Here is a 65,557-nt window from a genome sequence, read left to right as displayed (position 1 = left end):
AACATTTCACGTATAGTTGTTAAACCAAAAGTCTGTGTGGGCCGTTTAGAAAAATGTAATGCCAAGCAGCCCTAAAGCAAATTCTGCTGATATATGCAACAGGTAGTTTCAGCCAGTGTGTCTCTTTCCGACTAAAGCTTCCTTTACACCTAACCAATCACATGTTGTGGTTTGATCCTCTTTTTCTAGGCAACTAGTCATCCTTTTATCTGTTTTGGTAGGTCACACTGTTTAAGTACTCTTGTTTGGTTTGGAATGTGTTATTATCAGTAAGGCAGTAAACACCTACAATAAATTCACTTGGTTGGTATTATATGACAGGATTTTTGAAGTGTTAACTGCCACAGATGTAAAGCATCGATTACACTTTGAATCAATGATCTGCTCTCTTTGCATTTAGAAAAAAAGACATGATCAGGTAAATCTCTGAGATCATGAAGGAACCTCTCAGTCCTATTTCATTAAGCTCTAAAGTGCAAAGAAAATCCCTGCTGAACCCCTTTGTGCAACTTGAGGTGTTTTAAGCTGCTGATGGTTTCAACAGCTGCCTGTGGTGTTCATTTAGAGGAGTTGCAAAACTGATCCATAACCAAACTTTCCCTCCTCCTCTGGAACTGGAGAGAAGGCCAATCGGGAACAAATGCGCAAGAGCAACATTTTCTGGTCCAATTTTAATTATGAATCTTGTGTAAAAAGGACAAACAAACTACATGTGATAGGCAATTACAAACAACTTCTGTTTATGGAAGCACCATTACCATGTAGCTTTGCAAAGGACTAAATGACTTCACTCCCAATGCTACAGATGCTTGTGCTTGTATGCACAGTTTAAAATCGATGAATGTAAAAAACAAAAAGTGATTCTCCACAGTCCTATCAACCAGACAGAAATCTTGGCACCATGGTGACTTGCCAACTTTCAACTTAACTGCTAGCATTAGCTGATTCATCTTTGTCTCCTGAGCAATGTAAAGCAGTCAAAGAGGGGCTACTTTTGTTAGTTTTAAGTTAGCATGCCATACTTTCCATATTAAACACTTTAAAAATTAAGTTTGGTTTCCTTACCTTCCCTCCCTTTGTTTTCTTGCACTGGTAAAATTGTTCAAATTAAACGAGTTCTTCTGATTAACTGGGTGTTCACTCCTCAGTGCAGAGGCAAGGCTGTGTCAGGTGACCATAACCACAACAATCAGGGCAGTGAATACAGATGAGTCATGTTGGATGCTTATAATTAACTAGGGTCCTTACATGATTAAAATCTTTAATCTCCAGATTTCAATAGTTAAGCGAGGTTTATTGCATGTATTTGAAAAGTGAGTCAATTTATAAATCTATCATCTTCATCACAGCATGGTCACAACCTGAACACAAGTGACCTATTTGTGTTCACAGCAAGTACAAATAATAGTTTTTAATAGCATTATAGGGATCTGGTTTAAGATTATTTCCCTTCAGGAATCTTATAAACTGTTGAATCTGTTGCCACTGAAAGCATTGCCTCTGTCCTTGAAGTAAACAGCACAAACCAGGAGCAGTCTTCTCTGCTTTGTAATGCTTGAAGCTGTAAGTCTCCCACACATACTGTATGAAAGTTGCCTTATTCCATCTAGCCTCTCAGTTAGTTATTCAAGAGTGTAATTTAGTGTTTGCAATATCCACCCCTGATATTCCAAGTATGCTTTCTTTTATTGCTGTTCAGCCACAGAAATGCTGCGGACAAAAACAAACTGAGCATGAAGACATTTTGCAAATGAAAGTATGTGTGATTTACTGTCGTCTGAAATGCAAAGCTTAACTGTAAGGGGTCCTGTTTTTTTTGTTTTTTTTTGCATTATGGTGGTTGTCTTTGTATGCGTGCATGTGTGAACTCTTATGGCCTTGAGTTGGAAACATATCTCATGACCATATGACTCATCGAGACAGGATACCACCTGGATTCTGGTGACACACACACACTGAGTAGTACCGTCTCTGAAACATTTTGGCTTTACAGACAGAACAACATGTTTCCTGTTTGACGAAAATCTGTGCTGCCTGCAAATGACATCATGAACCCCCCAAAGCACTTACTCACATACACACTGACACATAGGCCTCCTCTTCAGGCATTTAGAACATGTTTGCATGAAGTAAACCAATCAGAAGCTAGTTTGCATGTCTCAACTTCACTTGCTCTGAGGCATGAACACTCCCTGGAATAAAAAAATATGAACATACAGCTTCATAGTATGACCTCAAACATTTCTCTTCTAACTCCTTCATCTGCATTTAACATTGCAATCAGAAAATGTTCATTTGAACACCTTCAACAGACCGAACCCCCTCATGAATATCAGGCTGTGTTCAATTTAAATAATAATATCTCCATCAAAAGGAGAGACCTGTGATTAGTCCGAATTAATTTGACCACCTCTTTAAATAGTGTCCAAAGCACAGGAGGAACTATATTTTCTGTACAAGATAAGTTAGTGAGCTGATGTAGTTTTGTTGTCGAGCCAGCTGAGGAATGAAACCTGCAGTTCAGGTTAGGATGTTAACAATTAGATCAGGGAGCGTAAACAGGGACCTGATTGCTCACATGCGAAGTGGTGAGATCAGGGAGTGTGATGCACTCTGTTGCACGCCACATGAACAACTTTACTAAACCAGTTCCCAACGACAACACTGACATACTACAGGTTTAGTTTTGGTTACTTTCGATGGAAGTTTTCTTGTAAAATACACCATGAATGAATGTGTGAATATTTAATTTAACAGCTTCCTCCATGTAAATTTCAGGCTCTAGAGGAGTAACAAATCAGAAACCTGAGGTGAAGAAGCAGAATACACACAGACAGACGGACATAAAAAAAGATTACACAAATAACAATAAGGAAATTAGTTTATTTGTATTTTTGATTTTTTTTTGCACACTATATTCATTAATCATATTTCGTTTAATGGTTGAAAGTATTGTATGCGCATTGTCTTTGTATTACAACAGGGTTATCCATTCAGTGACTAAACGTCTCACCAGCTGTGGTATATATTATATATGTCAGACTGCATCAGTTCATGTATCAAGAATGTCATTAACATTGCAATTACGCAATTCACATTTATTAATTCTTAGCTATTTCACCTTAAAAAATGCTACCAACAAAGTTTTTTTTTTTTGACCGATAACAGGTGTATAAAGACCTTAAGTTAACACAAACACATCACATACACACCCACATACATGATACAGGGAGACATCTTTGATTGTGGCAGGTGACAAGACAATTTTCCATTTTAAGTCGCATAACACTCGTTCTGGCCCTTTAAGTATTTGCATCAGACTGATTCAGTTAAGACAAGTCAATGGGCCAATCAGACCATGTAGAAGGGGGGTGAAAGCTCTAGCACATTCGAGTAAGTCTTCGTCATGTCAAAGTTGTTTGGTAAACCGCTGGATTTAATTATGAAAAAAAAGCCCCCCAAAAAAAGCACTAAACAAACTCTTTGGTATAGTATTAAAAAACAGATGGTTCTATATTTGATTTTTCATTTACATTTTTACTCACATTTTTCTTTAAATCTCAATACATCAGGATATTACTAAATTCCATTTAATTCATTTGTGCCAAAATGACATGATTCCAAACGATAGAGTCAGAATTATACTGGGAGCTTCATATCAATTAACTTTTTAACTTCCCATGTAATATTCCTGAGAAGATGCCGTGACGATCTTACGGTGTAGCTCTGAATTTAACTTTAATGTGTGAAATTGTGCCAGGCTGACAGGCATGATGAAGGCACTATCACTTATGAAAAGTTGGCTGGGTTCACAGTCATAAACAAGAGCCTAGAGATAAAAGTCAGACTGGGTACAGTGTGTGAGAGTTATGACATCACACCGACATGGTGGTGACACACCAGCTGCTGCAGCTCCAGCCTGCTGTTCACCTTTGCAGCTGGGTCCCTGCGCTGACCTTATAAGGACAACATACCTCTTACTATCTGACTAATTGACTGGATTACCGGCATGTTGACGGTAGATGGAGAGGATGCAGTTAGCTGAGGCAGCTTTGACCTCAAATGATCTTCAAGTTCACTAACACCGCTCTTTTTTCGTTCACAACACATCTCATTTTGTTTTTGTCTCATTCCAAACATTATTTCCTGACACCCTTTCCTTTCTTCTTTTCACCCCTTGTCTTGCCTGCTGTCTCTTTTTTTCATTTCTGTCATGTTTTACTTCATGACCGTATTTTCACCTCCTGTTACACACATCTGGCTTTAGCTGGATTTCACCACTTTGCTGGGAGTGAAAAAAGGAAGGAAAAATGTGTGTGTCTTTTGTGAGTGGGAGTGACTTGTACAGTTGGGTGAGAGAGGATGAGGATGGCCCGGCCTCCAGCTCCAGAGTCAGAAAGAGAAAAGCCCCTCCCACAGGAAACCAGCGCTCCACTTCACATGGCCTTTTAAGGTAAAAACTCCCCAAAACTCTTCTCACAAGGGATCAGAGCAAAGATAAAGTCACATTTAAAGCTATAGAGGGAGCAAAAGGAAGAAGGGAGGAAGTGTGTGTGTGTGAAAACACTCGATATGACAACTTTAACAGAACTAAATAAAATAGTTTTAATAAAGGGAAAAAAAACCTGGAAGGAGGAAAGTCTCCCATGCACAGTATTTCCTCCTCTTAGGAGCTGAATTACTCATTGTGAGTGTAGCCATTTTAATGCCATGTGGTTAGTTATAACTCTCATTTTCATAACATTTCACTATCAGAGCATTTATGCCTGAGGGTGCACATTAGCTCTGGTCATGACTATTTCTTTATGCCATGGTCTGAGTCATAACAAGAGGAGAAGAGTATGGGAAATAGACCCCTTGCATTTCTTACACATGGGAAAATTAGCTGCAATTTCAAGCAAATGTAAACAAGAGATGCATTCTTTAGCTTAGCCATTATGGGGAAAAATGTGTGTTGCCAAGGGAATAGAACTATTTTTGAGCATGTTTTGTTCTTTGCGAATGAATAACTTCTCTTAATTTCCATGTTATTTTTGTTTCTCTGCAAATGGGTGTGTGCCTGCACATGGCATGATTGTATTGTTGATTTGTTTGCAGCTGCTGTCATAGTCAGCGTCACTTCAAAATGTTTGTGTATGTATAAAGATTCGTGTGTGATGCCAAGGCGTTTTCCAAACATATCTCATGACCTGTTCAGCAACATCTCTGACAGTCCTGTTGCCCTTTTCATATATGAAAGTGGAAGCCAAGTTTTAGCTCCAGAGTTGGGATGAGATGTGTTTTTAGTCGCGCTATAGCAGCAGGACTCTAGAGATTGCGATGTTGTTCTGTGGTCCTGACTGAAATAGCTCAACAACTATATGTGATTATTTGTCCAAACACATTGTACAGACTTTCATAATTTCCAGAGGATGCGCTGTAACCTTTTGTGATCCTCTGACTTCAGGCACATCTGTGCTTTTGTTTTTAGTGCTAACATGCTAACATTAGCTTTGCACAATATAGTAAGTCTAAAGTGGATCATGATACATTGAAATCTTCTTGTAAAAAAACTTGCACTTCAACTGACAAAAGTGCATTGTTTTTATGTGTAAGTTTCCTAAAATGTATACACTGATTTCAGGTCAGAAGCCCTGCTACTATTGTTTCAATGCATCTGGAAAATCAATCAAAAAGTCATTTTCTGTCTTTGTCAAAATTGGAATCATATCTAATCTTTTTTAAGATTTATTTTTTGGGCTTTTTGTGCCTTTAATGCAGAGATAGGACAGTGGATAGAGTCAGAAACCAGGGAGAGATTGGGGAATGACATGCAGAAGGAGGCCACGGGTGGAAGTGAACCCGGGCCTGCCACTCGAGATGAGAGCCTCAACACATGGGACGTGCGCCCTAACCATTGCGCCACCAACGTGCCCCAATCATATCTAATCTTGAATTGAATTGATTGGAACAAACTATAATATTTGTGTGAGTGTGTATATGTCTCCTCCTTGACAGACATTGTATAACTCCTGAGCCTGGTGATAGAAGGACAGAAGCACTATGGCAATTTTCAGGGCAGGCCACCTCTGACATCTTCCTGACTTGCTTGTTCATTGTAAGTTGCACAGAGCTGTGTGCTGTGTGTGAGCTGTGGGCCCAAGGCAAATTTCCCCCTTGTAAAAATCAAGTTTATCTTATCGCTCCTATACCATAACGAAAGTATCTATATTTGTCTGTGAATGCTTCCTTTGAGTTTTTGCCTAAAAAATGTTTGTTCTCCTTTATGATCATAATCATTCTTATAAGAAAGAAATTCATGTCAATATAGTGTCAACCTACTTGACTTAAGGTGTGTATACATTCTATACATTGAAAATATCTGAACTCTTTTGATAATGCGAAGGGTATAAAAAGCATAAATATTTGTGGACTGTAAAGTTGGCAGGAAAAAAACCCATTTAAAATGTATAAGCTAAATGAAAAGTCAATGGGACTGGGGTACGGTTAAGAAAGGGACTTTTAAACATGGTCCCATTTTAGTTTTTTTATGCATGCCTATGTCTGTTTAAACACTTTGTGGCTTGAAATAATAACATTGATGAGAGCAGTGTGCTTGTGTGTGCATAAACCAATCAAAGAGTTAAGTTGTGGCCAATAAAACACTAAAGGTTAGCTGGAAAAAAGTCTGTAGAGCTTTCTAGAGCCGAACTGGAAAATTATGATCTTTGGTTACTCGATACAAGTTTAATGTCACAAACAAAAATGATCAAATTCTGCAAACTCTAAACATGAAACTATGCTTAAAAAATCAACTAATTTAGACATCAAGAATTTATACAAGGCGAGTATACTAAGGCAAAGCTAATAACATTTTAAGTTCGTTTTAAGTCTATTCTTAAAAATACAGGGTGTGTTGGCCTCCCGGACCCCGGCTGGAAGACGATTCCAGGGGAGAGGAGCCTGATAACTGAAGGCTCTACCTCCCATAGTACATTTAGAGACTGTAGGTACCACTAGCAGGCCTGCATTCTGGGACCGTAATGTTCTCAAAGGGTTGTACGGCACTAGTAGCTCCTTAAGATAAAATGGTGCCTGGCCATTTAGAGCTTTGTAAGTGAGAAGAAGGATCTTGAATTCTATTCTAGATTTTATAGGGAGCCAGTGCAGAAAAGCCAACACAGGAGTAATATGGTCCCTTTTCCTAGTTCTAGTCAGTACACAAGCTGCAGAGTCTTTAGAGACTTACCAGATAAAAGAGAATTACAATCATCCAACCTGGAGGTAACAAATGGATGAACTAGTTCTTCTGCATCATTTTGCGACAGGATATGCCTGATTTTGGATATATTCCGAAGAGGAAAATAGGCTGTCCTTGAAATTTGCTTGATGTGAGAGTTAAAGGACATATCTTGATCAAATAGAACTCCTAGATTCCTAACTGTGGTGCTAGATGCCAGGCTGATGTCATTAAGGACAGTCATATCATTAGAAAAAGTCTCTCTGAGGTTTTTAGGGCCTAGCACAATAACTTCAGTCTTGTCTGAGTTAAGTAGGTCCTAACGTCCTTAAGGCATATTTCTAGCTTACATAACTGACTGGTGCCATCGGGCTTCATTGATACATAAAGCTAAGTATCATCTGCATAACAATGAAAATGTATGGAGTGTTTCCTCATAATATTTCCCAGAGGAAGCATATATAATGTAAAGTGAATCGGTCCAAGTACTGAACCTTGTGGCACTCCATGGCTAACTTTGGTGTGCATAGAGGACTTATCATTAACATGTACAAACTGAGATCGATCTGATAAGAAGGGTTCAAACCAACTTAAAGCAGTCCCTGTAATTCCAAGTATTTGTTCTAGTCTGTGTAATAGGATTTGATGGTCAATAGTGTCAAAAGCAGCATTAAGATCTAACAAGACAAGCTCAGAGAGAAGTCCCCTGTCTGAAGCTAGAAGTAGATCGTTTATAACTTTAACTAGTGCAGTCTCAGTGCTATGGTGGACTCTAAATCCTGACTGAAACTCCTCAAATAAACTGTTGTCATGGAGAAAGTCACACAGCTGATTAGCTACCACTTTCTCCAAGATCTTTGAGATAAAAAGAAGGTTAGATATAGGCCTATAGTTAGCTAGAGTTCCTGAATCTAGAGTAGGCTTTTTAAGTAGAGGTTTGATTACCGCTACTTTAAATGACGAAGGGAAAGACTTCCTTAAACCTAAACAGGTTGACGGTTTAGATGCAGAAATAATTGGACGCAGAAATAATTGAATTTAGTTCTGAAAGGTCGCTTGGTGAAAAACAGTCGAGGTTAATGTCAGGTCCTGGAAATGTTTCTGCCATATCAGAGGTATCTGCACCAGGCAAGGGCAGGGGGTTACTACTTTTGTCTCTGATGTCTAGAATTTTGTTGTTAAAAAAGCAAAATTCATGAAATCATTACTGCTGAGGGCTAAAGGAATACAAGGCTCAATGGAGCTATGACTCTCTGTCAGCCTGGCTACAGTGCTGAAAAGGTATCTAGGATTGCTTTTGTTTTCCTCAATTAGAGAGGAGTAGTCGGCAGCTCGAGCGTGCCGTAGAGCCTGCATATATTTTCAGGATGACTATCCTGCCAAAATAAACGAGATTCTACCGTTTTGGTAGAGCGCCATATTCTTTCAAAATTTCGCGACATTTATTTTAGAGTACGGGTTTCTGAGTTGAACCATGGAGCTAGTCTCTGCCGTTTGATAACCTTCTGTTTTAGGGGAGCAATCAAATCAAGAGTAACTCTCAGCGAATCCACTGCACTATCGACAAACTGATCCAGCTGACCTTTCAAAAGAAGAAAAATTCAGCTTTGGTCGAGCTTAACTAGAAGACTAGAATTAAAAATAGCTGCTACTCCACCACCTCGTCCAGTGTCTCGAGGTATATGAGTATTAAAATGACTGGGAGGAGTGGATTCATTTAAACTAACATATTCATCTTGACACAGCCAGGTTTCAATTAAACAAAGTAAATCAACATGTTGATCTGATATCAGATCATTCACTAAAAGAGATTTGGATGCTAAGGACATAATGTTTAAAAGTCTGCAGTGAATTTTCTGATTTTTTAGCTCAATTGATTCATATAGTTTTAATTCTAATGAGATTTGACGATTTATGCTTATGCCTTTTTTTTCTATGTTTGGATAACTTATAAAAACGGGTCTGGGTTAGGGTTACACAATACCTATAGTATAATTACAGTTAGATTTAGAGTTACAGCTATAGTGACTGGGAGACAGATCTAAGGGAGGCGCAGAGAAGAGTGTAAGACTGCAGCTCTGCCTCCTGGTCTGAACTCTGTGTTGTTGTCAAGGTTTTGGACTAATAACCTCTTCTATGTTTCTACACAATAGAGCTGCACCGTCCAAAGTGGGATGGATGCCGTCTCTAGCTAGCAGACCAGGTTTTCCCCAAAAAGACTGCCAGTTATCTATGAAGCCCACATCGTTTGCTGGACACCACCTCGACAGCCAGCGGTTGAGTGATGACATGCGGCTACACATGTCATCACTGGTCTGATTTGGGAGGGGTCCAGAGAACTCCCTTAAATTCTTGTATCCCACCCCCATACTGGGCTCCTTCCACTGGCTGCTCACATTACATCTAATGTTAAATGAGCTCCCCCAAACACAGACTGGGTCAGCCTTCCTCTGTAGGGCTGCATGGGCCATTTTGTGACCGCTGGCTGCTTGCTCTTCCTGCGTTGTGGCTACCTGGACACCAATCTGTCCTCAAATGTTCTCTCCCTCCTATTTTCTTAAAACCTAACTTCCAGCCCACAACGGTCAGTTCCTTACTTCTTTTGTAAAATGCTTGTTTCACTCTCAACTTAGCTACTGTGAAATCACACCCACTGTTCCTACATACATCTCCAAGACTAATTATCATACTTGTGCAATTTTTTCACTAGTTTGTGTCACATACCAAAGTCAAAGTACATTGTCTTATAAATCTTGCCACTATGATCTTCATCAATGTGAAATGTGTGTGTGTGTGTATGTGTGTGTGTGTGTGTGCGTGTGCGTGTGTGTGTGCGTGTGTGTGTGCGTGTGCGTGTGCGCGTGCGCGTGTGTGAGAGTGTGAGTGTACGGTAAAAGAAAGGCTCTGTATCTTTTGGCCTTGTTCACAGGTCACCATATGGATTCATTTAGAGACTAATAGGAGGGGGTATTTTGTAGAAGTGAGGACACAGACAGGCACACACACAGGCATGCACGCACACACAGGCATGCACGCACACACCCGCACACAAGAGAAACTCAAACACATGAAAAATAACTTTTATAGTTTGAACTTTTGTGCAAACTTTTTCTGGGTCAACTTCTGCTGATACTCACCTGTAAACCCCTTGGGCGCAGTGATACAGATGGTTAAACAGTCGAACGCTCTTTTCTGGTCTCAACAGCCCACATAATGTGCAGCATGTTGCTAATTCAATATAAAGTAAAAGATAAGTAGCCTTTCTTGCTAAGTGTCCCTTTCACCCTCCTTTCCTCCCTGCTTGCGCACTGAAAGAATTGATGTGTGTGGGAGAGAGGCTCCCTCTTCTGGGCTTGCAGAGTATCACAGTTGTCAAGTAGTAGAACACCAACCAGGTTCTGCTTCTTATTTCTTTGTGTAGTTTAATTTCAAGTCGTATAGTGATAGTGAATCCACTTACATGGAAACAGCATCATAAGCATTCTTGTCTCAAATTGTGAAAACTTTTATTCTGACCAAAACCTTGATGCAGTTATACAAAGTTTAACAGACACACGGTATAACAGTTACAAAGTAATTACTGTAGAAAATATGAGGAAGAAATATGGGAGAGAAAGAAAAGAAAACAATAGAAAAATGTATCAGAGAGGCCATCAGTATTTCACACAGTAGAGAGCATGAAGCACCTTGATAAGCCTTCTTTTATAAACAACTTTTTGACATGTTGCACTTAATAAACGCAGGTAAAAAGTATACAATTGTTTTAATTTGGCTCACTTTGTCCGTACTGGGACATCAAAATTGACACTTCACTAACATTGTGCATTTCCTGCTATGACAAATCATATAATGGTTTAGATTAAAGCCCTTGTTGAAACAGCAGGATTTTCATTTAGTAAAAAATCATGCTGTTTTGGTCTCACTTATCCATGATAAATCAGTTTATGCTTTTTTTGGGGGGTGTGGCAACCCTGCCATTGACATGTCACTACCACAGCTATGTGATCAATGTCTTTTTCAGCTTTTAATTTTATCAGAAGACTCTATGAAGGCAGCTGCATATATTTTTTTTTTTTATATACTTTTGTGTCTAAAGCCAGCTTTTCTCCTTGCTAGATTTGCATATCAATTGGGTATAATTTTTGTTGGGGGTATAATAAAAATGTTAATTTACAAACCATTTAAGAACACATATGACACAATTATAAGCACTATAATGCTATTAATAATTTTGTTTAAAACTAAACTAGTGGGAGTGCTGATGGCCTGGCCATTAGTTCGCGCCCCATATACAGAGGCTATAGTCCTACACGCAGGCTTCCCCACTCCCTCTCCAAATTTCATACTCCATCCACTGTCATATCTGGTATTGTATGTACATTTTTTACTTGTACTAATTTTCTTTAATATACTTTTTATTTTATGTTGGAGTACTGGAATGATTTTAAACAATCTGTGTTTCGAGACACTGTCATTTTTTTTTTTTTTTCTGAGATTGTAGTATTTGGTCAAATCTTTCATCAAGACACTGACTACACAGGATACTTAGTAGTAGTATACTATTATACTTAATAGTCAAGGTTAATGATTGTGTATTAATAAAAGTGTACTGTTTTTCCCTTAGTCATTCCACACTGAGCTTATCAGTTGTTAGTAGACTGTTCTTTTCTATCTCTGCTGATTGTCCCTGAAGTTGTTCTGTAATCTTCTGACCTGTCTTGTCTTCTTGTTTTGAGTAGCTGCAAACATCCTGACCTTGTTCCAACATGACATGATCTTTACTGGATCGAGGTTGGAGCTTGGCCTAAAAAAAATCACATCTGTAAGTCTAAATTTATTAAGATATTGAGAGATTATAGATTATGTCATAGTATTTAAGAGGCAAACAGAATATCCATACACAAACATTATAACAGGGAGATATGTGCAGTCAATGTTGTGTCTCTTTAGTCACCAGTTTTCACTGTTTCAATTTGACCTGACTGTGTTGCTTATGTCAGCTTCTCCTGGAAAATAAAATAGTTTATAGTGGTTAAAGAAAGTGTGGCTGTCATTTAGTTATATATCTTTAAAAGATTGCAACAAAGACATTAAAAAAAACATTAAAAATACAATTACAAGATTTACATTTAAAACAGCATGTCAAAATAAATGAATGAATAAAACCACATGTAACTTAATGTTCTTTATGAATCATTTTCGAAAGCTTTCTCTAGGGGGAAGCATTGCATTGCAAGTCGACTGACTCTTCATCCCTGAAACTTCAGCAGCCGCGCGTCCTGACATCTCCCGAATGACACATTTCACCTGTACTGTAACAAATGTGAAAAAACTTGCCCTTTCATCACTTGATTGCTTCCTCATGACATTGTAGTCATGCACTTGCATCTTTTGCACACACAAAATTGGTAAAGAATTGTGTTTGGTCAAGTAATATGCAATAAGTGAAAAAGGTTGCCAGTGCTTCAGTGTATTTGTTTGAATCAATCTCCTTAACATGAAGAAAGCATCCAGTTGGTCTTCTGGTAATATTAGAGTCCAGGCTAAGTCCTCAGATCATCTCTGTCCATAAAGTGACAGAGATGGATGACAGCTACAGTTCAGCTTTGATCTATGTCAACACCTTGAGTACAATGCTCTCATTATGGAGTCCGACACAGACTCGATATTGTGAAGAAAGGGAAAGCCCTGGACCTTTGTGAAGTGGGTCAGGTCTCTGAGAGGGCTAGCTATGTCAGCAGAATGATGTGATTTGATAATTCCCATAGCCTATGAACCCCCAGAGAACCAAAGAAACCTTTTATGAGCCTACAGTCACTCTAATTATCCCGTGATCCTTTGTCTGGCGCTGAATACAAGACATTTCTAGGGTCAGATTGAATGTCATGTGTATGTTGGTTTGAATTAGACTCAAAGTTGAAAACCCATGAAACATTTCGGTCAAGCAGAGTAACCCTCATGAAAATTTGTTATCCTGCAAAACCCTGCAAGGAGAAATTAACATGAAGATTGAGTGCCGAACAAAGTTTCTATATGGACTCTTTCCCAGAACTGGCAGGATCATTTACAGTTATGCTTATGAATCATTTATTTTTATTTTTTTATTTGCTAGCATGCATGTAAGAGTTTGCATTCATAGCCGGAAACACTGGAAACAAGCACCACTTCTTAATGATCTCCCATGTTGACTTCCCACTACTGTGATTAATCATTACTGAAGGTTACTTAAGGGTACAAGGAAGTAATAATGATAATAATAATCTTATACTTTATTGATCCCGCGAGGGGAAATTCGTTTTTACACTCTGTCTAGTTAACATGCTACACAAACATAGGCCGAAATACACACACATGCACAAACAGGATCCTATGGACATGCACTAATGGAGAGGTCTCAGAGTGAGGGGGCTGCCCACAGTGGGCGCTCCTGAGCTGGTGGGGGGGGTTAGTTGCCTTGCTCAAGGGCACCTCGGCAGTGCTCAGGAAGTAGACTGGCACCTCTCCAGCTACCAGGCCAATTTCTGGACTTAAAGTAGCGCAGGTTATCAATGCTTCTTCGTTGACAGTATAAATGTTTTAGTTGTGTTATCTTAAGATGGGTCCACATACAAAACCTCTAAATGCTGCAAAAAAATCAATACAAATGTGTTAAAACTTTGTACGGTGGGACTCACAACCTGAGAAATGAGGGTGTAAAGTTACACATCCTTGGACTAGGAGTACAGTTGCAAGTTGAAATGCCCCACATGGAAATGTGTGTGTGTGTGCATTTGTGTATGTGGGTGACTGTTGTAAATGTGCAAGCCTGTACTCGTCTGTGTGTAAAATCTGTGATGTCATTGCAAGGATACGGCTGATCCCTCACTGGCCAATCGGTGTAAAGCATGGAAGTGTCATGGGAAGATGGTCAGTGGGTGATTAAAAACCAAGTGGGGCTTAAAGCCCTAAAGCAGTCTGTAAAACATTGATCTGTTGGAGTAAGTCAGTGGTGTCTAGTGTTGTCTGGAGTAGTGTCAAAGCTCAAAAGCCTGTCTGAAGCTTCTCTAGTCAGACAACTATAGGTTTATACAGCTCGGTGTGTGACCCAGCCAGAAACAAAAAACTATAAATGAGGAGGTTATAGCATCATCTAACAACAGGCAGGTCTTATGCATCTGGATCAAGGCCCAAAAACCCCCTAAAGTCCTAAAGTATGAGCTTTAAGACAAGACTTTGATCACTTTCAGGAAACATATTCAAGAGAAAGACAATGGTGTTCTTAAACTCATAATATTCATTTGTCTGGAAGATCTCTGCAAAGTCTCTTAGCTTGGCATCAACAGTAGGATTAAACTTTCCAACTGAGACAATATTTTAAAGTTATTTATGATTTAGATCATTGTTTAGAGGCGTCTATAGTGCAGTTCAGGGAGTAAATGGGCTCCAGTTGAGCAACGATTTGCTGTAGCGATACTATTGGCAGGTTTTCGACTATATTCTGCAGGCTGGTTTTAGTGTTTATTATCATACTACAGTATGTCACGAGCACTCCTCCACACATGCGCTCTCATTTTCTAGTAATCATCAGCCCGTTGACACCAACTAGTCACATCTATCCAATAGCACTGCTCCAGCTCCCTCCCTCATTTTTAGCCTATCATATTCCTGCCATCTTTTTTAAATATGGTTTTCTCTTCCACCAGTTCATTCATCATCAATCCATCACAGTTTCATCGCCCTCTTCATCCCATCAGCCTCTGATCATGTCATCAGTGATTATCTGGTCAACCCCAGTCCTCGCAGTTTGGTCAGCCTCTTCATCCCTTCAGCCGAGACATCAACATCAGCTAACGCCTCCACCACCATTATCTGGACTCCACCGGGGAGATAAATCTAGCTGCTGCTTATGGCAGACATCTTCAATGGCCCTATCTCCCTGTCGAGTTCAAGCGCCAAAGATTCTCTGACAATAATTAAATATCACATATTTTGAATAAATATACATCATTGATTAATTTACTTGTCTCTCCTGATTGAAGTTGGTAGATTGGGAAAAATCCTTCATATGACTTAATGTCCAGCAACCTATTGCAAACTTGCTTTAATTCATGAAGATGAACCTTAAAGAGGTAACATAGGGTCCCATGTCAGATTTACTTTATGGAGGTTTTTGTTCCTCAAATTACTGAAATCTGTTTCCCTTATTAAAGAATGAGCTCACAAAATACCTCTGACCTGGTGAAGGTCAGAAAAATGATTACTTCCTTCTCGTATTTAGAACAGTTTTAGCACTTCTCTACTAGACGAGAGTCTTAAATAAGACTGTGGGAGGACGCGTAGGACAGTAAGATAATCAAAGTTCAAAATTTTGCATTTATTAACAATGACGCATTTTTGTCACTTAAAATGGAAAAAAAGACACTTTCAAGTTTTCACCATTAGCAATTCCATATTATTATTAATATTAGTAACCAACAATATGCTTTTCTTTTTCCTCAGAACCTAAAAACTGACAAAGCAATAAGACACCATAAGAATCCCAATTTAAGATAGAGACTCCACTGAAAGTGCTATGAAAAAGAAAAAGAATAATCCCAGAGAAGTATCAGAGGTATGGGAATTGTCTTTTTCTTTTCTTGTGAGAATGCAAACTGAATGTTGGTTTTGAACCCCCTCCAGTCCCTGAGCATTCTCCTTTGAGTTAACGTTCAGTCTTGTTTAGTTATTATCACTATACCTCTTCAGCTCTTTTGCTTTCTTTATCTGGACTCCTTTTCTTTTTCTGGATCGTTTGTACAGTTTTTTCACCATCCATTTTCCCTACCACCTAACATTTATTTTATCCTTTGAGATTGTTACTGATGACAGACTTAATGGCAAATGAAACCAAGAATTGTAGGTTACTAATCTCATCTCCGCTGTGTGTTTTTTCTATAACTATTGTTTAATCTAAATTTAATTCATGTTATGTTAAAGCAAAACAGTTTGGTATTGTCAGTGTTACAATAGCTGCATGGCTCTACGGATAAAGTCTATCAGTTCTTTTTTTGTCCACTGAAATATCCAAGCAAATATCACTATAAAATGTGTTAGTCATTTATAGTGCTAAATTGGAGAATTGTAATGTATTATTTTATATTGTTTATTATTTTAAAAGTGGAAAAACTTTTTACTCACGAAAGAGTTATAACAGTTTCAATGTTCAGATCATACTGCATTTCAACACTTCATCTTTCCGTAACTCTACTTCAAAGCTCTGATATATCTCATTATAAGCAAGCAAACAAGTCTGAATATGCCTCTCCGCTGTGTCAGTGTTCATATCTTCACGCTCAGTCCTGGCTTGAACTTCCAAATGAGTCACATTCCTGTGTGGGACGACCACAGGTACGATTCTGCTGAAGAGAGAGGAGAAATTCAAATAAGCATGAAAAAGAGAGACGGGTGTGAGCAAAGAAGGAGAAAGAAAACAATGTGAAAGGCAAGGAAACAACAACAACAAAGAAAGACCATGGGCGTTCAACACTACTGGCTGCTGCTGTTGTTGGTCGACTGCCGGGAACGGATTACAGGTAGTGTGGTGGTGGAATATGCAGATTACAGATTTGTGTGTGTGTGTGTGTGTGTGTGTGTGTGTGTGTGTGTGTGTGTGTGCGTGAGCGTGTTTTTGTATGTTTGCCGCTCTGTCTGGGTGTACATGTTGATGTGTGTGTATAAATGGGCAGCTTGTGTTTGCTGTGGTGGACTGGCCTCTTCTGGCCTCAAACATGTCTCAACCTGCCCTCTCAGGAATGCTGCAAATAGGCACCTTCATGCAAACCATGCTTATTAGGCATAACATTTGGATTATTTATTTGTAATTCGATGGTACACCCATTTGTTCATTGTTTAGGAAAGTGTAATTCACCTAGGAGGGTCAACCATGGGTAAAAACCCCTACATGAAAGCACAAGCCTCTCCAGCACTTTCACAATCGACCTTCAGCAGGTGACAGATCACACAATTTAGTCTGGTAATGGCAAGAGTATGATTTACAGGTATTACGTTTTATATTAAAGCTGTGTTTGTCTTCTCTGATGCCGTAGTCAGAAACATTCATGTTCAAAAGAACGGAAAGAGCTACTAGTTTAAATTGAGCAATATCCTAATCATGGACATGGATGTGCACACCTCAGTCTGAATATTTACTTTTCAAGATGTTTTTTTCTTCTCAAAATAGCAGATACATTGCCAGTTCAATAAAGCTGTCATATTTACTGAATGAAACATCAGAATCAAGTCTGATTTGGGTGATTCATCTTTAATATTGAAAGAAATCCAGTATTAGATCATATTTTCCCAACTGATTTTCCAAATGACTGTCTTACTACCCTCGTCAAATTTTTAATTTTTTTAATTTGACTCTTCTTTACAATTATTTCCGGGCTCATAATGATGAGATTTTTCAAGAAAAAAAGAATAAATAAATATAAGAATGAACAAGTCAAAGTCTAAAATCTCTCACTGACCTAAGTCCTGCCATAATCCCAAATGAAATCCATACATGTAAACATTTGATGCCTTAATTATGTACTTAATCTTTTTTTAATGACTTTTTAAAATGTTTTTATGTGCGGCAAATTCCCCTGGGGGAAAAAAAAAGGTTTTCATCATTCATTCATTAAATAATCCCCCCCCCCCCCCCCAAAAAAAAAAAAAAAATAGAGAATAGGACTAATCATGTTTCTGTCAATTGTTCTATGTTGAATTGTAAAGAGATCATTGATTAAGATAAAAGTTTTTATAATGGGCATAAAGGCTGATTTTACAATGTGAGGTGTTGCACTATCGTTTACTGAGGGAACAGGAGTGAGTGAGCATCCCTGCTTTATGAAGTAACTGGAGTGTCTTTCTTTTCATCAGTAAATGGCATCAGTCCATTTATAAAGCATTATGAGGGCTTGTCATACGACAAGGAGGATCTGCACAAGAGGCACCTGAGAGCCAGGAGAGCCACACAACATCAGGAACACACACTGAAGCTAGACTTTACTGCTTTCCACAGGTAGGTTTCTTCATCAGTAGTTATATGTTCACAGCCCTCTTTCACCATACATGCATGGACAATATTTTTTATATAATATTTTTACAGCATGTGTTTATTTGAACACACTATTATTCCTGTAACAAATTACAAACATGACTGTCCTAAGTTATCCCTAGTTGCTTTCTATGGATAAGTCTTCATACCTTCCACTTCACTACAAAGCTTTGACCACATCTGTAAAAAATATATTTTTTCAGAACCTTTCGTCTGCGTTTGAAACGCAATTCAGCAGGGTTTTCTGAAAGTTTCAAGACGGTCTTTGAGAATGGTTCCACATCAGCTGACCTCTTCCACATATATTCGGGAACACTAGAAGGTGGGTAATGTGGTGATTTCTGGACTGCTTATACTGAGAGAATTTACTTTGATCAAAGCTTAATCAGTCTTGTTTATAGTCTTTTGGTTTGGAGAAAACATCTGAAAAAAACATTTGGACAAACATCTGCTTGGGCTTAATCCTCTTGATTACTTAAATTTTAAGATCAAAGTAAAACTTAATGGACTATGTGTAATTCCTCACTATCTAGGCTGTCTGTCTGTCTGCATTTTCACCTCCATGACCCTTACATGTAATCTCTCTCGCCCGCTCTTGCAGGTGAACATGGCTCAGCCTGCCATGGCTCTGTGTTACAGGGTCAGTTTGAGGGAACCATCCACACAGACAACGGGACTTATTACGTAGAGCCAGTGCATAGATACAACAGCAACAAGACAGATCACCACTCTATAATCTACCATGAGGATGACCTAGGTAAGGCTAACTTTTTATTTATATAGTCTAGCTTATTAGGCTCTGTTGTATCTTTTGATCTTGGATGACAAAAATAAATAGTAAAGTCTGTGAGTATGCAGCCTGGACCCTCACAGAAAAATGCAACTCTGTAACAAATCCTCATTGCTTTGTTCTAAGGCAGTACAGCCCCAAGCTGTAAAGCAAACTGAGTAACAAGAGGTCAGGAAAACTATGCCCCCCTAACTCGTGAGGTAAAAGTACAAGGGCAAGGGCAAGTTAGGACATGGCTTTGTTAAAGGAGAGGATAATCGCATGGAAAAAAGTTTCAACAACAACTAATCAAAGCAAACTATTGGCTGGCCGGCTTTTGATTTGGCCAGATGGTGACCAACCCTGAGAGCGGTCAAAATGTTATGCGCATGTAAGTGTGTATGAGCATGTGTATTTCTCTGCTTGCTTCCCTGACAGCATGTGTTAACTTTCATCAGTACAAGATTTTCCGAGAAAGCATTTTACCGGAATACGTTTGTACAATAACCCCCAAGTGTATAAGTTTACACAGATGCCATGGCTGCCTTCCTCCCCACTCCTCCCACCATTTATTCAACCCCTTTCACAACTGCAGTCCCATTTACATTAGATAGTGTTGCAGCTGACAACATCCTGTTCTCTCATTCACAGGCCTGCAAATCTGCAGGAAACTGTGAAAGATTTGGTACATGATATATCCACAAGACAATCAATGCTTTTCCATAGATGTTAAATTAGGACGTGTGTGCTTCCACGTCCTGTGGTTGTTGTCTAGGGGCAACAAAGGTTCCCCTGGGATATGGTGTCCTGATGTCTTTCAAATTTGGGACACAGGTCACAGTCCAGGAGGGACATTTTCCAAGAAATACAGTATTAAACAACAGGACGCTTGGTCTTCTAACAAAAAATTACAACATATATGATAAACAGCACAAAAAATGAATAACGGGCGAACCATCTAGGACTAGATAATGTTTGTCCATCCACCTATGAGTCTTGTTCTGTTTAAACGGTTCCATCCCGTTTAAAGGATGTTTTTTTCTGCCACTCTTGCAAAGTGAAGGAAAGAGTCAGTCCTCTGCAAAAAAAAAAAATAGTACACATACTTCGGTTGAGAGTTGCTTACAAGTTTGATTAGATAGCCTTTGCTATCGTTTTGTGGTATATAAATTCAGTTGATTGATTTATCTAATGCTTGATTGTAATTGGATGTATCCTGCGTGACATCATCCACTGGTTTTTGAAACATTGTTTTATAGTGTGGAGTATTGGCTAGTTTTTTAGCCAGAAGTGACCGTATTTGGTTGAGAGGGTAGAGCTGGAGAGGAGTGGGGGGTTAACAAATGGAAGATTTCACTAATCTGAAACATTCCAAAAAAAGAAAAAAAACACCATCATTTAGAATACAACTTAGCAATAGGCTTTTAATGAAAGCAAGAAAATATTAGGCCTAGTTCAGCTATAAACAAGGCCACATGTGCTGGAGTAAGCACAAACGGTATTTTACCAACATGTCCAATCATGCCAAGTGCTTTCACCTTATTAATTGAAGATATGTTAGAGGATGTTTGTACATTTTTATCCTGTGAATTATTATTGTCTCAGATTTACATTTACAATCATAATCATGGGTGTGGTTGTGTGCGCGTGTGCGCGTGTGCGCGTGTGGGCGCGTGTGTGCGACCTTCCCTTGGAGGTTTCAGTTCATACGATCATGGTAACTATTAACCTCACACTTCCTTGAGAGAAATCAAAAGTAATGTACACATTTTGAATAACTCTAATCAAGTTAACTGATTCTATATTACCTCACTAGAAAAACTTCACTAACACTTTGATTGAGACTCATACATACAAATTCACCATCAGTCAAAAAAAAGAGTCAGCGCATTCTGATAAATGCAACACAAGATTGTCAGGATTTTTTTTAAAGTTGAAATAAAAAGAGCATAATTTTCCTGACAGATACAATATTATTTGTGGTGGAAAGCTGCTGTTAAGAGTTTGCATCATTAACAGAATGAGGCTTAAGGGAGGATATCCTATACAGGGGGATAAATCCCCCTTCAAGCCTGAACTATGTTAGAAACACTTTGAAATAATGATATGTCAGGTTTAATCTTTGCATCAACATATACAGACTCTTAAGTGCTTACTTTTCCTGCATTTAGCTGACTGAAGGGGCACTTAAGGGCACTTGGCCTGATGGAATGGCCCGTCAGGGTGCACATAGGCAATAACTGGGTGCAAAAATGAAAGTATCCCAATGCTGGGAAAATATTTTCAATTTGATAGTTAGGCAGTTTAATTGTTTTGAAACACACAAACATTCCCAACAGATTCAGTGAGACTTTTTCTTAGCTTTTTTTTTGGCAAAACACTAATAAGTAATAACAATCTTTAGCAAGTTCTGCAGCTCAGAAGAGAAACAATAATGTTCTTCAGAACAATGTAGAAGAAAAGACAACAAGAGATGAAGAGAGACAGAGAAAGTGAGAAGACAGGCATGTAAAAAAAAAGGTCTGGAAACAATTCTGTGAGTGGGAAGACCCCACATTTAGGCCTCCAAATCCACTCACACAGCCCACCCTCATGCCATGTATAGAACAAATCCCAGATTTGTGATTGGCCAGAAGACTTTTGTAGGATGGTGTGATCTAATCATGTGTTGCTTGTCCCTCACTGTAAGCCCAAATCTGATCCAGGGAGATGTAGGCTACTGGGGCAGAGTAGCTTACATACACAGACATGCGCATACATACTCATGCACATATGTATATACATGCTCTAACTCTTGAAGTTCTGACATCACCAGTTACAAATATCATGTGAAAGTTATTATTTTGGCACATGACTCTAATACAATTTTTGAGATTTTGAAAATTAATTTGTTCATTTATTGATGTAGCTTGAATAGTTTTGGTCAAGTTTACGCATTTTAAATTAGCTGTCATCTCAAAATTGGCACAATGAAATGTTTTATTTTGATTATTTCACAGTTTTATGGAACAGCAGTGTACTTTACATTAGATCCTTTAGAATTAGATTCTCCACAGTCCTTGACCATGCACCACGTTCACTCATAATGTTGCAATGAAGCACTTTTGTCCCTTGCGATTTTTGTGGAATTCTGGGTGTTTGTCAGTGCAACAAGACAGGCCAATTTATTCAAATGCCATGCTCTCCTCGACTGCAAGCACATGATCATTTCATAAATTTGAAGGAGACAGGCGTTCCAGTGGTTTTGCAATATGCAGACGATGATGTTGTTTCAGTAAAATCAAACTAGCACATATTACAGCATATGGCTCTCCCATGGCTCCAACTCAAGGCCACAGCTCTGATTTCCAAATGTTTTTTTTTTAAGTGTCTGAGAATGTGAGGGTGCTCCTGCCAAACTCAGCTGCTTGCCATGCTGATCATTATGAAGCTACTAATGGATATCTATATAGACATGTACTGTAAATTGTTTGGTATACAAAATGGTTAGTATTTAACCCATAGTTTAAACGGCACCATCTTGAAATTGAAGAAAAATAAAATGTAACATTATCATGGCAGACCTCGCCGACGGACCTGGGAAACTTTGCACACCAAAAACTTTAGTTTGGTGGCCTCAATACAACAACCTGATTTGTGTTATTATTGGGCTCGTAAGTTTGCCTTTGACACTGAAAATGGCCAAAGTTTGACTTTTTTTAATCTTCACATGCACTTTTTTTTAATCTTTATCCCCATAGAAGCTATTTTACTTTCAGGAAACGACCCTACAAACATTTATATGACTTGGGTTTAAAGTTAAACTGTGACCTTATTTAGCTGATGAGTAATTCCAGAACGGTCACATGACCGGTCATCTTTACTTTATCTTAGAGACTATTCATGTTTACAAAACTTTGAAATATCAGGACATAAATAGGAACACTTTAGAATACGACATGAATGACCCCAATTATGACCTTGTTAATGACTGGTCGTGGTTTCTTGTCTTTAAGACTCTGCGCAGTATAGTCAATATTTTCGAAAAGAACAATGTTGGTGCTGGACATTTTAGAAGTCAATGTAACAGCTCACACAGAGCAGGGAAAGAGATGATATCCAGTTTTTGAGACCTTAAATTCAAGCATCTAATGGCCATGATCATTGCCCCCTGAAGAATGAACAACTCAATGAACATGAATCATTTCAGAACAAACAATTACTTTCTAAAGATCAAACTGTTTTTGTGAGCTTATGTTTCACAATGTGCTTTCTGCTCAAACATATACGTATTAGTATGTTCAACCCAATGGTGTGCTAGTTCTCAGTGGATTTATTTGTTATGATTGGAGAACTGAGTTTTATTTGGGGAACTGTACGCCCACGGTTCTATGAGTCATTGATGGGTAAAAGTTCACTAACTGCAGAAACATGTTCAAGGACAGCATTACTGGTGACCTGTTTGCTTGTCCGTGTGTTTCATCTTGCATCTTTGTTTGTGTTTGACAGCAAACAAAGAAAATTAGAAAAACAAGGAGACTGGAAGAGTTGTAGTGTAGGCCAACAACTAATATGAGTCATTTCCACATTGCTTCTTTCACACTATAGAAGTTTGTCAAAGTGTCTGTGTTTGCTCTTGTGTAGTCCTGCCATCCATGAAAACTGGACCTGTTGGATTCTGTGGTGCAGAACATTTAAACCGCCTCGCCCAAAACCTCGGAAATGACGAGGTAGGACAGTCCAGACATCACCTCAGTGACTGCAAAGACACAGAAACACACTCACACACACACTTTGATGTACTTTCTGTTTCTTTCCTCACCCTCGAGTTTTCCTCCTCTGCAATATTATTTATAGTAGATTAATGCCAAACCGAGAAAGATTTCTAAGAATATTAGAAGCTGCAAGTCTGTTTCACGTGTTATAACTGACCCAATTTATGAGCTCATTCAGTCAAGCCATGATTTTAATTTAGCCTGTTAAGTCACAGAGAACAAATAACAGGATTCACTTCTGTGTAGGATTAAAAAAAAAAAACGGAATGGAGACCTGAGAGAGCTGAAAGCTGCTTCCTTCCAGGCTGAAACTATTTTAAAATTGTCACTGCAGATTCAAAAGCACCAGAAAATCTTGACCGTGTGAAAAAGCAACTATAAAACCAGGTATAGTGGAAAAAACATCTGCCGAATCTATTAAGCTAATACCCCCTCTGGTTCCAGATTTATTGTTAACCTGTGAGGCTGGGTGGTGGTCCCATGTGTTCATTGGCAACAATGGATGCAGGGACATTGGTATGGATCCATTTTTAACAACATTCGTGTAGGTGGAGATAATTTCCACTGTTTGATCACAAAATGGTCTGAACAGATGTTCCTGTGGAGCCATGCTGCTTTCCTGTGACTACAGGTCAGCTCCCCTCTCCTTCTGGGACAAAAGTCATCCCAGTTATACATCAAGTTAAACTGACGTAATGTTTTAATCTGATGCGCTTATCAGTTGGATTCATAATGTAAAATGATTCAGTTACTATAGTGACAGATTCAAGTCATCCTGGTGATTTATCAGTCATGATTCAAATCTTCTTCCAAAACTGTATTCCCTTTACAATCTTTTTAGGTTTAATTCTTCTCTTTTTGTTTCTACAATTTCATCCACAGGAGGCAGCAGTGAGCCGGTCAAGGAGAACAGTGGATCAGGCTAAGACCACTTGCCTTCTCCATTTCCATGCTGACCATCTCTACTACAAGAAGTTCAAGTCTGTTGAAGCTGTGGTGGCTCAGGTAAATGGTGCAAATGTCTCGTCTACATAATTTATCCTACACAGTGCAAAAAATGTTTTATTTTTGTTTTTGTTTACTATGATGGCATTACAAGTTTAGATGTAATGCTCTTGCAAGTAATCAAAGGTTTTGGATCTCCCAAAAAGCCCCATATAGGATATATTTATAACAGCTTTAGCTAAAAAAGCAGTTTTTTATCTTCTGATACTTGCCCCATTTTCTGGACGCAAAGAAAAAAGGCTCAGTTCATGTTTGAGTGCCCTTACGTGCTGCTGATACCTGAGATGCCTGATGTTTGAGGCATCAGAGAACAACATGTACAGTCAGGCGTTTGTAGTGGGATCATGGAACATCCTGCAAGAGCATCAAAACAGAACAAGCGAGTGTCAGCTGTTGGCTGACCTAAGTATGCTGTGTTTACAATCCAGTCCCTGATTCATGCACTGTTCTGGATTCATTTTACTTAATTTTTATTTCATATAAATACATAAATAAGGGGGGTGAGTTGTGCGTGTGCATGTGTCTGTATAGAGGTTTAGTTTAAAAAGATACTGGTATAATTCAGAATGAGTGAATCACTTCACTGCTTGAGTACGGAGAAGAAAGGGTTCATCTTTTTATAAATGTTTCACTGTCCTGGATTTTGAGGTTAAAGTGTTGCAATTGAAGTCCACCTGTTTGCAACTCTCCTTCCGAAAAAACTCATCTTAGATAAACTGAAAACCCTTAATCTAGAACAGCCCTCCGACTATGTAATGTATGGTATTTTGTTTACAATAATACTTCTAAAAAGAACTAGAATAGATGTGGTGTAACTAGGATATTTAGCTCTCTGATAGTATAGCACTACAGCTAAGGCAAAAGGGCCATTTCTTAAATGAGAGGAGACAGAAGGATATGTGCTTAAGTTGCATGTGTATGCTTAAAGTTTTTGGATTCTGAAGCATTTGGTAACCTACTATTCAGGGAACAATTGAAATGAATAATTTTCAGATGATGTGTGGAGCCAGCCAATTTTCAATCAAAATGTGTGTCAAGCCCACACTGACACATGAGCTAAACACCACTGACATATTTAAAAACAGTGCATTAAGGACAAAGCTGTTGATGCTGTGAAGCTAAATAAAGGGCAACATGACGCACACAGCTGTCATGGCATTGCATTGTGGCATCAGTGAGGAGGATGTTGACAAATGTATTGCTGTATGAGAACATGGTGGCACATGCACCACAAACAATGAGTCAAGTGCGGCTCTATGCCTTTACACCTGACGGGGCACTGTCGGCCCATGTAGTTAAACAAGAAGCCACCTCCTTCTCATCCGCCTGAGCTGCAGTAAGTCAATAACTCTACATGTATTGCCAATGTCAAGCTGTAAGAGCAATATGCTAAAAGTCATTTTCAAGGAATAAAAAAAAAAAAAATTGCAGTACATATGAAAACTGGATGACGGCCCCACTTACTGAATGCACTGTGTGAACTTTGCAGTGGCTTATTATGTTTTTATGATTAAAATGTCAAACATTTGAACCCCCTGGGCCTATGCGTTCAGTTGTAAAATAAAAAAAATGCATTTAATTTCCTGTTTTAAGATGATCTTGGTTTAAAGGTTGGCTGATCTCATATGATATGTTGGTTAAAGTGACTTGTGTGCTGTTTTTCCTCAGTGAAAAAAGTAAGATATCAGTGATTTGAGTCCCTCTCTGTTTAAGTTTTGTCTTTCTGCACAAAGTGCTGGTCACAGAGGTCATGTGAGATGTTATCCTTATATTGAGTTTAGCTGCATGCTGACTTTGGAATCCAGTGACATAACTTTAACTTCAACTCTTCTGCAAATATGTTCTTAGTTAAACCAATAAACATGATAAATGCTCTTATTGAATGTCTGATTAGAAAGTAGGGCAGCACAGATTTGTCTATAGTTATAGATTTGAGTCTCAGTAGCTGTTTTTTTTTTTTTCCTGCCTGTGTTGCCTTAGTTAACTTAGATTTCCTTCTGGTCAAATGAAGATCGTCTGTCCTTTGCTGTTTTTTTGGCCGCTCTGGCCTTCCTCCTGCTGTCCGTCCTCTCATAACCTCAACTGACCTGCCTCAAATTTTTTCCAGCTTCAAGACTCACACTAGTCCCACAAAGTTTATTGTAAGTTAAACCGTGATGTGAGCTTTGAGTGTATATAGGCAGAATGCTGTCATCAATCACTGCTAACCTAGTTTTTACTGTCTCCTCTGTCCAAGGTGTCAACATTTAAACATACGAATATTCCTAGCATGCTACACTGAGTTCGTCTCACGCAGTGTAGACCTTCTCATATGACCACTCAGCACGTGCTCCTCAATGTTTGACTAGCTGTACCACCCACATTCAAAAAAACACATATTCTGATGGATCACAATCCAAACTTGGTCAAGACTGTTTGTGTTTGTATTGTATATTTGTATTCGAGTGTTTGTATCTGCTTCAATTGCAATGAGAGAGTCAAAATGTCCTCTGCTTTGAAATACTGTTGAGTGTTGTGGAGCTGACCGCTATGGTGGCCCTGGGAGCTCACTGCACAGCGATTTGAATTGTGCTGTTCAGAGTTGCTGTGCGGACACTATTCTTATCATTCTTGTAATTCTTGCTCAAAAGCATTTTTTTAACCCCTCTGGAGGCAATTCACGGCACATAAATGTGTGTGACAAATAAATGCTATAACTTTTTTTTTATTTTTGTGCATTTTGTGCTTTTAATGGAGAGATAGGACAGTGGATAGAGTCGGAAATCAGGGATAGAGAGAGGGGAATGACATATGGGAAAGGAGCCACAGGCTGGACTCGAACCTGGGCCGCCCCCTTGGAAGACCATAGCCTCGACACATGGGGCCCGCGCGTTAACCACTGTGCCACCAGCGCCCCAAAGCTATGATTTTTAATCTTGAAAATAAAGAAAAAAGTTACAAACACAGACAACACAACCAAATACAGAAATAACTCAGCTCACTTGAACTTATTATCAGGGTTTCACAATTAATCTTACTTACACATCACATATGCGTGACTTGATAAGAGGAAATACGAAAAAAACATTTAATGTGAACAAGCAGTGCTTCTCAGCAGCATGTTTACATTTTGGATAGAGGCCTGAGTGTTGAGGTCTGGGTATTTAGGAAATGCATCTTTTCAACATGTAACCCTAAGCTAAAGCTAGCTATCTGCTACCCTTAGATTAATTGGTGCTTGTGTATTGGTGAAGTTTAAAATGTATTCTGTATTTAGTAGAAACATGTTTCAAACACGTGTATTGTTAAAACATGACGGACAGCAAACTGGAAGTTAACATGCACTCTTAATTGTATGTTTATTTTGCACTTCATATTGTATCGCAATATCAAACAGTGTTACAGCACAGGACAGATTTCTCATATTGTGTTGGGCTGGAATCTACTTTCATGATTAACTTTTGATTTCTTTAGTCTCATGTGTTAACCTCTCCGAGTCACATACACCCGACAGATCCTCCTTTAAAAGATCAGAGACCGGACACTTTCTTGGCTGTCTTCTCACATGAATACATGTTCTTTTGTCAGGTTGCCTCCTACATGCGAGCTATAAACGACATCTACGACAAGGTGGACTTTGATGGCATCAAGCTAATCAACTTCCAAGTGAAATCCCTCAAAGTAAGATCCTCTAAAGCTCCAACAATGACACGATTGTCCCAAATCTTAGAGTGACGCTGCACTGCATGTCTGTGATAAGTCCATGCAACCCATAATCCAGGCTTACTCACATTTAATTCTATTTAGAGAAACATGTCATGACCTCCTTTTTGTAAGAATGGAAGGAAGGTCTAAGAAAGTCTTTGATTGGGGATTTGGGATTATTGGGTTAAATTGTCAGCCTCAAATGGTGCCTATGTCTATGTATTCCCTCATAATGAATGAATCACAATATTAACTTTGAAGTGTGGGTTGCAGCTTGTATCCTTGTGTTCAGGGACCTGCTTCACAGATGTTTGATTAACCTGTGTGTGTGCTGGTCTCTTTCCAGGTGATGACGGAGGAGGATAAAAAGAATCCTCTATATCCTCTGTATATCGGGCCTGAGAAACTGTTGAGTCTGTACTCGGAGAACGACTGGGGAAACTTATGTCTGTCCTACCTGCTCACTAACAGAGACTACAGCGGAGTGCTCGGACTTGCCTGGGAGGGAAAGACCGGTGAGTTTGACTCGCTCTGACATGTAGACAGACGTCACACACACATGCACTCACGAAAAGATCCCAAGGCGAGCATTTAGTGAAGCAAAGACTTACAAAATAATGAGTGATGACAAAAAATTGTTTCCAAAAGTGTATTCAATTTCCAGATGTTAAATACAGTTTCAAGTTTATCGGAATTCAGTTTCAAACTAAAACAGTAAGTTAGATTTAAAATAATCAGTCAATTAATCAATCAATCTTTATTTGTATCACGCCAATTCCTAACAACTGTTATCTCAAGACATCTTACAAAAGAGCAGGTGAAATAATTTACTCTTTGTTAGACTATTAGATACTGTGCCAGTCAGTGTAAATCTTTTGTTGATCTATCAAATCACAGTACCCGCTCCGGCTTGCAGGACTCTTTGGCTCTCTCTATTTCTCTGGAATAATTAGATCGATGAAGTAGTTGAACCTTTACAGAATAGGCTTGAATCCAGGGCTAACTCATGTTGAAGAGAAGGCTTTGAAAAAAGGCAACAACTACCCATGAGCCAAAGTGTCGCTGGAACACATAAGATAAGATAAGATAATCCTTTATTTATCCCACAACGGGGAAATTTACAACTAAATTTACTACATTCATAGTAGATTGAGTTAATTAGGACAAGGAATCGCAGTGATAATGGCATGTAAGCCTTCTTGTTTTTCATGGATCAAACAGTGTTGTGGAACACAGAGTTGAAGGATTTACGCAGCTCGTATTTCTGGTCTGTTATTATGGCCCTTGATTTGGTTAAAGAGACCAAAAGCAAGACATGAGCAGACACCAAAAAACAATCTCTGTTTTTTTTCGCATAAATACTTGCTAGGATAAAATAATTTGGCAATGCTATCACAATATCATAGACTTATTTGATTACTCTTTTCCCCCTAAAACTTTATTTCTTTTCCAAAGTGACATGCATTATTTCAGTGTCAATTAAAACCCACAACCTAGTGATATTGGTCTTATATTTACTTTTTATTTTATTTCTGTCATGTTAAGAATCTTCTCTTTTTTTTTTGTTGATATTTTTTGGGCCATTTTTGCCTTAATCGATAGGACAACTGTGGAGCGACATGACATGTTGGGAGGAGAGAGGCGGTATGACATGCAGCAAAGTGCGTAGGCCAGATTCAAACCCACGGTTGCTGCAGTTATCATAAAGCCAGACGTGTCTCTCAGCTTCTGTGCAATCTGGAGGTTGGGATTGTTTCAGTAGGAGTGTCCTCCTTCTGCTCATTTCCATGACATTGTTTCTTACTCAGTGTTTGATTGGCTAAACTGAGGGGCGTGAGGGCAGACCACCACAGTGACATGTGATTATGGAACCTTTGATACTCACACTAACTCACTCACACACACACACACACACACACACACACACACACACACACACACACACACACACTCACACACACACACACATACTCTCACATGTTGTGAATTCATAGTGGCAGTGACATTGTTGTGACCTTTCAGGATGGCTAATGTTTGATCCCAAAGAATCAGATCACTCGGGTCACTGTAACCCACTTCCACTAGTTTATTACTGGTTTTGGGTAATGGGAGGCTTTTAACTATGGGACCAAGCTATACATGTAGGACACACATGTAAGCTCATGCACAGCCCCCGTTAGTCACAAGGATTTCGACCTCTAACCTCACATAGTTGTGTGTTTGTATGTGAGTAGTGAGTAGTGTGTGTGTGTGTGTGTGTGTGTTTGGGTGGGGGCACATGAGTTTTCTCACCAGCAAATTTCCATCTTCTATTGAAACTAACGTACAGTATAGGAAACTTAAAACATGTTTGGTGTCATTGATTGTTTAATTGTGTTTTGTTTTTCTTGCTGCACACAGTGGTAGTGTCATTGTTCTTCTTCAGGAGAGCAAATAGAATAAAGGATCATCGTTATCATATATACTTATATGAAGTAGACATTTTGGCCTTAATGAACCTTTGACATGGTTCATTTACCACTGATCCCTGGACTTTACTGCCATGAATTTCACGGAGTAAAAGCTAATTGAGTTGAAAGAATATACTGCATTAAATAATCGAGCTTGTATCGAATGCATCTTTTTTTATGATGATTGTATAGGGCTCCCTGTCACAAATGGAAATACAGAGTACACAAATGAAAACCTTTGAAATAGGAAAATAACCATACAACAGGCTGGAAAGAGTTTAGTAAATCATATATTCTAAATCCACTCAAGGGTCTTACAAGCCAAGTACCTTCTTTTTATTAAGGTCAATTAAAACAAACTGGGGCCTTAACTTACCCTCAATGCACATCAACCACTGACGGTTTGTGTTTTGCCAGTAATAGTAGTCTAGCTGATAGACACAAGCAGAGGGACATGCTTCATATTTCTGATTAGATAGCTTCTCTACAGCATCAATTAAGAAATGCAGTCTTCAGCCCCAGCTCATGCTGACTCCAGTGGCATCACCTGGGGCAATCTTTCTGGCTTTGTGCACGATCTCAAAAGCCACAAAGTACTCAGGCAAATCGTCAGCAACCTAAATGCACACTGTACCTGTAAAAAAAAAAAAAGAAAAGGCTGTTGTAGCTCTTGACAATTGTCCATTAAAAAATATTTGAAAGTTCAGATCTGTAACAAAACGCACCATAAGGTTCAAAATTATGCTAAAAAAAGGAAACATTCTTCCTGTGACATAGCTACCACCTTGTTCATCTTTGAATTGACATTATACAATTAAAGATTGGTTGATTGACTGATTAAAATGTCTAATGAAAGGAGTTAATCCAGCCAAACCAAGCACTTCTACTGTTCTGGCTAGTAATTTTATGCTATGAGATAGATAGATAGATAGATAGATAGATATATATATATATATATGCGCTATGGTAGTTCTCTTTAGCTCAAAGTTTTCCCTTAGGACTTACTGCTAACCCTCTTACCCCGAGACATGTTCTTGTATTGAGAAAACAGTAGCCCATTGTTCCCATCACGTGTAGAAGTCTAGGTTCACTTTCTGTTATAACCCAAACCATGATCTATAACTTATCATAACCAATTTGTCTGCAATTTCTGACATCCACTTACTTGGTTACAAAACTACTTCATAATGTTGGTGTAAGATCATTATTTGGGTGAAAATAGTAAGGAAATGTTAGCCTTTGGGTTTTAAAGTGGTTACAAACAGATGCACCTCAAACCAGCCCTCTCCTCACCACATTTTCTGTCTCTGTAAACACAGACCAGATCATCAGAACATGGAAGCTCAGCATCCCACTGACATTCATATTTGTTTGTTTTCATCATTTTAACCATCAACTAACTTAAAAATTAAAAACATACTTAAAATGTATAACTCTCCATGTTACAGTTTGGACAGTTTAAGCTAGAGTAAGTGGAAGCAAAGGTGAACTATAAAGTTCAATTCAAGAGGAGCTGATATTGATTCACTTTTTGCAGTTATTTTGTTTCACCTCTAAAATAGTGCTTTACATTCTACCAACATGTGAAGAATTCATCGACATCTGTCTCGTCTACTTAGCATTATTGCTGCTAATGCTTATCACTGCTTCCACGGGGGTGAAATGACCTGTTGTGCATTCCAAACAATCTTTTAGTTTCGCAGCAGTGAAAAGGTCAAACTGGTCTCAGAATATAGTGAATAAGCTTTTACAAATATGCTGTACTGAGGTCATTGAACTCTGGAGACAAAGGGCACAGTGATCGAAAGTCTGCGGATACAGTTAGATTACTTACATTACCTTTGGCTGTTGTCCGGAGTAGAGCTAATTTAGTCTTCTGGGAACTTTGGGCAGTGTTTTAAGAACCACTTGCTGTTTATATTTGTTGATGATTGTGTTATGAGGACACTCTGCCTCCCCCTGGATGTTTGTCCAAGGACAGAACGCCTTTTTACTCACCTATTATTGTTTGTTTTGTGTGTGTGTGTGTGTGTGTGTGTGTGTGTGTGTGTGTGTGTGTGTGTGTGTGTGTGTGTGTGCGTGCGTGCGTGCGTGCGTGTGTGTGTTTTTTTGTGTGTGTGTGTGTGTGTGTGTGCATGGGAAACAGAGGTCCTCTTTGTGTCTCTATATGTTTGGAGAACTTGCTTGATATTGTTTCCAGTGGTTGCTGCTACTGCATGTTTTTTTGTTGGTTCAGGTTATGTGTGTTTTAGCATGTGTGCTTGTTTCCTTTATGCATGCATTGTGTGGTGCAAGGGATCCAGAGGACTGTTGCAGGATGTGTTTGTCCAGCGCGCTAATAATAGGACTCTTTCACTACGGCTCCGTTCTGTGGTGAAGGAGGAGGGGCCGAAAATCGGAGCCCCTCTCTGCTCAGGCTGCCAAAAATCACAGTGGAGACCTCCAAAGTAAGCTCTTTCTAGGAAACCCAGCTCCTTGAATAATCCATCAGGGGGGCCATTTTAGGTCAAAAGCTGGGAGTGCTGCATAAATGCATCCAGAATTCATGATTAACACGCTGAGGGAGTCTTGCTGGGTTGCATGTTGTTATGAAGGAAACTGCTTGTGTTTATACTTTGGCTGTGATGAGTAAAATGATAAATGATAGTTTCTGTAAAATTAAAAAATCCCAGTGGGTTTTCTCATTTTTTGCAAGGACATGATGTGACTTTAAATTCCAGGCAATACCAGGCAATCTCAGCCTACAGTACTTCACCCAACATATGATGGTAGACTAACATCTCGCTTAGCTCTCTACCCTTACAGAGCCCTTCTTGTTTCTACAACAGAGGAGATAGGGGGAACCTTTGTTTTTGTTTTTTCACCTCTAACTGTCCCTCACCGTTCCCGGATGTCACCCTCTCACCCACTGTGTAACAAAAACATGCTGGTGTGAGATCCAGATGCCAGTGGCTGGTTCCCACACTCCTCACTGACACAGAGTGAACTCAGATTTCTGTGAAACAGTCAATATCTATACCAGACGTGCGCCTCACAAGCCTCCTAAAAATGGCTCTGCTGACCATATTGCATAAGAGATGTTACATAAATTCACGTGACTAAATGCAAGTGCTGAGACCTCCAACCTGAACCCGCCACACGGGCACAAATGGAGTGAGCCAATGAAAAGAGGGGACGGACGACGACACATTGAAATGACTCCCAAAGCAGGTGATTGTAAGACTGGGTGTAGGCAATAAGAGCACAGAAATCATGATGGGAAAGGAAGAGCAAAAATAGAGTGGCCTGCGAATACTTTTAGCTGGTAAATCAGTTCTTTATTGGGCTTAGATTGGAGATTAACTAACCAAAGATGTATTAACAGGAGATTCATCTTGGTTAGGGGTGGTTACGTTGAAGTCTTGAGACAAAGACACAACGTTTTGTTCAAATCTGTGAGCTGTCCCTTCAAAGAGCCATATCATAGGTGCTCAGTTCGACCAATCGCATTGGTTCCCCTCAAACTGGTCCTCTGGATGGCCGGCTGAACAATGATGTCACAGCCCAGCCGTCCGTCCATGTGAAAGAGGCTAACTGTTTGTAATTGTGGGAATGGCATGCAGGGACATGTAAACCCAGAGGCACTGTCTGCAGACCATTGAGGGCCAAACACAGGCTCTGATGTGAAACTAGAGGAGTTCAGCAGGTCTGTCTGTCTGCACACCTCTGACCCTGGGGCCTCTGAGGCTGTTGATAAGGCTTTAGTAGCAAAGCTTCGTTGGTTTCAGGTATTTCCATTAGCTCAAGGCCAGTTATTCAACCATACAGTACATAAAAGTGACACATGCTATGTTTTCATGTGGGTAGTATCTGTTATTTGTTTTGCCTGTTGTGTCCGCTGAACGATGAGCAGTCTGATATATTAATGAATCGTCAACTATACAAAAACCTTTATTTCAACCTCCTTCTAGTATTGTGCGACCTTTGGTAAATAAAATACAATATTAGATCTTTATTGAGTTTGCTCTAACTCTAATTTAAACCACTAAACTGTTTATCATCCTGTCCGTCTGTGCCTTAGGTAACTGGGGAGGAATATGTTCAAAGCAGACCACCCTGCGTAATGGCCGGACCTCCACACTGAACACAGGCCTGGTCACTATTCAGAACTATGGACAGTTCCTGCCCCCTCGACAAGTCCAGCTAACTCTCGCTCATGAGCTCGGCCACAGCCTCGGATCCCCGGTCAGTTCTAATCAAGTTACTTTCAAGATACTTAAATCATCTGTCTAATCTTAGATGAAAACCAAGCTCCCTTAATCAAAAGAGTCATGGACGGAATTTACATTTAATAATACACACTACTTCACCTACAAAGTTCCCCAATGCATGTCAATGTAATGAATTGTTGCCATGGTACTACACCTTGAACTGTAGGGATATACAGTACATCAGTGGGTATGAACTCAATGTGAGTGAACTTGATGTTAATCCAACATGAGGAATCTCAAACAAATTGCAGACTTGCTTCACATATTCTCACATAGCATGCCGAATGTTTGCAGTGCACCAGAACAAATGTCCTGTGAATGATTCACTTATGTGGGCATCACAGACCTTGGCCATTATTGACTTACTTTTTTCGTAGAGACCCTTGGCTCAGCCTCAGTGGATGATCTGAAAGATAATCTGAAGAGAACAGACAGAAATTTTTACATTCGTTAAGACAGGTCTTCTTTTCCATTATGCAAACCATTAAAACCGTATTTTCTAGCAGTCAGAAGTAAATAACTGGACACCAAACATCATTTTAACCTTACATTACATTAAACATATAAGAAGTAAAAAAAAAAAAATTAAAGTGGGTACAAAAAGGTGCCTTGTGACAAGACCTTGAAAAATAAGTAGAGGCTTGTTTGGGGTCTTTAGTAACATTTTAAAAGTTCATGCATTGCTAAGAGTTCCACCACAGCGATCTAAAAAACATAATATTGAATCAGAACTCTTTTCTGTTTCCTTCCTCTTGTGGAATTTTCTTCAACCTTCATGTCATTGAACTTGGCTGAGACGCCTCCTTTGTTACTAAAGAGATTCAATGATTCCCTCTTTAAACTTCTGTAAATGCTGCTTCACCGTAAACACTTTTATAAACAATCCCAAAATTAAAATACATAACTTGGCTCAGGGGACATTAAACTACCTTTACTTTGGCTGATGTATTTAATTTAATTTTGTTAATTTTGTTTTTCCCCAGCATGATTTGAGTTGTGTTTACTTTTACTTTAAAACAAATCTTCCATTGACGTGCTTGTCCTTTTACCAAAGTCTTTTTTTTTTTTTTTTTTTTTTACCAACACACTCTGTTTATACCAAAAACAAACAAAGCATGCTCCTCTCTCCATGTGTGGTTGCTGCAACCTGCAAGTGCCTGTGACCTTTCTCCCACTTGCCAAAATGCCAGTGGCCTCTTTTCAGCCTGCCTGCTGTTATTCACACTTTCACAGACCAGAGCGTCCTCGGAGGCTATCCTGGGCAGATTAGTTCTGCTATGTCAGAACCTGCTGGCTCTCTCTAATTTAAAATAGTGTAAATTCTGCTGCTGCTGCCTGGATTCTTAGCTTCTGTGACAGGCCTTGATTATTTTTTTCAGGCATCACACTGCATCTTTTCAGGAAGACACACATGAAGAGATCTAAGCACTGGCTTCACCTGAGAGAGAAGGAGAGAGAGAGGCATGGTGGATAGAATAGAGGGCTATCCATTGATGCAGAGGGAGATCTGGGTAAAGAGCTGCTTCGGCCTTTGTCCTCCTCTTAACAATGAAATAAATCAGGACATTTTCACATAGAGCTGAAACCAGATTTTTTTTCCCCTTTTTTTCTGTTCAAATCCCTGAAACTTTTTAGCTTTAAAAAAAAGTGCTTATTACATTTTTGTCAATGAGCTAAACAATTGGCTTTTTTTACTTTTTCCCATTAATATATAAATTATTCAAACTATTCAAAAAATTAAATCAGTACAGAATCAATAACATAAATAAGTATTAACAAACTATCAACTTAAGACTTAGAGACGACTAGACTGAACTCCCTTTCACAAAAAAAGTTACGAATATTCCCAACATTAGTTGTTTGATTGTTTATCTTGAATCTTCACAACTGCCATAACAGCATCTGTAAAACCACTACAGGTGTTCGAGAAGTAAACAGGAAGGGCAGGAAATCTGCAAACTGACATCAAGGACAGATGTTTATCCATGCTTTGCTGTTCTTCCTTTTGTTACCACTTGGTTTTGTTCTGTTGTTTTTTATTATCAACAGCAGTGTATTGTGTGACAAGGCGGAGCATGTTACAAGCTTTAACCTTTAGTCTTCAGACTTTTAATCTGAGGGGCAACAAAAAGCAGAGGCAAGAGAACAGGAAGTTACAGTTGAAACATAAGGCTAATAGCAACAGCTACCTTGAGCTACAAATGCTGAAAAAAAAAACATGACATACAACAATTGTGAAAAAATAAAAAGTAATAAGCCTATATCCATCTCAAGACACAATGAAAACATTTGCTGTGGCTTGCTGTGTTAAAGAACCCTTAGAGCCGCAAATGTTGACAGATTTAGTGCAGACGATACATTTGCACTCATTATATCCGTCAAATTAATGACAAACAGATTCAGAAAGCCCACACAAAGTATTTTCTCTCCACATGAGTCTATGTTTTGTTTTTTTAAGATGTATTTTTGTATTTCATAGGACAGTGGATAGAGTAGGAAACCAAGAAAGGCCAGTGGGGAATATCATGCGACTTGAACCAGGGCTGCCTGTTTTGAGGACCTTAGCCTCCGTACATGGGACGTCATTTAAAGTCTAAACATGTGTTTCTTATTTTACCAGTGAGTTTGACATCAATGAGACATGTAGAAAAAGTTACACGAATACATTCCAGTCCAAAGCAAGAGAAGCTCTCTGTAGGGGACATCAGATTCCAGAGAAATCTTATTATTTTTTTCTTCTGGAAAAACAAAGATAGCTTGAAGAAACACTGGCTTTGGTCTGTGCAGAAGGACTTCTTTTTTTTAAATGGCAAATGTTACAAGCTTTATCTTCCACTGTCCATGGACGTTACTGAAAACATTTCTACTGTCTAATAAATTGATTTAATCCCCACATCTGTGATAAGTATGGAAACAAACTGTTAAAGCTCGGTTGAATTACATGGTCCTCCCTGTAGTTTTTGTCTGCAGCTGGGTATTTTGGGTGCCTATTCTAAATTGCATGGTTACAAGAATAATAAAGAATACAAATTGATCCATATACATACCTATATAGTACAGGTACACATTTGCATGTAAAGTCATAAATGAAAAAAAAAACATTTCAAATCAACTTAAGAATTTACATTTACATTTTTCCAGCACGATGAGGGCCAAAATTGCGGAAACCTGGGCTCCAGTGGTGGTAAAGGCAGTTACCTGATGTTCCCTTACGCCTCAGACGGGGTGCATGAAAACAACGACAAATTCTCCCCCTGCAGCCTCAAACACATCAGCAAGATCCTGAAGCTAAAGAAGGACGACTGCTTTGTGGGTGAGAAGAAAAAAGATCAGATGATGTCTGCACGTGTCCTGCTTAATCTTGCAGAGTCAGAGTGAAATGTTTACAATACGAACTATGTATATTTACAAGTTTTCTTAAGTTTTTTGGTACATTGGTTTATTTTCTTGTGTTCATATATTTACATGCATGATACTTTTGGTCAGTCAGTGATCAACCCATCTGTGGAAACAAGATTGTAGAGAAAGATGAGGAGTGTGATGTCGGCGACAACGACAAAGATCTCTGCTGCTTCAGTTCCAAACAGACTATAGGAGTCCAGTGTCGACTCAGGCCTGGTAAAGCCTGCAGGTATGATAACATTAGAATTAGTGTTTCACAAAAAAATCAAAACAATATTCGGGCGCCGGTAGCATAGTTAGTGCACTCGCCCCATGTATGGAGGCTGTAGTTCTTCAAGCGGGCGGCCGAGGTTGGAATCTGGCCTGTGGCTCTTCCCTCTCTCTCTCCCTGTTTTCTGACTCTATCCACTGTCCTCTCAAATAAAGGAATAAAAAGCCCAAAACCAAACCTTTATTTGTTAAATATGTACCAAGGTAGATTTTTTCAAGAGAATTTCAGATAAGGTGATTTATTCAGACTTATTTAAAATATATTGGAATTGTTCTTAGTTTGAAGTTAATTGTATTTTCTAGGTGTTTCATTGTCATGTTATGAGCGTCACTGATTTGTAAGTGCATGATGGTGTCTTTCTTTTCTTTTTTGGGGCTTTTTGTGCCTTTAATGGAGAGATAGGACAGTGGATAGAGTCAGAAATCAGGGAGAGAGAGTGGGGAATGACATGCGGGAAAGAGGCCACAGGTGGGATGTGAACCTGGGCCGCCCGTTTGAGACTACAGCCTCCATACATGGGGCGCGCGCACCAATCACTGCGTCACCAGCGCCCCAACGATGGTGTCTTTCTTTTGTCCATCAGTCCCAGTCAGGGCCTGTGCTGCGGTCAGAACTGTGAATTCAAGCAGTCGGGTCAGACCTGTGATGAGGAGACAGACTGTCAGAGAGAGAGTGTTTGTTCAGGCTTCTCCTCGTTCTGCCCCGAGCCAGGCAACAAGGAAAACATGACAGTCTGCAGTCAGGGCACACGTGTCTGCCTAAACGGGGTGAGGAAGCCAGATCTACTACAGTTCCAAAAAAGTCTACAATATTTGTGCACCTGTGACATTTCGCCTTCAATCTGAATTTTGCAGAGGCGTAATTGGGGGAAAATATGAGCCCCCTTTGTACCCTCTTCAGAGGTAGTACCAGAGGTGTTACAGAGGCAAGACAGTATCAGCGTAGCCAGCGGGGGAGCGCAGCACTGTGTGCGCATGCATGTCTAACTATCTGTTTATGTGGAGCTCCCGCTGTGCCGTGTGATGGGGACACCAATATTATGCCGTCACAGAATCAATATGAATGTACAAAGCCGTGATGATGGCTGAGCTTAGTTACAGCACTTTTGTGAAAAAAGCAGTCTGAAAAGGGCTACTGAGAAAGTAGTTCTACTTCACACAAAACTTTTACCTCACTTGTTTCAAGTCTCCCTTAACACGGCACAATGTACGTTGTGTAATTCATGGTTTCATTAACATTTGAAGACTTGTTAAACAACATAAGCTTTAGGGCCTGACTACCTTTTACCCATAGCTATCACAGCTACCTGAAAGTGTCTTGAAAAAAGACAGTTTTTAAGGATCCATCTGTTAGATGGCTATATTTTTGCAGATACTGTATCTTAATGTTTGCTAACCCTTTGCTTCTCTCCAGCTCCACCATCTTGTCCATATTGGTTCCTTTTAGTTCAAAAAACAAATAAACAAAAAACAAGATGCCTTTGGCCAAAATGTTAACTTGTTGCTATTGAACTTGTCTCCCAACCCATTCATGACATCACATTCACTATACAGGGCACTTCAGAAACAAACTCATCATTAGTGACTGTTCTGGATTCAGATTCAGATTCCTTTTTGCTCAAGAGGGAATTATTTGTAAACAAAGGCACCATTACAACACAGCTCATTTAAAAAAAAAAGGTTGGCTCTAATCCATGTTACTTCGAGACATGCGTGACTCTACAAAAGTTTTATTTTGGCCAAATTTCCCCCCATCAATAAATGTCTCCTGATGATACTGTTGTCTGAGCAAAAGAGGCAAAGAATGTATTCCAGCTGTGAGTGTTGCTTCATCTTATTTCTAAAATGTATTTCTCCCTTGGTATTAAGTGAACAAACCTCTGACAGCTTATCCAAGAACATAGAACATAACAACTGGAAAGGACTTGGGGGGGGGACATGGGAATGTGATAACCAAGGAACATTGGTCCAAATACTGAAGGGGAGTTTTAGTTTCATAGATTATAAAAATCTCAACCAACTGTTAACCCACATTGTCTCTTTCGAGGAATTCTCAAATACTTCTCAGGAAAGGGGGAACAGACTCCTTGTTTGGCATAAACAAAGTAAAAATCAAACGTTGATTCAGAGTTAGTTCTTTAAGAGACTCATTTACTTGTATTCATCCTTTTCATAGTGACACATATTACTCACGGTGTTCAAAGCATTGGCTTTAGATTAAAACTTAAACTTTCTAATAAGTGCTCTAAAGAATCTGAATGAATAATAAGGTAATCATACAATTTGTTTAACTCTAGCACCACAAAAGCAGAGATCTCTTTAAAGTTTGCAGAATTTATTTTAAGTCAGTGAAATATAAAACAAGTACTTATGTTAGTAGGGATAAGGAAGCACCATTTTTTTTTTTTGTGTACTTATTATTACTCATTAGTAATAGCTTAACACTTGACTTAACCTGTTGTTGGTGTGCCCTTTTGTTTTTGTATCCCTTTACTTTCCATGTTTTTTATTTCCCGATTTCTTTTTTTCTTCATGCGTCTTCTCTAAATTGTCTTCTGTGCTTTTCGGTGCAGGTCTGTGCTGAGTCCCTGTGTGTGAAGCACAACCTACAGCAGTGTGACTGTCCGGGTGACTCCGTGAAGGACAAATGCCACCTGTGCTGCCAGCGGCCTGGTAACCACTGTTCATGGGTCCTACACAGGAGAGGAATGTGTTTACACTTTGTGTCCCATCATGTCAGCCTGTGTCAATTTGTACAGGGGTCACCTTCGTACAATGATGTTTTCCATTAGACATCCTAGAAACTTTCACAACATCTGACATAATGGTTGGCATAACAGAGCATAGCATAAGGTCCTGAGGGGACACACAGTCATACAATTAAAAAAAACTATAACAGAGCAGGTTTTAGTAGCCATATAATATGTTCTCTGGTCATTTTAATGTGATTTTCTCTGAATCAATGGCAGATAAGCCTGAGACCTGTGCCAGCACTATCTCCTCTGTGCTGCGCAATCACTTCCAGGAAAAGTTGTTGCCCTTGGTTGGCGGGACTCCGTGCTCAGGGAACCAGGGATACTGTGACAAATTCCAAGTTTGTCGTTTGCTGGATGCAGATGGTCCCATAGCAAGACTGAAAAACTCCTTTCTGAATTTGGATGACTTTGATGACTTAGCAGAGTGGATGAAGGTGATTTTCTTTTAAAATATATAATTGTAGATAAAAACGAACAAAGTGGGGATCAGATCACTTTTCAAAAAAATTAGATTATTTGTTTTCCTCTCTTTAACTACTTGACTGTCATACAATAATTTATGGTTTTATTGAACACAGCACAGTGTATTTGTTTTGTGAGGTCATATAAGTAAACACATACATCTTAGTAAAGTTATCAAGTATTTACTTTAAAAAAAAAGCAATTTAGTTATTTTTACATTATTAACCTGTAAGTATGGACGTGGTCTTTGTAACTATGCAATGAGGTCACATCCTCAGCTCAGTGTGACATTCAGCTGTCTTCAATGTTCCAGCTCTTAGCTTCCTTTGAGATTTAGATCTTCCTGACAGCATGGAGAATCAGGAATGGGCTGAAGAGCACCTCACTGATTTTCCATTCGTTTCACAAGACAGAAATGATCCCCAAATTCAGGAACCATTCTGTTATTTCATCGTAGACCTACATTTGTTGCCGACTCATTTTCACATGTCCACAGTTTCAAAGTTATAACCTGTTCTGGATCGGGTCATGGGTTGGCTTATATGATATTTTCACTGCTATAACCTTATTCCAGTCACCACAAAAATAAAGATAAAGAAAGAAGAGCTATATTTAAAAAATAAAAATAAAAAAAGATTTCCTGGTTCACTATAACGGGTTGGCCACTAAAAATCATTTTAATTAACAACAACCAGGCACGAAATGAAGTCAACAGTGCTTTAAAACGAATAACTGTGTCTTTGTCAGTACTGATTATAGTTGCTTACTAGCTGTATCTCTCCTCTGCAGGCTCATTGGTGGGCCATCCTGCTGGCCATCCTGACTGTGTCCGGAGTCATGGGCTGCACAGTCTGCCTCTGCGGCCGCACTCTGGACTCTGAACTTTGACTGACCTCTGGCTTTTGATCCCTGTCACCTCTTGGAATATGAATATCATCCTGTTGGTGAATATTTTTTTGTAAGGAATCATTAATCTATAATTCAATCATATTGAAGAGTCAAGGAAACATCAAAGAGCTCAGTGAACTTTGCTCCACATGTAAACCAGCGTGTCATCTGTATATGACTTTTTTAAGACACTCACACCTGCTCATTGCCTCTCACTCTGCTTGTTAGCTGATATCTTTGCACGTCATTATGCATCTGTCATCTCATTTCTTGGTGTGACTTGTCTGTGCCCATTTCATCAACCAGTCAGGGTTAACTGTGACGCATCTATTGTGGTAAACGTTGCTGTTGCTACGAGTTGTGGGTCAGTTGACACCCTTTAGAGGCCACATCGCAACATGCACCTACAGAGATTTATAGCGCCCTGTCTGGAACAGATTCATCTCCCTTGTTTTACCCTTTAGTGTCCTTGCTGATATATCTGAAGTGAAGTGTTAATTTCAGCCTTCATGCCCATCCAGTTTTCCATCCTCGAGATACTTGATCAACAATAACGTCACAGGAGAGTGAGATGACAAGTAGAAATTGGGCATTCTCTTGAAATGACATTTGGCCTCAACTTCTTTGTTGTTATTTATATTGTTAACAAAGTACAAAGATGCTGACTTTAAAAAAATAAATAAAGGGACAGTTAACATGTTTGTCATCTTTTTTAAATGTTTGAAATAAAAAACTTAAATTAAATTAAATGTTAAAAGATTCTATATTTCATAAGAGAATTAAATTTAAAAGGTTAATTAAAAAGAATACAAATGTACTCCAAATGACAGATACAGTAGGTGCATCAGCTATGAATTAAAAAAAAACCTTGAGCTAATTAATGATAATGACGGCACATTTTTAGGATTGAGGATAAAAAACAGTTTGTAATCAGATTTCATGGTCAGGAAAAATAAAGTAAAAGTTACACTCAGGATGTTCTCTCATTTTGGTTTAATAGAGAAATGTATACAGTACAGTGAATATTCACAAATATGTACAAAGGTTACAGACTAACAGTGTTCCATAGTACTACATCAGTCATCTGTATTTAGTATTTACATTACTGTACAGGTAACACTGTTAAGCATTCTCTTCGCCTGTTTTCAGTGCAAAAATAAAAAAAACAAGTCCACACCTTTTTAAATAGGTGAAAATGAAGTCACAATGATTACAGTACCGATCTCTCAAGAGCCAAGGTTGAAACACTGCTAACAAAACTGGAAATGTAATTATGGATTAATGAGCGTTCGTCGAGACTCAAAAAGCCACATGCACAGAAAACTGCAGCTAAGAAGGACTTGAGATAGACAGTGCAACAAAATGCTAACATTGACATAAACTGTACCATTCTCCTCACACATGTACCCCGTTTATTTCAGCCATTTTAATAGAGCCATGGTCGACAAAATGTTGGACAATTCTTTGAGGTAGCAGCCTCCAAGTAACATGTCGTGTTGCAGTGGTGTAGCCGTAAAAAGAATAAAAAGATGCAAAAGTGTTTCAAACAACATTTACAAGTTGAGATGTTTCAGTAAAAGTTACAAAGAAAGACGACAACACTAAAAATACAAAAATGTGCACAACAGCAGCAAGGCACATGGAGTTAAGTTCTGACTGCAGCAGCTTACTTCAGACTAAGCTAAGGCACAGTGGTACAGATCCCACAGTCACATACAGTGCTGAGGGCCACAGCGGTGAATGCTCTGTTAAAAATGACACAGGGAAATAAACGGAACCCCAATGCATATAGCAATTAAGGAAATTCATATTTACCACCATGTCTAACTCTTTTTTTGACCTCCAGGAGAATGTTTACCTTCACAGTAATTGCTCTAACTATGAAGTGTGACACAAGGTATTTTACACGATGGGACTTCAATACCTGTAAAACCATTCAGGTAAACGTTACTCATTCCTCTTAGTATGTGAGGCTCTGAATGGAGCAAAAAACAGTATTCCTTTCTTTGGACACAATATATGAACAAAAGAAGATAACATTCACTTTTGTTGTACAACTAGGAAGTAAAAAAACAACAGCTCTTTAAAAAATATTTTTACAGTATTCACCTAGACATTGTTTTAAATAATGAACATTCTTTCATGACTTTTGTGTTATTGTGAGATAAAATAAGTTACAAGTGTATAAGTTATTTTTTAAGTGCTCAAATGGATCGAAGGACATTCGTCTTGAAGGTCAGTGGTTCTCCAGAGTGATTCTACAGACAAAGAAGCGTTTATCTTATTTATAAGCACTAACAGAAAAGTAAAAAGTCATTGGGGAAATTACGGAGGGTATCTTACCTTTTTGTAGATCTTTTTGAGTTTGACCTCCATGAATCCTTACATTTTACAAATGTGACCTCTTGTGACCTCAAGTCCTGAGCTTTAGTGTCTTTTACACAGAACACCATCCTGAAAAAAAAGTCAACACATTGATAAGCATGAGAACTTAATCTACCAAAGTAGCTTTGTCTATGGCAAAGTTATACTGACAGGACATTTTATTCTATTAGTACTGCTCCTATTCCTGAAAAATAGATCCTTCTAAAATAGTGTGCAATCATTTCTGTGTCTCTCTTCTCGTATTCTTTTGGCTCTGTGAGTTTTTACAAGTCCTATTATACTGTAACTTACTTCTTTTGAGTCTCTCCAGCTCTGATGCGGATTTTGTGAACCTTTACGTCAGTGTTTTCTGAGTCACCCGACCACAAAGAAGAAACCATCTTCAACATGTTGGAGGCTGACCACCCGTTTGTCTCCTCCCATTTAAACTTCAGCATCAAGAGATCTCCAATATCTTTCTCCGTTGCCAGGAGGAAGGACTGTGTCTTATTTGTTGCGATTTTCTCCTTTCTGCCAGACACAAATAGAAGTGTAAGTGTTCGACTTGTACACACAGAGAAACTTAACATAGCCTCATAAACGCTGCACTACAAACCACAAAATAACCACAAAAGCATTAACTAACTGCCAAGTCTGAGGTTACGTAGCTGTTTATGGTGTCTACTTCATGCTGCGCGACTGTTACAAAACAACTTGTAAAACTTGTAAGATGCAAGTCACAGTGGTGTAATTCACTTTTATAAAGGTTCATAAAAGAGCCACTTACAGTTTCAGCTCCAGGTTGTCGGCCTCTGCTTTTGTCCCGTACAGCGAGACGGTGAGCGAGGGCTCCATCTCTGAACGGTCAACGTTACTGAGGAAGTGGATCTTCAGCTGATAGTGGTAAACTGTAGAGCAAAAGGACATGTGCTTACAACATTATTATCAGATCAAATGTAGCTATTGGAACATTTCTCTGTTCACTCACCTCTGAAAGGCATGGAGGCTCGCGTGTTAGTGAACATCTGAACGTTGCGCGCCCTGCGGACCTTGCTGATGCCGTAGCCGACCGTGTTGCAGCGGCTTTTTCGACAACTGAGACACATGCCACGATTGAATGTGTCGCTGTTGCTGCATCTGTATGCCTTTCCTGCTTCCTGCTCGTTCAGCAGCGAGTCGATGAAGAGGTGGATGGAGCGCTCGTGTTCACATTTCACTGCGTCTGTGATAGCTGGATGGGAAGATAGAGGGTAATATATTTAATTTAACACATCAAACATACAAATTAAAATTAAAACAAATTGAAGATATCTATAAACCTGTTGAGCCAAAATGACTGAAATTACACTTTTGTTTTCAGCCCTTTTGGGGGCTTCTATTTGTTTTCAGAGCTCATTGTGCAACAAGAAGCTACAGTTAGGATACGGAACAATGTTCTCTATTTGCTTTAAATTATAATTGCCAAAATGTGCATTATAATCTCTTTGCAAAGGCAAATTAATTGCCCAGTGATTGGTTTAACTCACCAAAAATCCCAAGGTTAGCGATCTTCTTCAAGGCTCCCCTGAGGTTACATCCCGGCTGGTAGCTGCCTCCATTGGGGTAAATGTCAACATGGCCGACAGGCTGCTGGATCCCGATGCTGAAACCCAGCGTGCCCCGTGTAAAGGTGTGGAGCACGTCCACAAAATCAGCGTCATCTGGGGAGAGACGCCCGTGGGCATGCTCCCCCTCAAAGTCAGGACCGGCTGGGTCCAGGCCTGCATACAGAGATAGCTATGACTATACCAATCAACTCAAAATGAACTAGAGTTTTACTAAATATTCATATGTTATATGTCTGGATATTCTGTTTAGTTTACCAGTTATTCTTCCAACTTTATTGGTTGCATGGCTTCCAGCAAATCCTGCCACATGAGCCCCAAGGCTGTAGCCGATCAGGTGGAGGTTCTCAAGAGGCATATTGGTTGTTTCCTTTAAAGTACAAAAAAGTGAGACAAAAGCTTCCTGGATTTGGTAACTTGATGTTTCAGTACAAGCTGTGATTGTACTGGTACAGCTGTAAAAACAAAACTGATTCCAGGGAGTTGTTTGGCACAACCTGTTACAAAGTTACTGATGATTACATCATTCAACTGTCTCCTTACATTACATCTGTGGTAACTAGTCTTTTACTGTCTCAGAAAAGTAGTAGATTACAATAAGGAGAGGGTCCACAAGTTACTGATTGTCACTTTAATAACTTGAAATGGGTTTGATTTTATGAGAAACTTGACAGTGTTTTTTTCAGTAACATATGTATTGGCTTATTGGTAAGAGGAACACACTGGATTGTGAATTCAGTTTTTAAGCATTTTTATAAATCTTTACTTAGTTTCCCTCTTTACTGCCATTGCGTTGCATCACTTTAAGGCAATGTCAATAATAAACCTTTGGTTTACTTTAAGTAAAGACGTAGTGGAAAAAATGGAGAGAAACCAGTACATTTTTTTTTATTTGACTCACCTTGATCCAATCGATGAAGCGAGCGACCTCCTGTCCCACTGCTTTGGTGTTCTGAGCTGCCACCCCATAGTGGTTCTGTGCCGAGTAGAGCCAGTCCACCACGATCACGTTAGCCGTCTGCTCTCGCTCATACAGCGCTGACACAAGCTTAGCCACCCAGCTTTCAAACAAGCCGCTAACCTGTTGGAATAACAGTCAACACATTGAACTTAATTAAAAAAATAAAACTTAAAACATGAATTGCACTTCTAGGATGCTCGGTAACAATTTCCATATTGGGGACATTGTAGCCCTGTATTATTGATCATTTCTCAAGCAGTAGTTCATACAACTTTTTGCTTGTGAAGAAAGTTGTGAAATGGCCAGACTTTGAGGCACCTACATTTAGTGATGCCATATTGACGCACGACTAGTCACAGGTGTTTGTTTTTTTTAACACAGCAAAGTTAAGTGAAAAAAGGCCTCTGGCATTTTAATAACAGTGGGCCTGTCACAACAGGCTTAAGAGTCTCAGCTCACCGTCCATCCATGGATCACTAGAAAGGTTTTGGAGGTGCTGTTGAAGGTGCAGGCAGTCAGGGAGTCAGGGTTACCAGGAAAAATGTAGCACAGGTCATCGTCAGGATGGGATGGTTTACGGAGGGAGAATTTGGCAGTAGTTTGATTTTTGTCATCCTTAGGGTCAAACAGGTCCCTCAGAGGGTCGAGGAAGCTACCTGAAAAAAGAGAAGGTGAAATATGTATGTTTTTGTATCACAGGAGGAATTCCTTTGCTGTAGCTGGTGTTTGTATCAGATGTGTAAATCTGATCTAATGTTCTGCATGGGAAGTCCAAGGAGCCTCACCAGCTAACTGAGTAACTGGTCAATAAGCATGGGCCCCTTGAGGCCCCTCCGAAAATGAGCTTCCACCTTAGACGAGATAAATCCTCCAAGGTTACAGGGGTTCACTTGGTCAGACCGAGCTCCATAGAAACCAGCGCTTTTTCCCTCGCTTTGTTCCTGCCATCTCACCCACTATAATCTGCCCAAAGTTTCAGAGGTTCTGGCGCAGTCAGCTAACTCAACTCAATTGGGGGTAGTGCTGGTTTACAGAGTTGGGGGTGGGGAGATGGATGAAGGAACTGCACAGATATTTACAAGGCTTACATTGCAAAGGGCTTGAAGCAGTTTAGAGGCCATATTGTTAATAAATCATTTTTAAAAAAACACATTCATATTGATTATTCAGTACCCTGAAAGTGTTAACCACAATACTTATGGCCAGTATTAGAGAGTAGAAGTCGGGCATTTGCCAAAACAAAGACAAGTATAGTCAAAGACACGTGGTTCCCTGTTTCTCATAGACGTTAATGTTATTATCAGAATCCAAACTACACACACATCCGGCTCATAAACAACAGAAACACTGCGCACAAATTAACAACAAAGAAACATTCCACCGTGAGTGTAGGCACGTTTATACCCGCCCAAATCCTCCAGTTCCCACAAAAAGAAAAGGTGTGGCGATGAGCGCTGAAGTAAATAAGGATGAAGCGTAAACTGTCAACTCACCAGAAATAGAATTGGCGAGCTCTTCTTCCAGGGACGTCACATATTGCACAGCAGCGTTCAACACCATAAAGTACAGAAACCGAACTCGCCACGCTTTCATTTCTTTCACAGCTTTTTACTTTGAGAGAAAACGTCTCAAATAATGAACTGACTCAAATAGAAGAGTATATTCCTCCTCGGAGTGATTTCGGTGCGTCCTGTTGCGCGCAGAGCGCTGATATCTGAGTCTCCTTCAACTGTCCGCGTCTTAAATAGCTCTTCTGACAAGCCATTGGCTGCTGACCCCCGGGCGGGGAATGGAAAACTCTGTGTAAAGTAAATCATTAGACTGCTTTACCACCGTGGCTGACCAGGAGACTTCTTATTTAAACCATTAAAAATGGACTTTAAATGTTCTAACTGTATTAACTTTGTGTTTCTACAATAGGCTGCTAAAGGCCAAACATGACGATTTAATTACACTGACATTGCATGTTGGACTGATTGTTTTGGACAGTTTGATTCAACAAAAGCCTGGTGGATAATTGGTTAAATTATTACTCTATAGGCGTCATTGAACTGATCTTGACTATATACAAAAGTGAACTGATTTCATGTTTTAGGTGAAAAGTAGCCTATTACTTAATTGCACAACAAAACCATAAACTCATGCAGAACATAATGCACATAGGTCTGCATGTTATCTTAAAAACTGTCAGTGCATTCTAAGCAAACAATTATTATGAGAACGAAACTTAAAATGTAGGAAAAAGAGACAAGAAATATTGACAATAATTTAGCATGTTTGAAGTAAGTTTGAGGTTGTCCATATCATCCAAAAAAATCAGTAGGCCACCTTGAGGCCCCTGGTTTAATCTGTGGTTAATATTTACAGTTTAGGAGATTCAGGTCATCAGTGTTTCCAAAGAGGACTAATTAAACAGTCATTGGTTGGCTACATGTTTGTCTCTCCCACACATTCGATGAAGCAGGTAGCTTGGCTGGATGCAACAAGGGTACCTCCTAAGGACACTTGGGTCTCCCCTTTACTGATCTGCTGTTGTCATTGCATCAAGGAGCAGGTAAAAGAGAATAAAGAGGAGAAAAACAACAGCATCAAGAAGTGTCACGTTTTACTTTGCTGAAGGTGAAGAACAGTCTCTCTTTTTTTATTATTTTACAAAAAGTACCCATAATTATACATTTATAAGAGCCCCAAATTCATTTAGCTTTGCACTCTATAAACTTTTCCACTCACGATGAATGGTTTGTAAAAATTAAATAGTTGAAAACTAACCAGAGCATCTCTGCCAACAACTGGGTAGATGACTCAGCTGTTTCACGCTAGTAGCAGCTAATGAAGCTGTAGGCCATTATCCATTCAGGTAACATTCCTTGAGTCAGTTCATCAGGTTTTGTTGCAGCACCCATGTCTGGCATTAATAAACCACTTCTTCACAACTTGGAGTTGCAGGCTACAGGGTTGAGAGGGAATTTCCCTTAAACCTGCCTGATGGTCAAGGGGTTTTACTGCATGCATGTCATTCCCCACTCTCTCCTCCTGATATCCCACTCCACTGTCCTTTCCTTTAAAATAATTAATCGAGATTAACTTTAATATCTAGATCAGTGGTACTCAGCCTTGTTAGACTTAGGAGCTACATTGACCAAAAAATATTTCTGCAAGAGCAACAATCAAAAAACCTCTTTCTTTCCTAAAATATGTGTGGGAAAAACAGTGCCATGACTTGCGACGAATAATTTCTGCTGACAATGTTTCCCTTTTTTAAATAATTACTTTGGATTTTTTTCTCCAAGTACGACATAAAAGAGCCACAACTAGTCCCAAGTGAAATTGCAATAAACCAATGCTTATCAATAATCTTAATTTCACATCAATGTCCAAGAAAACATTAGTACTTCATAAAAACAGCAAAATATATGAATAGTGGGAAGAGGTGTATTTACCGTCGTCAGATTTTTATTTTTATTTTTAACACAGTCAGTCAACCTATAGGCGAACTACCTGTTGAAGACCCCTGTCCTAGATATTCAAAAAGGAAAAAATATCAAGTTTGGGTATTTAAAAGATGTATTGACTACTCTTTATGTAAAAGATTTTTGTGACCGCACGCAAATTTCAGATGCTTGAGCTTGAGCCATATGGGAAATGCTAATACTCACAACATGGGTTAAAATATTTCCAATTCTTGGATCAAGACATTTGCTATCTGAAGAAAGTGAGCTTTCAGAACTCAAGATAATGATATACACTGTATATAGCCCGTTACCATGACCAAAGACGAGGTCGTCACTTATGATAAGGATACATATATACATTAATCCCACAAGGGGAAATTACTTTAACATTGTGTTTTTGGGAAATTGGTTTTGGTGCAATGCTTAAGGGCAGCTCGGCAGTGCTCAGAAGTGAACTGGCACCTCTCCAGCAACTAGAAAAGTTTCCAGACACTTTAAACCTGAGCCTTAACCCATTGACTCTCTGTTTCCCAACCCAAGTCCCTACAGACTGAGTTATTGCTGTTAAGGATTAAAGATCAGCAAGCACTGTTAAAAGGCGTCTTAACAAGTGTAGCTAGCTACTGATTAAAGCTGAATATATAAGACCCAAGACACATGTATTTAACTCTTTACTTGTGGAGGATGTCAGTTTGATTACTGTTAAGATGCAAATCCTCCCTGACAGTCATGCAGACTTGAACATGTGTCTGTCTTAGATGTTACAATGCTGATTTATGGTGATTTTGTTGAGAATTGTTTTGATTAGTTATTTGATGCTAACAAAATGGCTAAATGCCATGATTGACAGTTCTGTCTACAAATGTGCGCTGTGTGTACTGGATAGGCAGAGCACAGAAGGGACAATAAGAGGATACCTAACGTAACGTTTCAGTAAGTTGTTTTAGTATAGGCAAGGCAAGGCAAGTTTATTTATATAGCACATTTCAACAACAAGGCAATTCAAAGTGCTGAGTATAAGCTAAAGAGGTGGGACATCAAAACCATGGCAGAATATACTTTGCAACACTGGCTTCAAATGTCGTCACCAGTTCAATATGCCAGCGCCTGTCACTGGGGGAATTTCACTTCACTTTTGTACAACAGGAGGAGGTGGAGTTTCGTCAATCTTTCTATACAGCTAATAGTACCATGGATAAAAAAATGTTGATGAGTGTGCCTCACGGCTCACAATCTGTAAAGTCCTTGTATTGTGGTTTGCAATGAAGCTAACTTTCCCACACTGCCTTATATATTAGTTCCTATCTCTTTAACCCTCTGATCTTTCAACTCCTGCATAGAGCACCTTATTAACTAACTGGGCAAATATGTTGTTACAGGCCAGCTGGGGATTATGTGCTAACATTCGGGCCAAAGTAAGTGGCTTCACAGCGGCTGATTTGTTGCCCAAAACTCCAAGAAGAGATGCCAAAATACACTAGGCAGGGAGCCGATTGTGTGATGGTTGAAAAGTTACAAATCTGTTCATGTGAAGGTCAATTGAACAATAAAGTTCCCAAGCATAGTAACACTTTCTACAACAAACCAAAGATATTGAAACCAATTAAGAGCAAGCAGTCTGACAGTTCCACAATGACTAATCAATGGAACAACATGAGGATTAAATGACTGACTTGTCATCCAAATGTAAACACAAGATGAACAAGTCTGTAAACATCATAATTCAGTCTAATAAAGAGCTTTACTCCTACTCAATTAAAATGTGTTTCAGTTCCATTGTTATGGATTAAAACATTTGGATAAATGCATTTGCATCATGCAAATGATTGACCTGTCATATAGGACCACTACATCATAGCTAAGCCCTTGGACATGTTTTTAAAACATTTAATATATCTCATGAAGTAATCAAAGCTGTTAAAATGAAATATCAAATGCTAAAATGTATACACCTATTAAGTGTTTACAGGACTAGTTTTATGTTTAGCTATGCTAGTGCCTTGGCTCTTTCACATTATCCATTACTTGTTGTTGCTGGTCCAAACTGACTGGTAGTCCGCTGGCTATGCCTCTGACATAAAAACAGTAGTTGAACTATTGTGTGCGAACAACAAATATCTACAAAGCTTATGACATTCCTGTCAGCCACAGCTGTGCTTCCTTGTAGTTGAGCGGTGACGAATAGGAGAGTGACTCTAATGCCCGATGTTCACAGAAGCGATATGTTGGACAACTCAAAAGAGTTTGCCAACTTATTGTCTTACTCTTAGGTTAGATTCCTGAGCTTATCCCAAGTTAAACACATTATCACATGACCAGATTTACACAATGATTTATGTGGTTGATGACCAAAAACATCACTCACAGAATATTGCATTTTCTGCTTAAGTGTCATATTGATATTGCCTTTAAACTTCCTACCATATTTTGATTGCCTCGAGCTGAAGCTGATTTCTTCTTGTATAACTCCCTGATGATCTGCACAGCCAGTCTGCAGGTCAGAGGCGGAGACGTCTGTGCAGGCTAATGAACAGGTTTTCAAAGTCATTTCGTGGCCTCAACAACACTTTCAACGAACCTCAACAAAGTCACGAGGTAATGTTTCCATGACCACAGCGATCAACATCAGCAAAGTTTAAAGACAAAAAAATACAAACCTGGAAACAGTCACTAAATGGATACAACTGACCACTAAACAGACTATGAACACCTGTCACTTGTCTGATTTTCCATCAAGCAAAAAGTCTGTTAATTGTACCTAATACCTAAAAAAAGGTATTATGAAGACAATTAGAATCTGAGAGAGTGGGAGTCTGGAAAACTGTCAGTAAGAAACGCTTCTTCATCTTGTCAATAAAGTTTATATAATGCTGATCATTAATTAGCGTCTGGTTTGATCATTGTTTAATGATTTCAATTTTTTCCTGAAATGTAAAACCTGATAAATAATTGGATTGAAGAAGCAGAATCAGCGTTGTAGGCTGCAGCCACGGTGTTTAACAGCTTACTCTGCGTCAGGCTAAGGCTAAGCTGCTTGACAAAGAAGGGAGACCTTCTTTAGTAATGTTAGCTCACATGTATAATATCAGAATCTATGGCATACCCGAAGAATAAAAGTGTGATAATCTCTAGCACAAAATCCGCCAACCCACAGGCAAAGCCCTGAGCCATCATTGCCAAGTTAGCAAGCTAGGACATGGCAAAGGAAGGATCTCCTCTACAACGCTTCTATGTTGACCACAGTTACCCATCTACTATCATCAAACAACACGCTGAATATGCTGAGTTGAAGAAATGTAAAAGGAATAAAATGGAACGTTTCAGACCCCCTCTCACCAAAACTAAGGGATTTCTACAGTTATGCCTGAATCAGACAGAACCTAAGCAACAGAAGACATGGTTTTACAATCATTTTCAGTCAACATTAAACTGCCACAGCCAGCCCGGAATAACAGGAGATTAAACTCCTGTCTACAAAGCCAGGGGCCGCCGTGCTAGAGGATCAACCATGACCCTGCCCCACCACAACAGAGAAGTAGGCGGATATAGTTAATTAAATTCATGTTATGGAAAAAACAACCTCCTCACTTTGTTTACAAATGGACAGGAGTACTCAAATGTGGTCAAGATTGGTTTCAGTCAAGGACACACTAACAGCATTATGAGATAATATACTATTATGAATGTTACCCCCCCCCCCCCCCAATATGTTAATGTGTATGGTGTGATGTATGTATATCATGCATTATGTTTGTTGGACTTTTTTGATGTTTGTTCTGCTATTTAATCCTCTGCCATAAAACATAGAAAACATATTGAACTGTCTCCCTACATTCTAATGAAAACCAACTAGCTAGCACAACAGTGAGCTGTTTGTATTTAAATTTAGCAAACCTTAAACCAGTAGCTTGCATTTATAAATCTTATTTTGATTTCGCACCAGAAGTTGAGAAGCTCTAGAACAAAAGTCACCACATTTCATTTTATACGTCATAGTCAGCATTTGTACTCAGTTGTGTGTAGAGGATGAGATGAGATAACAAAAAACACTGATAATACTAACATGTAGAATAAAGTACAATTGCCTTAATACTGTACTTAAGCAGAGTTCTGAGATATCTGAAATGTTCTTGAATATTAATTTTTCTGACAACTTTTCACTTAGACCTTAATAAAATTTTTATGCTGAAAAAAGAGTTTGTATGCTGAAATATCTTTTTTTTACTTTACCTTTAATGCATTAAATGTGTCATCATTGTCCAATCCCTTTCAAACATCAAGACCATTTCAGCTATATAGATGAGATAATACCACACACAAAATAATCCTTGACATGTGCATCAGTGCACATCATGAACCACAGATATAACACTATGATAAAGCACATAGCATAGAGGCTAGCCCATTAAGAAAAGAAACAGACATGAAATGGAATACAGTGATTTAAGTCTGATGTATCAGTCTGCCAAATACGACATGTGGTTCAAGTGACAGAGCTTGTACTTTTTTTCTTCGGTCAAAAATTTAATCACTTCTTCTACTTCTATCAGAGTATCTGTTCTTTATCTTGAGTAAAGATTGTGTGTACCTTTACCATCTTCATCTTCTGCTTAGGTTCAGCAATGACACTAGGACAAGCCACAGTCGTTGTGTTAACAATTAATACAATTTGGTGATGATATCCCAAGAGAACTGTGTATGATTATGTGTTTTAGGCATTAAGAGTGTTTTTATTAATTTAATGGAGGTTATCTTCAGTATTTTAGATGTTCAAATTCCCCCAAATATGAATCATAAATACCCCTTAATGTTTGTCAAATTTCAAGGCAGTGCAACTTAATGCCTAATGCAGGTCCACAATAATTTGACAATTTATTTATATTATTGTTTAATTATTATTGAAAAGTAACTTGAGCAGTCAGGTTTATAGAAATATGTGCATTATCTCTTTATTAAATCTTGGGCTCTTCATTTAAACAGTGCACTGCATTTCAGTTAATAAAAGTAAATGCACTTAACAGCTGGCCAGGAGACAAATTTGATTGATCCTTCCAAAGCCTTGTGCATAAAATCACAAAATGCATCATTTATAAAAAAAAGAAAATACAGATAAAAACGGAAGCCTGCAGAGATATATATTACAGCTTAATACACAAATATATAAATGTACATTTAATAAATACAATGAGAAGTATTCTTGAGCTGTAATATGGCTATCATGTAGGCCAGTTCAGCACAAATCACCTGCAAGTTTACCCAGAGTTATTCAACAATGTGTGACCTTTCAAAATAAGGGCATGTTGTTGTCTGAGTCTGTGATGTAAACTGTTTGCAAGGAAGACACTGTTGACCCAATTAAGAAGTGAAAAGGGAGCACCTAGATATAACTGGACTTTAAAAAGTGACCAAAGTTCATTTTCTCAAAAGAAAAGACCAAAACTATGACATGCTTATTTATCCCAATCTTATTGACCTCAACATCTGAATGTCTTCAAGGGACAGAGAGACTTCTAAAGTGACCAGTGACACAATAACCAAAACAAAATCAAAGAAGAAGCAAGGCTTCAAGAGATCCAATATTAACAACTCATATTCAAATAAAAATATATATATATGTATATAATACTGATTGAAATAGGTATTTACAAAGACTGCTGTTATTCTGTGTTCAGTACATAGTAAATACTTCTTTGGTCCCTGTTGATTATTGACTATTAGTAGTTAGGTAATGACAAAAATGAAGGATGAACGATCATTGTGTACATTTAAAAGATAAAAGGAAAAACAATAGGATGTGCCTAAATTGTGCCTTTCACTCTGAATCATTTATACATGACCAATAATCCAAGTTCACATAGGCAAATAGAACACACCCACACAAAGTACATCAAAATCACTATGAACAGTACATGGTCTACAAAAGCATACACATATGATTACAAAGATATGCAGGAAAGAATAGTAAAGTTTTGTCATATTTGAGCACATAAGGACAAAGAACACCAGTAACTTTTATCAGCAACACAGTTTTTAAAGAGAGAGAGAGAGAGGAGAGAGCTGCTTCGCCAACTGGTTTCCAGCTCTGTGGATGAGGTTGTGCTGGAAGCACTGGGAGCTGAAGTGATTTGGCACAGCAGAAAAAGAAAATCAGAAGCATTCTGTAAAAGTCCAGCTACTTGCAAAGATGTTCTCAGTGTTTCTGTGTGCTCTCAATCTTTGGCTTATGAATGTAGAGATGAATGATGTGCACGATGGGAAGGTGGGTGTTTACGGTGCAATTTTCAAGGCTCGTTCTGCCCAAATGAGCTGCCTTGCATTTTCAGTTTGTGCATCCTGGAAAGAAGAGAAGACATAAAGTAAACAGAAGAGAATTTGTCTCTGACAATATATAACAAGGCTGACGGGAGAGTCGTTGATTAAGGGTGTCATTGTAATCAGTCAAGTGTTAAAAGTCAAATGTAAATTGTATTTTGTTGGATGTAAATGTTAAGAAGTACATTTTGGGAAGATTTTTGAAAAAATAATCTAATGCATGAAGAGTTCTTCTTAACTTACTGTTTCTCTTTACGGCTCTGTATGTCCTCCTTTGACTTAACAAAGATTCCACCGTCTCCTCCTCTGACGAGGTAGGCAAACTCTTCCTCCTTTGCACTGAAGATCACCCTGAAATCATACAGGGGAAATGTTTAAAACATAAATTCTATATAAAATGACTATGAGAAATAATAAGTCTGAACAAAATAAAAGGCATGGTATCTATGCTAGAAGTTTCCCCATTACCCTGTGTTTTAGTGAGCTCTAATAACTTACTTGGACTGGTACTCCCCAGATTTGATGCGCAGTTTCCGGAGGTGGAACTGGCTGCTACTCCAAAAGTCTGTCCAGCTTAAGATAGCGTCTTTCTCCCAGCGGAGCTTCACGATCATTAGTTCTCCAATGTCCACATCAGTGGTGATGAGGAAGGACAAAGTGGTGTTACTGTTCAAGACCGGCCTGTAGAGTGAACAGAAGAGCAAACATCAAAGGTCTGTTGCTCAGATTGGAAGCAGTAAAGGCATCTGTGTTATGTGTTCATGCATGTGCATGATGTAAGCAGCAGCCTACATACTCATACTTCAGTGTCAGGGTAAATGCAAACACTGTTGCTGACCATCTGTTTTCTTTTGTACATGTGCGTCTGCGTTTTTTTGTTTTTGTTTTTGTTTTTTTTGTAAATTCTGATGTGTTTAAAAGTTGTACTCTTTCATTTTACTTACAGGACGAAGGGAATGTCCTCCTTCTCTCCATGGGTTCCAAAAAGAGAAATCTTCATTGGCTGCTCTGTGAAGCTCAGTGGGTCCTCGCTGAAGAAATGCGCCTTCACCTGATAGTGAAAAACTACAAGAGGAAAAGACTGTTTTTGCACTTTAAAGACACACTCACACTACTTGTAATGCGCCAACAACATATCTCTGCTACTTAGAGTTATAACACACCATGAAAACCCTTATGTAACCCCCCCCCCCCCCCGATTTGTGCTTAATCTTGTTTGGCTTCCTTCAGACATGCTCATTACTACTGGGTATAACTATTTGACAAGACATGTTTGCATCTCTTACATATGAGCATCATTCACAAAGATGACTTGTGCCAAATAGCAATTCTTAAATAAACTTTTCCATTACACATGCAGAGGTGTTGCATTACCTTAACGTACCTCATGCAACTAAAATACATGTGACCTCTTCTCCTTTTCACTTCCATCAATTCCATTCACAACAGACTCTTAATATATGCAACTCGAGGAATGTGCATGAATTTTCTCCCCTTTCGCTAATCCCTGCTTAAGTACATAAACCCAAGTGGACACTTTTTACAGTTCAACATTTTTCTTGAATTGCAAAAAGACAAACAACATCAACAAATGCATTTTTTACCTTTGTAGGGCATCATACCACGTGTCTTGAGGTACATCTTGGGGCTGCGGGTCATGCGGACCTTGTTGATGTTGTATCCGAGTTTGTTGCAGCGGTTCTTCCTGCAGCTCAGACACAGTCCCTTGTTAAAGGCCTCTTTGGAGGTGCATCGGTAAGCCATGCTCTGCTGCTGCGTGTTGAGCAGGGAGTCGATGAACAGGTGGATGGAGCGCTCGTGGGAACATTTTACAAGCTGGTCCATATCTGCAGGGATTAGAATACAGAAACTGTCAAAACAAAAAAAAAATGCTAAGCCACTCTAAGATGACATCATTCGACAAAGAAACATATCCCCTGTGTGGTGAGTTTATGATCCTTGTCATGTCAGACTAAAGGCCATCCCAGATGGCATTTCTAACTTGGTTCTCCCTCGCGCTGTTAAAACAACAGCTGAGGGAGGGAGCAAGAAAGACATCAAACAAGACTTTCATCTTTACACCAGATGAAACACAGCTGTGACCCTCTGTAACGATCTATGGTCTGTTATGACAACATGACATCGTATTTAATTTACGGCCCTGAAAGCTTTTATGAAGTGAAATTACACAAGTCCATTTTAATGACTTGCAAGAACATTGTTGTTGCAAATCTTTCACTTAACTGTGGGCAGGGTTGTGGATTTATGGTACACAGAGATGGACAAGATTGCCACCAGTAGGTCTGAGCCATTTGAGTCTAATAATAAGGGCAGTTGCATGTCAATGAGAAGGTCCGAAAGCAGGTCATCAAATGAAAACTCCACTACATTTACAGATGTTTACCTAACCCTAAACATGACCTCAAGCAGAATTAGGGTAAGGAAGGAATTAAAGTATTGAAGGTACATACTTTGGAGGCCCTTTAGGCCTGCAGATGCAATTCCCAGTAAGGTATTCTGGATGTCACAGCCCGGCTGGAAAGTTCCTCCATTGGGGTAAATGTCGATGTGGCCCACAGATCTTTGGATACCGATGCTGCGATCTGGGGAGCCCCTGGTGTTGGTGTGCAGGACGTCCACAAACTGGGCGTCGTCTCGGGACAGGGTGTTTTGGTTGTCTGCGTGCTCGAAGGTAGGACCAGCCGGATCCAGACCTGGAAAAAAGAAGGAGGATGGGTAATTGGCAAATCCTCAGAAACATGTGAAGGAGGGACTGTGGTTCTGTGTGAATCCAATAAACATATCACTGTTCTAAGCAGGTCACAGAGATTGTGCATTATAAATTATTAATAAGAGAATTGGACTAGTTATCTTGCGCTGACATGCATATATACAACATGGACCTTAAATGCCAGAATGATTAGATTTTCTTTACTGACTAAAGTCCACACATTACATTACAGTATGCATGTGTATGCATTCAATTGATTGTCTGAAAATGGATTTTGGATGCAAAAAGTGTCAAGCAAAGCTTAAATACCGTAGAATACCATAGATAAAACAATGACACATGATGGTAACTCGTTATCAATGGGTTTGTCAGGAGTTTTTAACACATTATACTAACCAATGAATAATTCACTTTGAAGAAAATCAAAAATTGTTCTATAGCCAATATTCATGTTCCGTTATATGTTTAAACTGAGTGTTTTTATGCTAAAACTTCAGGTGTTTCCAATTTTCACAGACAGAACCAATTTTTGACCCATTTCCATTTATAGAATTTTGCATGCAAGGTAAAAAGCTGATGATGAATTCTCACCTGTAATCCTGCTGATTTTATGGTCGGTGAGGTCTCCTGCAACTCCAGCCGCATGTGCTCCCAAACTGTAACCCAGCAGATGAATCCTCTCCCATGGCAGCTGCAGCTCTTTCTGAAAGACAGACAATGGGTGAGCCTTAAAGCGTTCTTAAGTGAATCCTGCAGACTTGATGGAGAGATTAAACTAATATTAGGCTGTACCAGTCAGAGCTCTAGCTCTGGTCATATGTTATCAGAGTTTTGGAATTTAATCCAAGAAATGTGTTCATTTGTATTAGTGTATGTTTTGCAAAATGTTTGCAATATTTAAACTTTGAAGTCTGGTAAAAAAAAAATGTCTATCATGCCTATGTACCATCTTGCCTTGAAGTTGCTGGAACAAAGACAGAGCTCCACTAAACAGTGAGTGTCAGAACAGAAGCCACGAACACCATCATAAAACACCTTGAAAAGCATTAAAATCATAACCAGCAGGCAACTAAACCCACAGCAGCCACGCTGAGTTCAAAAAACATGGCATCATCAGAAGCAAATTTGTCACAGATTCAGATTCACAGATTTTTTTTCTTAGCTGGCAGATTAACACAGAATGCAGTGATAATACGGTTGTCCAGAAAGCAGTAGGCCAAATGGCCAAATCTGATCCAGCTGTAAGGCAGCTGTCAACTGGCTTACTGTGTGTTCAGGGTAAACACTCACTTGTATCCAGTTGACAAACTTGGCGATGTCACGGCCCACTAGTTTGGTGTAGGCTGCAGAGGTGGGGTAGTGCTGGCTGGCACGGGTCAGCCAGTCCACCACGATCACATTGGCAGTGGGCTCACGACCGTAGAGAGCAGACACCAGCTTGGGAACCCAGCTCTCGAACATCCCTGTTACCTATAAAACACACATGTTCACACACATTGTGAGGTCAGTTGGAGTATGATGTGATTTATGCTGGTCTTAACCCTCATTCTGTGTTCTTGAGAGAAGCCAGAAGTCAAATCTTGTTCCATGAGCGGCTCTAAATCACATTAAAAGAGGAGATGTATGTTCTTTTTGCGGAGATAACGCTCTGCTCTCAGGCTGCTTCATTTATCTCAGTATACTGCATGGCTTTTTAATTAGGGCTTGGCTTAACACTAATGATCAGACTGTAGTTGTTATATTTGGTCAAAACGTGTATGTGTAATGTGAAAAGCATTTATGGTATAATTTCACTTTATATGTACTGTATCCAAGAGCAAGAGAAGTTAAAGGAATATTTTCTGCGCTGACACAAAGAAATTTAACTGAGAAATCATGTCTTTCATAACAAGTTTCTATAAACTACCTGTGTTTTTAACGGCTATTCTATGGTAAAACATAAAGTTGAGAGTTGTGCTTTCAGTCTGACGTACCGTCCAGCCGTGTATCAGAATGAAGGTCTGTGTTTCTGAGTTGAATTCACATTCTTCGATGGTTTCAGGCTGGCCAGCCACAATGTAGCACATGTCTTCATCTGGGATGTCTGCAGTGCGCAGGGAGAACTTGGACTGGATGTCACTGTAGTCTGTGATCCATTCGGTGGTGGTGAACAGCGGAGTAGCAGTGACTGTGCTGTTTACTGTAACAACAAACACACAAAGAAATTATCAGATTATAATGGTGTGATAAAAAGGTAGAGTTTGTGCACAGTCTGTCTGATTCCAAATTCTACTTGAAGGACAGCAAATAAACATTATAAGATAGAAAAGTTTCAATACAAAATCGGAAATCTTTTCTCCTTTCTCTCTATAATATAAAGAAACATCTTTTCTCCTCTAAACTGTGGGTCAACCAATCAGGGTATAAAGCATGGCAGTGTCGCCCCCTTTTGTCTGCTTCTTAATTCTGCCTGCATTAAACTGAATAAAAGCTCAAAATAAGAATTGTCTGGTAGGTAATCTTTCATTCAGTTCTGTAAAGTGTAAAAAGCCTATGACTGCGGGAAAAAAGTAGAATGAACACATGTAAACTATTTTGATTTGATTTAGTGAGCCGGATTTGCTGCCTAAACATTCTTTTGAAATCGAATAAGTACAATGCTTTTAATTGGAGTAACGTAAAGAAAAGGAGATAACGTCTTTCTCATTAAACATTATTCTAGATTTGTTTTGAATTATTTTAAAAACCGAATGAATAGACCTTAGTTTTAATGTGAAACACTGTGTTCTTCTATGCACATGTGTCCCTCTTTTCAGACAAAAGACATGTAGCAGCGGCTTTTCTTCATGCACACATGGACATGAATGGTATGAAATGGGATGCAGACCTTCAGACCTACAGACTGAGAGCACTTCTCAGGGTTACTCCCGGTCAGTACGAAACAGCATGCACTAATTAACCTGCTCTCTTCGTGTTGACTTCATGAGAGCAACAGATGAATCATGACGATAACATCAAGCCAAACATGTTTTCACAAGTTATTGCTAATAGTAAAGTCTTACCAAAATCAGCAGTTGTGGTGAGTTCAGGGTCAGAAGAAAAAGTTGCCAAGATTTTTCCCAAAAATATCCATACAGTCAAAAAGCTCAAATTTTCTTTTCCCATATTATTAAAAAGTGTTGTTTTGTTTTTCAGAAGAAAAAAAAAATCCTTAATTAAAAAAAAAAGTTATCTGGGTGTCACTCGACCAGATTAAATCCAATCTTGTTTTTTAAACACAAGAAACCGGTCAGGAAGTTGTCTTGAGTTGAGGTTTAGGAGTAAAGTCTCTGATGGTCTGTGACAGATACCGCTACAAGTCATCTTTATGGGTGGCTCATTTGAATATGCAATCATGATTGGCCAAAATTAAGTGGGCGGGGATTAAACTTTGGTCCAGTTCTGAAGGGGAAATCGTTCACAATATTTTTCCACCGTGACGCTGAAACACCTCTGCGCACACCGTGACACCGGACACTGAATTAAAGTCTGTTAACGTTACTTACCGGAACTTTACGTTACATTAAACGCCATTTACTGAGACGTCGAGGCTGTTCCATATTCAAACATTTGTCAGTACCAGTATAAGTGCGCTGTTACTGAAAACAAACTAAGTAGGCTATCAGAGTAGTCGCTGCAGGAATAAGGCTTATGTTGACGTATTGAATTAGCCCTCTTAGGTAGACTACTGATTATTAATTAGTATTTACAGGTCGAGGTGGGTTTTTTATTAAGGCTACTTCATTACTTTATTTGGTCTGTAGTCACTCACTCTATTGTAAAATCACAGTATGTAGTAATTAACTATCAAATATATATCATAATAATTCACCTGATTTCACCTTATCTGCAGCTTATAAATAGCCTAGGCTACATGTCATCTTTTGTTACTTCTCTCAGTCTTGTTTTTGTTTTTGTCTTGTAGCCTATTGTTACACCACTAGCCTATGTAATGTAAAACCTCCTTCGGTCATTTGAAAGTCACTATATTAATTAAATATAGGCTAATATTATTTTAAGGTCTGAAGTAAAGTACACGTATGGCTGCTTCAAAGTAGGCTACATAAATGTAACAACCTAACCCTCTCATGATGTATATTTTTTATTTATAGTTAACTTTTGTTTACACATTTAAATGAAACTATAAAGTGATGTTTTGAATAATCACACACATTATATGTGTGTGATTCTTTATTGTATTAGACACAATTCTTTGTGTCTTAGCTCCTGGGTGTAAGTAGCACTTGTGATCAAAAAATTCTCTGCCTGCTTTTATATCATAGTGAAATACATCTCTCACGTAGAAAATATAAAAAGGGTCTGTTTTGGCTGAGTGCAGTTAATAACTTTGCCTGACACCCCTCTGCAGTGGTATCTGACATTAAACATTTTTTTAATGTAGAAACAGTCAGTCTTTATCCTCTAGATGTTATTTGCCTGTGTAGGTTGATCTCAGATTCCTAAAGCTTTTGCAGCCAAGTCTGGTGTGACAATCTTAGTGCCATCTTCTGAGCGGAGCATGGTGGGTGTGTTGTAAAGCCCCCTCTCTTATTGGAGGATCACTGGTGAGTGTGACACTCTGAAACAATGGCAAACCTTAATTGGTATAACATAAGTGTCTTGCCCGTGTCCTCTGAATGCAGGTTAAAGTTAAGCTTGCAAGATTTAAAAATAAAATAAATTAAAGAAGAACATTCCCGCATCATATTACATCTTTTAAAATCAGAACAAGATGGCAAGTGCTTGTACAGAACTCGAGGGCACCGGGGGGAACTTAAAAAAGAAGTGCAGATAAATCAGAAACACATGCAGGATGAGAAGCAGCATGAGAGAAATGTGTCTGAGCACATGTGCCAGAGTTTTATGGTCATTTTCAGGCCAAAACATCTGCATGAGAAAATGTTACACCGCTATAAAGCGAGGGTAACAAAAGCACACTGACCTATAGCCCAGATATTTCCCCACCATAATATTATTGCACTCTATGTTCTCTGAGAGATGCACCCAAATATCACCTACTGTTTGGTATGAAAGGATACAGTTTCTTTGTTTTGAGGTGTGATTTTTCTTTCAGAGAGTCTATATGAGAGGCTCACTTCCAAAAACATTTTTCTTCTAAAGTCTGTGAAAAATCTAAACAAACTAAC

At 39.0% G+C, this 65,557-nt stretch overlaps 3 protein-coding genes across 3 annotated transcripts; 1 reads left to right on the top strand and 2 right to left on the bottom strand.

The window, feature by feature from the left end:
• Positions 1 to 16,521: 16,521 nt before the first annotated feature.
• si:ch1073-396h14.1 (disintegrin and metalloproteinase domain-containing protein 10) lies at positions 16,522 to 43,663 on the top strand. Its single transcript, XM_065955881.1, has 15 exons — positions 16,522 to 16,770; positions 18,101 to 18,242; positions 18,482 to 18,600; positions 18,880 to 19,035; positions 23,671 to 23,756; positions 24,684 to 24,806; positions 28,374 to 28,466; positions 28,837 to 29,005; positions 35,001 to 35,164; positions 38,332 to 38,503; positions 38,677 to 38,821; positions 39,447 to 39,630; positions 41,436 to 41,535; positions 41,832 to 42,052; positions 42,870 to 43,663. Exons 1-15 carry the CDS (start codon positions 16,710 to 16,712, stop codon positions 42,966 to 42,968), a joined length of 2,034 nt encoding a protein of 677 aa, XP_065811953.1. The 5' UTR covers positions 16,522 to 16,709; the 3' UTR covers positions 42,969 to 43,663.
• A 281-nt stretch (positions 43,664 to 43,944) lies between these two features.
• On the bottom strand, positions 43,945 to 49,623 carry LOC109987784 (lipoprotein lipase). The gene is made up of 10 exons (XM_020639000.3): positions 49,391 to 49,623; positions 48,357 to 48,553; positions 47,838 to 48,017; positions 47,195 to 47,306; positions 46,859 to 47,092; positions 46,321 to 46,563; positions 46,120 to 46,240; positions 45,645 to 45,863; positions 45,312 to 45,422; positions 43,945 to 45,226 (listed from the first exon to the last, which is right to left on the bottom strand). The coding sequence occupies exons 1-10, from the start codon at positions 49,488 to 49,490 to the stop codon at positions 45,205 to 45,207; spliced, it is 1,539 nt and encodes a 512-aa protein (XP_020494656.2). The 5' UTR covers positions 49,491 to 49,623; the 3' UTR covers positions 43,945 to 45,204.
• Positions 49,624 to 56,272: 6,649 nt separating this feature from the next.
• lpla (lipoprotein lipase a) lies at positions 56,273 to 63,719 on the bottom strand. Its single transcript, XM_020638979.3, has 10 exons — positions 63,434 to 63,719; positions 62,366 to 62,571; positions 61,683 to 61,862; positions 60,984 to 61,095; positions 60,133 to 60,375; positions 59,266 to 59,508; positions 58,606 to 58,726; positions 58,160 to 58,342; positions 57,905 to 58,012; positions 56,273 to 57,682 (listed from the first exon to the last, which is right to left on the bottom strand). Exons 1-10 carry the CDS (start codon positions 63,534 to 63,536, stop codon positions 57,631 to 57,633), a joined length of 1,551 nt encoding a protein of 516 aa, XP_020494635.1. The 5' UTR covers positions 63,537 to 63,719; the 3' UTR covers positions 56,273 to 57,630.
• Between the last annotated feature and the right edge of the window lie 1,838 nt (positions 63,720 to 65,557).

Source organism: Labrus bergylta, chromosome 6, assembly GCF_963930695.1.
Source record: "Labrus bergylta chromosome 6, fLabBer1.1, whole genome shotgun sequence".
NCBI lineage: Eukaryota > Metazoa > Chordata > Actinopteri > Labriformes > Labridae > Labrus > Labrus bergylta.
This window is presented reverse-complemented; position numbering and strand designations above follow the sequence as displayed.

Bases quoted from the DNA above. Each gene is read 5' to 3' on its own strand.
- si:ch1073-396h14.1 (XM_065955881.1), top strand. From the start codon at position 16,710: ATGGGCGTTCAACACTACTGGCTGCTGCTGTTGTTGGTCGACTGCCGG. The intron at 18,243-18,481 runs GTAGGTTTCTTC...ATATTTTTTCAG, and splicing joins GACTTTACTGCTTTCCACAG to AACCTTTCGTCTGCGTTTGA. The intron at 18,601-18,879 runs GTGGGTAATGTG...CCGCTCTTGCAG, and splicing joins ATATTCGGGAACACTAGAAG to GTGAACATGGCTCAGCCTGC.
- LOC109987784 (XM_020639000.3), bottom strand. From the start codon at position 49,490: ATGAAAGCGTGGCGAGTTCGGTTTCTGTACTTTATGGTGTTGAACGCT. The intron at 48,554-49,390 runs GTGAGTTGACAG...CTCTTTTTTCAG, and splicing joins GCTCGCCAATTCTATTTCTG to GTAGCTTCCTCGACCCTCTG. The intron at 45,864-46,119 runs GTAAGTGGCTCT...TGTGTCTGGCAG, and splicing joins GACAACCTGGAGCTGAAACT to AAAGGAGAAAATCGCAACAA.
- lpla (XM_020638979.3), bottom strand. From the start codon at position 63,536: ATGGGAAAAGAAAATTTGAGCTTTTTGACTGTATGGATATTTTTGGGA. The intron at 58,013-58,159 runs GTAAGTTATTAG...GTATGATTTCAG, and splicing joins TCTGGGGAGTACCAGTCCAA to GGTGATCTTCAGTGCAAAGG. The intron at 57,683-57,904 runs GTAAGTTAAGAA...TCTTCTTTCCAG, and splicing joins CAGAGCCGTAAAGAGAAACA to GATGCACAAACTGAAAATGC.